General features: G+C 46.8%; 1 long non-coding RNA gene across 1 annotated transcript; it reads left to right on the top strand.

Annotated features, from left to right (window-relative positions):
* The first annotated feature begins 38,731 nt into the window (after nt 1-38,731).
* Nucleotides 38,732-44,066, top strand: LOC123169502 (uncharacterized). The gene is made up of 2 exons (XR_006484859.1): nt 38,732-39,088; nt 43,651-44,066. It is a non-coding gene; the product is annotated as an uncharacterized lncRNA (long non-coding RNA).
* The last annotated feature ends 28,023 nt before the right edge of the window (nt 44,067-72,089 follow it).

Here is a 72,089-nt window from a genome sequence, read left to right as displayed (position 1 = left end):
TTTGAAAATATCATCAAATTTGTTTTTTTTGGATTTTTTATTGCATTCATTAATTTGTGAATTGGTAAAACATTTATGAATATGAAAAAATATCATGAAATTTGAAAAAATATTCATCAATTCAAAAAGTGCCCATGAAATTTAAAAATATTCATGAGTTCAAAAAATATTAACAAATTCAATACTTTTTGTGAGTTAGAAATTCAATACCAGAAAACACATAAATAAATATTCATGAGGACTAGAACAGAAGAAATATCATTACTAGTTTTGCAAAAAAAAATTATTGTTAGTAGTGGCGCACCTTGGTTGTGGTGCGCCATTACTAGTTTGAACTAGTAATGGCGCACTGTACCCTGGTGCGCCATTACTAGTTTTGGAAAAATTAAAAAAAATTGTTAGTAATGGCGCACTGTGTTTGTCGTGCGCCATTACTAGTTAAAACTATTAATGGCGCACTGTGCCCTGGTGCGTCATTAGTAGTTTTGGAAAAATAAAAAAATTGCTAGTAATGGCGCACTGTGTGTCTGGTGCGCCATTAGTAATGAGGACACTAATGGCGCACCTGTATCTGGTGTGCCACTGCTATATACCAGTGGCGCACTACATACATGGTGCGCCATTAATGTCCAAATCAGCTATAGCCCTTTTCTCAGTAGTGATTGACTATTGACTTGCTGACTGTGTATGCTGACTCAGCCACTAGACCCCACCTTTCATTCTAATAGGCTAACGGCCTGTGCATATAAAAAGTAACATACTATTTAAATTCGAGTTTAGGTATATTCCAAAATTCCATCAAATCATTTAAACTTTGGAAATTCGTAGAAATTCAATCGTAGCTCCGATGAAAATAATTTATATATGAGAGTTTTTCAGAAAATATGAAGAATCCGCATATGCCATCCGTTCGTCTATCACATGCGTCTAGCATAGCGAAGATGGATTCGTCCCCTCTGATTCATCTGTTCAAAAAATGACAAACGCTAGGAAAATATTCCCGGATGTTTTCCCTCTTCGTCTGTATCACCTAGCACTGTGTTAGGTCACCCATAGCACCACGTATTGCCATGTTATGCTTCGTGATGCTTTGTTTGCTTTATATTTATTGTTTCTTCCCCCTCTTTTCTGTGGTAGATCCCGAGATCGCTGTCGATGCCACTGTGATCGACTATGTCGACGAAGACCCTTCCTTCTCAACGGAGCTTCCCGGCAAGCAAAGCCCCCTTGATTATTCCGATATCGCCCATTCCATTCTCTCTCATACTTGCATTGGATTTTGCTATTGTATTTGATTGCTCCTATTCTGATGCATAGCCTATTTTTGTAACCTGCTCGTTGTACCATACCTGCTTATCCTAAACTGCTTAGCATAGGTTGGTTAGTGATCCATCAGTGACCCCTCACCTTGTCCCAGTTGCCCCTGCTTTATGTTTGATGACTTGATCAACGTGATTGACGTCCAGGGCCTAACACATCACATCACACCCCCCTTAGTTGTACGACTCTGCAGAGCTACTATCGAGTGCCGAGGGTAATACCTCATGTAGCACTTTAAGCACATAGAGAGGAAACTTGATATTATTGCAATTCCTACAACCATATATTCCTCCCTCATAATAATTTTCAGTAGCATCATGAATGAATTCAATAATATAACCATCACATCAAGCATTCTTTTCATGATCAACAAGCATAGAATTTTTATTACTCTCCACATAAGCAAATTTATTCTCATGAGTAGTGGTGGGAGCAAACTCAACAAAATAACTATCATGTGATTGGAAATTAAGATCAAGATGACAAGTTTCATGGTTATAATCTATTATTTATAGCATACGTATCATCACAATAATCATCATAGATAGGAGGCATGCTTTCATCATAATAAATTTGCTCATCAAAACTTGGGGGACAAAAAATATCATCTTCATCAAACATAGCTTCCCCAAGCTTGTGGCTTTGCATATCATTAGCATCATGGGTATTCAAGGAATTCATACTAAAAACATTGCAATCATGCTCATCATTCAAAAATTTAGTGCCAAACATTTTAATGCATTCTTCCTCTAGCAATTGAGCACAATTATCAGAATCCTTATTTTCACGGAAGACATTAAAAAGATGAAGCATATGAGGCACCCTCAATTCCATTTTTTTGTAGCTTTCTTTTATAGACTAAACTAGTGATAAAACAAGAAACTAAAAGATTCGATTGCAAGATCTAAAGATATACCTTCAAGCACTCACCTCCCCAGCAACGGCGCCAGAAAAGAGCTTGATGTCTACTACAGAACCTTCTTCTTGTAGACGTTGTTGGGCCTCCAAGTGCAGAGGTTTGTAGGACAGTAGCAAATTTCCCTCAAGTGGATGACCTAAGGTTTATCAATCCGTGGGAGGCGTAGGTTGAAGATGGTCTCTCTCAAACAACCCTGCAACCAAATAACAAAGAGTCTCTTGTGTCCCCAACACACCCAATACAATGGTAAATTGTATAGGTGCACTAGTTCGGCGAAGAGATGGTGATACAAGTGCAATATGGATGGTAGATATAGGTTTTTGTAATCTGAAAATATAGAAACAGCAAGGTAACTAATGATAAAAGTGAGCACAAACGGTATTGCAATGCTAGGAAACAAGGCCTAGGGTTCATACTTTCGCTAGTGCAAGTTCTCTCAACAATAATAACATAATTGGATCATATAACTATCCCTCAACATGCAACAAAGAGTCACTCCAAAGACACTAATAGAGGAGAACAAACGAAGAGATTATGGTAGGGTACGAAACCACCTCAAAGTTATCCTTTCTGATCGATCTATTCAAGAGTCCGTAGTAAAATAACATGAAGCTATTCTTTCCGTTCGATCTATCATAGAGTTCATACTAGAATAACACCTTAAGACACAAATCAACCAAAACCCTAATGTCACCTAGATACTCCAATGTCACCTCAAGTATCCGTGGGTATGATTATACGATATGCATCACACTATCTTACATTCATCTATTCAAACCAACACAAAGTACTTCAAAGAGTGCCCCAAAGTTTCCATCGAAGAGTCAAGACGAAAACGTGTGCCAACCCCTATGCATAAGTTCACAAGGTCACTGAACCCGCAAGTTGATCACCAAACATACATCGAGTGGACCACGTGATATCCCATTGTCACCACAGATAAGCACATGCAAGACATACATCAAGTGTTCTCAAATCCTTAAAGACTCAATCCGATAAGATAACTTCAAAGGGAAAACTCAATCCATTACAAGAGAGTAGAGGGAGAAACATCATAAGATCCAACTATAATAGCAAAGCTCGCGATACATCAAGATCGTACCACCTCAAGAACACAAGAGAGAGAGAGAGAGAGAGAGAGATCAAACACATAGCTACTGGTACATACCCTCAGCCCCGAGGGTGAACTACTCCCTCCTCATCATGGAGAGCGCCGGGATGATGAAGATGGCCACCGGTGAGGGATCCCCCCTCCGGCAGGGTGCCGGAACAGGGTCCCGATTGGTTTTTGGTGGCTACAGAGGCTTGCGGCGGCGGAACTCTCTATCTAGGTTATTTTCTGGAGGTTTCAGTATTTATAGGATTTTTTGGCGTAGCTCTCACGTCAGGGGGGTCTCCGGGTTGTCCACGAGGCAAGGGCCCACGCCCAGGGGGGTGGGCGCGCCCCCACCCTCGTGGGCAGCCCGGGACACTCTTGGCCCAACTCTTTTACTCCGGGGGCTTCTTTTGGTCCAGAAAAAATCATCAAAAAATTGGCACGTCAATTGGACTCCGTTTGGTATTCCTTTTCTGTAAAACTCAAAAACAAGGAAAAAAACAGAAACTGGCACTGGGCTCTAGGTTAATAGGTTAGTCCCAAAAAACATATAAAATATCATATAAATGCATATAAAACATCTAAGATGGATAATATAATAGCATGAATACTTCATAAATTATAGATACGTTGGAGACGTATCACATTGCGCTATAAGATCAGCCACGATGACCCTGGTGATGTCGAGGGCGAGTGCCCCAGGAAGAAGCAGATCCCTGCCAAGGTGATGTGGTATGCTCCTATAATACGACAGTTGAAACATTTGTTCCTAAACAAAGAGCATGCCAAGGCGATGCGATGGCACAGCAAAGACCGTAAGAAAGACGGGAAGTTGAGAGTACCCGCTGACGGGTCGCAGTGGAGAAAAATCGAGAGAAAGTACAGGGAGGAGTTTGCAGGTGACGCAAGGAATGTATGGTTTGGTCTAAGCGCAGATGGCATTAATCCTTTTGGGGAGCAGAGCAGCAACCATAGCACGTGGCCTGTGACTCTATGTATGTATAACCTTCCTCCTTGGTTGTGCATGAAGCGGAAGTTCATTATGATGCAAGTGCTCATACAAGGCCCTAAGCAACCCGGCAACGACATTGATGTGTACCTAAGGCCATTAGTTGAAGAACTCTTACAGCTGTGGAATGGAACAGGCGTACGTGCGTGGGATGAGCACATACATGAAGAATTTGACCTTAAGGCATTGTTGTTCGTGGCCATCCATGATTGGCCTTCTCTCAGTAACCTTCCAGGACAGACAAACAAGGGATACCGCGCATGCACGCACTGTTTGGATGATACCGATAGTATATATTTGGATAATTGTAGGAAGAATGTGTACTTGGGACATCTTCGATTTCTTCCGAGCAGGCATTCCGTAAGAAAGAAAGGCAAGCATTTCAAAGGTGAGGCGGATCATCGGACGAAGCCTCGCCACCGTACTGGTGATGATGTACATGGTATGGTTAAGGATTTGAAGGTAATCTTTGGGAAGGGTCCTAGCGGACAACCTGTTTCGAATGACGCTGACGGACACGCACACATGTGGAAGAAGGAACCTATATTTTGGGACCTGCCCTATTGGAAAGTCCTAGAGGTCCGCTCTGCAATCGACGTGATGCACGTGACGAAGAATGTTTGCGTGACCCTGCTTGTCTTCTTGGGCATGTATGGGAAGACAAAAGATACACCGGAGGCACGGGAGGACCAGCAACGTATGCACGGAAAAGACGACATACATCAGGGTCATGCCAGCTATGCTCTTACCAAAGAAGAGAAGGAAATCTTCTTTGAATGCCTGCTCAGTATGAAGGTACCGTCTGGCTTCTCGTCGAATATAAAGGGAATAATAAATGTGGCAGAGAAAAAGTTCCAAAACCTAAAGTCTCATGACTGCCACGTGATTATGATGCAACTGCTTCCGGTTGCATCGAGGGGGCTTCTACCGGAAAACGTTCGATTAGCCATTGTGAAGCTATGTGCATTCCTCAATGTAATCTCTCAGAAGGTAATCGATCCAGAAATCATACCAAGGTTAGAGAATGGTTTGGTGCAATGTCTTGTCAGTTTCAAGTTGGTGTTCCCACCATCCTTCTTCAACATCATGACGCACGTCCTAGTTCACCTATGCGAAGAGATTAACGTTCTGGGTCCTGTATTTCAACACAATATGTTCCCCTTTGAGAGGTTCATGGGAGTCTTAAAGAAATATGTTCATAACCGTGCTAGGCCAGAAGGAAGCATCTCCAAGGGCCATGAAAATGAGGAGGTCATTGAGTTTTGTATTGACTTTATTCCTGACCTTAAGCCGATTGGTGTTCATGAAGCGCGGCATAAGGGAAGACTAGGTGAAAAGGCACGCTAGGAGGGAATCAAATAATATGTATGGACGGGCATTCTCTCACTCAAGCACACTACACAGTTCTACAGAATTCCGCCTTGGTGGCTCCATATATGGAGGAACACAAGAATTTTCTACGCTCCAAATACCTGGAGCAGTGTGACGACTGGATTACACTTGAACAAACGGGGACTTTCGCCGGCTGGTTGCAGACACGTCCCATGCATGACACCGCTATTGAAGATGACCTGTACTTGCTGTCTAAGTTACCATCTTCGAATATAATGACTTTCAAAGGGTACGAGATAAATGGGAATACATTTTACACGATCGCCCAAGATAAGAAGAGCACCAACCAAAACAGTGGTGTCCGCTTTGATGCAGCAACCAAGATGGGAAAGGACACATATTATGGTTACATAGAGGACATATGGGAACTTGACTATGGACTTGGTTTAAACGTCCCTTTGTTTCGGTGCAAATGGGTCAATATGACACGAGGCGGGGTAACGGAAGACCCGCGGTACGGAATGACAACAGTGGATCTCAACAATCTTGTGTACGCAGACGAACCATTCGTCCTAGCCAATGATGTGGCACAAGTTTTCTATGTGAAGGACATGTCTACCAAGCCGAGAAAAAGAAAAGATATGGAAGCGGATACATCATATGATGAGCCAAAGCGCCACATAGTTCTTTCAGGGCACAGAAACATCGTGGGAGTGGATGACAAGACAAACATATCAGAAGATTATGAAAAGTTTGATGAAATTGCTCCATTCATAGTGAATATTGACCCGAGCATCCAGTTAAATGATGAATATTCTCCATGGTTACGGCGCAAAGGGACACACGCAAAGAAAAAGTTTCACACGGCCCAAAGATCCCACTCTGGGATGTGATCAGCTTCACTGTCATCACCTTCTTCTCTAGTGAGTTTCCGGACTTGTATATCTGGAAAGTCCCACTTTGGACAAACCGTAGGGAATCTTTGTAATAGTTAGGGTGCTTATGTGTTTTGGCACTTGAAACGTGTACTTTTGTGCTTCAGACAAACGTGTACCTTTCTGGCGTCATATGCTTTTTTTCATGCATTTACTGATTTTTTGAGCTAAATGACCCTAAAATTGAAAAGCACTACAAATGAACTCTGAAAATGTTGAAAGTTGGCATGGTACCATTAGTTCACCCACATAGCATGTGCAAAAAAGTTGAGAGGGTTACAGAAAAAAAAACTGGATGCACTTTGTGTACAAAATGGACAATCTCTTTCGAAGTATCAGGGTTTCGGACGAAAACTCATATGTTACAAAGGCATTTCATTTTTTTAAACTTATTTCAACTCCAGGCTTTTTGTGCGTTCAGTATGCACCATTCAAAGCCACGTCATGAATTTTCAACCCTTTCTGACATCATTTGCTATTTTTCATGCATTTACTGATTTTTTAGCTAAATGACCCTGAAATTGAATAACACTTCAAATGAACTCTGAAAAGGTTGAAAGTTGGCATGGTATCATCATATCACCCCCATAACATGTGGTAAAAAGTAGAGAGGGTTAGGGCAAAAATTGGATGCACTTCGTGTACAAAATGGAGAATCTCTTTCGAAGTATCAGGGTTTCGGACGAAAACTCATCTGTTACAAAGGCATTTCATTTTTTTAAATAACCTAAGTATTAACAAATTGAATATAATGATAAAACACAATAATATTAAACATAAGAAAAAAGAATCACTAAAAAATCTATTTTTAAAGTTAAGTTATTCACAAACTAGTGATTCACACAAATTTCAAACTATTCAAATGTGAAAACTACTGGCACAAACAGAAAGTCTGTAATTTTTTGTACTTAAAGGAAAAATATTCACAAAGAAACTCTAAATATAGCGAAAAACAACTCAGAAATAAATAAAATAATTTTAAAAAGCAGAAAGTAGAAAAAACTAAAAAAAGCCCACCTACTGGGCCACAGCGGCATGCATACGACTAGAAACCCAACCTGTAGTTGGGCCAGGATGCAGGCCCGCTAGGCCAGTAGGCCCCACAGAGAAGAGTAGGAGTATTAGGCCCAGAAGGTCTGCATTAGAGAGGAGCTCAATGCATTGCCCGCGCCAGGGCTTATAAACAGGTCCTGGGGCTCCTCGACTAGCGAGGTTGGACTAAACTTTGTGCACCGCGGGGTGGCAGCGCACACCCTTTAGTACCGGGTCATGGTTGCAACTGGTACTAAAGACCGCCCCATTAGTACCGGTTGCAGCCACGACCCGGTACTAAAGGGGTGTGCTTCTCGCCGCTTGGGCTGGCCAAATTTGACCTTTAGTACTGCTTGGTGGCTCCAACCGGTACTAAAGACCCCCTATATATATAGCACTTACGAATTTCGTCAATTTTCATCTCTTCCTCTGCTTCTTTTCCTCTGCAACGTCGCCCCCCCCCCCCCGTCACTACTAGGGAAAACCTTATACACACAACTTTGGCAGTAGCGCTTGTTAAAAAAGCGCGCTACTGCTACACAGCAGTAGCGCGCGCGGAATAACCGCGCTACAGATACATATATAGCAGTAGCGCGTCCCGTTGTAAAAGCGCTACTACTAAAATTCACACCACTAAGCCGACAGGCTACACATAGTAGTAGCGCTCTTTTAGAAACAGCGCTGCCGCTAATATTGTAGCAGCAGCGCATTTATGTGTAAGGCGCTACTGCCAACGAAAAGAAAATAAAATGAAAAACAAGTAGAGAAGTAAATGCAAATGAAAGAAACAGAAAAAGGAGAAAAGAAAAAAATAAAATGTAAAGAAAAATAAATGAAAAAAGGGGAAAAAGGAGAAAGGCATAGCAGTAGCGCGTTTCTGAAAATGCGTTGTAGCTAACTTAGCTATAGCGCATTTTCAGAAATGCGCTACCATTATGTTTCACTTAACCAGCGGTTTTCCTCCCCCCACCACTTGTCCCCCAAATCCCTCGCCCCACTTCGCTGCCGTCTCCCCAATTCGCCGTCGCCCCACTTCGCCGCCGTCTCCTGCCGGCGTGGACGCCCGCAACCTCACCGTCTCCCCACGAGGCCGCCCTCATCCTCACCGCCGCCGCCCGAGGCCGCCCTCAGCCTCACCGCCGCCGCCCGAGGCCGCCCTCAACCTCACCATCTCCGGCCTCGACCTATCCGCGGCGGCCCTCGACCTCACCGCCGCCCGAGCCCGCCCAGGACCGTCGTTGCCCGTGCCCGAGCCCGCCCTCCCCGCCCCTGCCTCCGTCGCTGAGCACCTCCCCGCCACCGTCTCTCCCCTCTCTGTAAGCCCCACCCCTCCCCCACCACTCCTCTCTCTGGATTTTAGAGCAAAAATTAGTAGAGCAAAAGTTAGTTCATAGCAAAAACATTAGTTTAGAGCAAAATATGTTAAGTAGTAGATGTTAGAGCAAAAATTAGTTTAGAGCAAAAAATTTGGTTTACAACAAAAGTTAGTTAGGGTAGTAGGGTTTAATTAGGGTTTTTGTTTTCATAGATGTTTTTTAGTTAGGGCAGTAGGGTTTTGCTAGTTTAATTAGGTTAGTAGTGCTGCTAGTAGTAGTGGTACAGTAGGTTAATTAGGTGAAGTTAAATGAATAACCTAAATGAATGAAATTAGTAGTTAACTGAATTTTTTTCCTTTGATCATTATAGAGCACTAAAGTTAACTAAATTTTGTTCTATTAGTAGTTAAATGAATTTTCTTGTACACTTAGTTTTTGAATTAGCTTGTGAAATTTGGACATGTATATTTGGACATGTGGTTGCTCGTGTATATTTGGACATGTGTTGCGGTGTCGAAGATGGATATTTGAACACTGTTTCCAGGGAATGAAGCCGAGTGACCTATGTTTTGCCGGAATGCTGATTCATTTCCATTCCGGCAAATTTCAGGTTCTCGATTTGTCCACTTTTTAGCAAAAGTCATGCCGAAATTTTCCGTGAATTTTGGTATGACTTGTGCTACAAACTAGGACATATTGAGTGCCCGGGATTTGCCGCACCGGGAAGGAGTCAATGTTCCTGCAAAGCACAGGCCTTTTTTATGTCATTATTCATTTTATTAGGTCTAGAATTAATTGACTAGATTTAATCGTAGGAAACATGGCTAGCAACGATGAAGGACAGGGTTCTGGTGACTGCGACAACGTCTACCTGGCGATAGAAGAATTTTGTGAGGGAAGTCGACGATCAAGAGTTGATGTTGCTGGGTCCACCTGTCACATCGGAGATTGAGACTGACATCGAGACCGGCGCTGAGACTGAGACCGGCGCTGAGACTGAGACTGGCGTCGAGACCGGCGCTCAGACTGAGACCGGCGCCGAGACTAGCGGAGCCGGTATTGAACCGAAAGCAAAGTGGCAACGGATTCCTAACAAGCTCAGGACTACTAGACTAGTGGTCACGGAGGTGGACGACGACAATTTTGAGCCAAACGCGCCTGAGGAAGCACGCGCGTGCTACGGCAAGCAAATAGGCTGCATCATACGGACAACCGCCACCATCAATGATGAGAAACTACAGAAGATAGATAATATGAGGCCCTCCCTCCTAAAGAAGCTGTACCAGATATTCTTGTTCCCGGGCCGGAATGAAAAGAATTATAAAGATCCCGATAAGGACCCGGCAATGAAGAAGATAAACAAACACACCATGACCAAGTTTAGCAACACGTTGGCCGCCTGGAAATCAAGGGTGAAATATCGGATCGTCAACAAAAAGGAACCCTACTCCGAGATTGTAAAGGATAATCTGACAATCACGGCAGAGCACTTTGAAATATTCAAGGCGGCTTGCAAGGCTGAAGCTGCCAAAAAGAGTCAAAGTACTTGAAGGGGCTTCAACAGAGGAACATTGGGTGCCACCACCTCGGAAGCCGTGGTTACGGCGGGAAGAGGTCCATATGGGCCAAGGAGGACGCTGAAGCCGCGAGTCTGGGCATCCCAGACCCCTTGGCGGAGTTCACCGTCCCGCAGGAGTGTGACGTCCTCAGGACCTGGCACCGTTGGGACCCAGTGAAGAAGGTTTTCGAGACGAACGCGGTCACGACGGAGTTCATGAGATTGCTGGTAATTTTAGTTTCTGATCAATTCGACTGCACGTTAGTCATCCTTGTGCCTTTTGCGGAGAGAGTAGCACAGGATTGCTGCCGAAAGCGACTCGCCGTCTGCTCAAGTGGGACACTCCATTCAACCGGGCGTTGAACATATTGAAACGACTCCCGGTGGAGACTCGACCATCGTATGGACGCGTGCATGGTGTCGGAGACGGCGCCACGTGGAAGAAGTACTACCGTGAGACCATAGAGGAGAGAAAGGAAAGACGGAGGTTAACTGAAGAAAACATCGACAAGAAGGTTGAGATTGCGGTTGAGAAGAAATCATCTGAGACAGTCGCAACAGCGGTAGCTACCGCAAAACAGGTTCTTGTAGATATGTCTACTACCTTGGTTCCGACCGTTTTCAATTGGAGTAGGCAAAATCCAGAAAAAAATGCAGCGGACTTTCCCCTTGTTGACTTCTTGGGGAGCAGCTCGACTAGCGTCGCACCAGCACCTGCACCTGCTCCCGCACCGGCTCCCGCACCGGCTCCCGCACCTGCTCCTGCACCGGACGTGCTCAGCGATGCTTCATCTTTGGCTGAGCTCGACGCCCTCACGGTATCTGTCACAGCGGCCCCCTTCAATAAATGTATAATCTCACGTTTTCGTTGCCTTTCGGATGTCTCACGTCGCAGACTTTTCTTTGCAAGCTGACGAAACCCCGTGCACCATATTGTACACCATCGGCGACTAGAAGGTGGACGTGGGGAAGGCGACAATAATGGAGCCGAAGGAACCATTGTTCCACAGCCGGCCGATCCCCCCGGATGTCTTCGAGGTTTTCGTGGCCAGTGTCAAACCAGGCCACGAGAGTTTGGCTCCTCTGGTACTAGTGGGGGATGACGATGAGACCCCGCGGCGGCTTGGTGATTGTTGCAATGGGTGGGTCCTGTTGTGGCCAAAGAGTCTGCTTCGTCTGGAGGCGGTCGGGAGCAAACCCACGAGCACGCAGTTAGGTATGAACATCAACACCTCACCTACCCAATTAGCGTCGGCTGTCATGCTGGGTCATAGCGGAGGGGTGAGGAAAAGGCTCCATTAGTCTCTGGTGACGTCGCCATAGATGAGGATGAGGATGATGATGACACTCAACAGTATGTCAATACTGGCGCCGACTTAGGGTTTGAGCGTCATGAGTTGGTGCCTGAATTGCCGTCTCCGGAGGCTGAACGTATTATGGACGACCTTCCGGTAGTAAAGAAGTCTAGGAAGAGACCGAGGAAAGGCAAAAAAGCTACTTCTATGATCCAGCTGCCTCAGCAGCCTCGGGTTCAAGAGCGTATAGATATCCCCGATGCGGCAAAATGGCATATCCCCGGTCAACCAATCCTACCTGAAGTAGCGCTAGGGGCCAGAGTTGGCGATCTAAGGAGACTTCATGACAATGTGTTGTGGATAGAGAAAGGCCTCGTCGCCTCGAAAGATCCAGGATACCCACTCTACGTGGTTAACGTTCCGCGGCAATTGTCGTACGTCGACACATTCCCCGCGGAGAAGTTATTCCTTCCATTTGATTACATATTCGACATGTTTCACGTGAAGAAGCTGGATTTTACGTTTGTCCGCCTTTATGCCTTGCACATGAACTACCTCATCGGGGTTGAGCAGATACCTCATATCTGTGTCACTGACCCGTACTTCATGCACGGGGGCTTCTTGGGAGTCTGCGCAAAGCACCGTGAATACGCGAGGGAATACATCGTCAATTTCATGCTCGCCAATAAGGACAAGGAGGCGATTCTCGTGCCTTATCATCCCCTGTAAGTCATCCGCGCGGATATCCTTCCTTCGATTTCAATCATTCATTTGCACGGTGGAGGCTAATTAATTTGAGGTGTACTTATTTTGCGCAGCGGTAGCCGCGCCGTCCTCATCATCCTCTACCCCGATACTCCCACTCTCTTTACTTGGACTCGTCGAAGAACATTAACAAAAAGGATTACACCCACATCAAGTCTGTTCTCGATAGTGCTATGTTTTACTACGACGCACGGGGTGGAGAGGTCAAGGACAAGAAGAGAAGGGACGGCAGGCTCGCCTTCGGCCATAAGACCGACTTCTGCTGCATCCAGCAACCGAGTGATTCTCTTAATGATGGATTCTATGTCCTACACCACATGCTGGAGTACAGACGGGATCACCAGAACCTTCGCATGTCACCTAGATCCGGCGATGCCCATATTCTGCAATGGGCAAAGAACTTAGGAGATATCGAGGATCATCGACTTCGAGCTGAGTTCTATCACATCCAGCGCGAACTTGCCCAAATCATCATGAAGGAGGTCGTCGAAAAAACAGGGATGTTCTACGAAGAAGGACAAATGTCGCGGGAAGACGTCTGAACACGGGTAGCCGCTCAGCGTCTCTACCTGAAGCCTTTCACTAGTCTCGGGGACTATCTCCCTAACTTGGATGGATGGCACTACATGTTGGAGTGATTCTCGATATATGACAATGTGTCCATTTAGTCCATACTTTCTGTATGACGAAACTTTGAGTTATGCATGACGAAACTTTATTTGTGATGTAATTAAACCGTCCTCCTCGACTACCGACGATCACTCTAGTTAGGGCATTTTGGGTACGATCAACTTTGTTATTTATGCTTATGATATGTTGCTTCTATTTCTGCCAAGTCTGTCTCTTTCTGTTGCTCAACTATATATGTTGCATATCATCGACTCATGTGACGATGCAGGTGCATAGATCATTGATGGCGAAGAAGTGCTACGCCAGGAGTATATATACGACGAGTGGCCGGAGTGTCAGGCCCAGGTGTACCGATTTCTGGTTTCCGAGCGACAGGCGGTAGTTAGTTTAGGTTCACGCTAATGCGAGAGAGGGATACGAACTCATGTACTGCATAGTTTCGCTCTCACTCAAAGTGATAGCTCTTCTCGCGTATATCATTGTTTAGATGGATGACGATGTAGTTGCAAGTAATCGACAGTTGTATCGCTATTTTCGAGATGATGACGAGAGACCACTTTGTGTTGGATGATGATTATGATGATGACATGATTTGATGAGACTATTTGTATGTATATGCTATGATTACATTTGTATGTGTATGATATGCTAAAGATTATTGTATAAAGCCTATTCAAATACAAAACAAATATGCAGAAAAAAACAAAACTAATAAAACTAGCAGTAGCGAGGGGAACAAAGTTAGCAGTAGCGCTGCCTTACCAGTAGCGCTTCCTACTAAAAAGCGCTGCAGATATTAGCAGCAGCGCTCTACACTAAAGCGCGCTACTGCTAGCCATGTATAGCAGTAGCGTGGGACGGCAGGCGCTACTACTACATGTTAGCTGTAGCGCCTTATCAGTAGCGCGTCGTCCCGCGCTACTGATAGGCAAAATACCCGCGCTACTGCTAGGGTTTTCCCTAGTAGTGCGTCGCTGCCCCCGTCGACGCCCCCATCCCCGTCGCCGCCCGTGGCCGCGCCGTCCCCGTCGCCATCCCCGTCGTCGTCGGCCCGTCGCCGCCCCGGCCTGATCCCCGTCATCGCCGCCCGTCGCCGTCCCCGTCGCCTCGCCTCGCCGGTGAGCTCCTGCCCCTCCATATGGCCACACACACACACACATTGTTAGTTATAAAAATGTTAGTAATTTTTATGTTTTTTAGTTATAGAAATGTTAGATTTTTTTTCTGTTTTTTAGTTATAGAAATTTTAGAAACGTTAGTTTTAGCTAGATGAATTAGATTAATGTCAAATTGTTAGACGATTATCGATGTTATAGATGCATATAGAATTTGCATATAGAATTTTGACATATGCAACGATATCATTTTTTAAATTTGTATAGAAGAAATCACAATCCAAGCATTTAAAAATGTTACGTTTGCATATAGTATTTGTTCTTGATGATGCCTGGCCCGCATCCTCGCCGTCGAACTGTTCGCGACGACGTCCTGCTTCAGAGGACCCATGTCCGGGACTGGGCTCCGCCGGGCTGGCACTCACACCTTCAGTGGCGCGCCGCTTGGTGAGGAACCCGGCCCCGGGTCCCGCCGTCGACCCTGAGCTCCTTTGGTGGCGTTTGCATGGGCCACTTTCGGTGCGGAGGGAGCCGGCCCCGCTGGAGGTGGCACATTGCCGTGTCAGGGAGGAGGACGAGCACGCCCGCCACTACATGGCTGTTATGAATGTCAGGTTCTCCAATACCTGGCAGGTTCTTCGGGGATCTCACTTGAGCTATGATCATGTGATGGTTCCTTCTCTTTGGGTGTCCACCGCCCGCGCCTCAGGAACCGCGAGTGAACTAGAATTTTCTGTAGTATTCAATCTTTATTAGCTAGGTATGTATTCGATATATAATATTCGAGACAATGTATCCGAGATTATATATATTATTCGAGACTATGGATTCGAGATTATATATATATATATTATTCGATAATATTCGAGACGATGTACTCGAGATTATATTTGATGATGCATATTATGTACTATGATTCAGTTTTTCCTTATAGATTGCATGCATGCATTGTAATTTGAATAATAAATTGTTTTATATTTCTTCTGAATTAGTTAAATAAAAGCTATGGCGGACAATACCGACAGAGAAGGAGAAGAGGCCATGTTCGAGATCATACGCTCCCCTGGCCGGCCAGATGATCAGAATGAAGCAGATGACGGCTCCCAATATCTGAACAATACCGGGGAGGGTGATATGATATTCGATCGTGACGACCGAATTGATGAAGTCTAGAACTATGATTATGATGACGAAGAAAATGTTGATCTTGAAATAACAGAGACCGACGAGGTATATTTATGTAAGCAGGCATCTAGTGATCATCACATGTTTTTAATGATGAAGATATATTAACCAATCGATCTTTCTTCTTTCATCCCTCCGGATCAAGCAAATATGACAGCAGGACAGTGCGAGGCCCGACCAAAAGGTTGAAGCAGGGCGTAAAGTACAACATTGATGCCATCAAAACTAATGGCAAACCAATATTGCCTAAGAAGAACGCGAACAAGTTCGTTCGTCAGTGCGGCGTTCTTGTGAAGGACCAAATCCCGATCTCCATGCAAGAATGGAAAAAGGCAGCAAAGGAACGTCCAGACCTTACTTGGGTCGACGACAGAGCAAAAGATCTGCTTTGGGAATCTCTCATGGAACATTTCACCCTACCAGATAATTTCACAGATGCAGATGTGCAGAAAGTGAAGGCCGCTGCTCTTAGGAAGATGGCAATTGCATTCAACAACCACAAGAAAATTATCTGGGCCAAGTACGTCGAAGGAGGAAAGAAGACTCCAGAATTCAAGGGAACACTGGAGAAGCAAAGAGAGCACTGGCCCGATTTCGTGAAATTCAAGGAATCGGAATTATCTAAGGAACGGTCGAGAGTAAACAAGGCCAATGTCGCAAAAAAGGAGCAGTTCCATAAGCTGGGGCCAGGTGGCTACGCGGTGGCAATGCCTAAGTGGGATAAGTTTGAGCAAGAGATGCTGGATGCAGCAGTCACTCCAGTTACTAAGAGCCGGCCCCCCAGGGTCAGGACTTGGTTCTATGCGCATGGGGGGCATTGGACCCGAAGACTGGCCAGGTTTCAAAGAGGTCAAGTCTTAAAGGAGTCGAAGATAAGATACTTGTTGCAATATAAGAGGCTCGAACGGGGGTGTTCATGCCCAACAGAGAGACCGACGAGCTTACGCGCGCCCTGGGAAATCCTGAACACCCGGGAAGAACACGAGGCAAAGGCGTTGTTCCGTGGTATGAGGGGTTTGCGGAATGGAACACCGACTACAGAAGCCGTGCAAGAAGGAAGATGGAGGAGGAGAAGAAGAGGAAGCTGGAGGAGCAGAGGAAGCAGGAAGCAGAACGCCTTAAAGACCTAGAATCAAAGCACGCGCAGTTGGCACTCCAATTCCAGTGGCAGCAACAGCAAATCGACTCACTTAGCCAAGAGAGGGGGTCTCAGCAGTGGCAGCAGCTAGCGGATAATCCAGCATTGGATAGCACCGTCCCATCCATGCCGAGAAGCAGCGTGGGTTCCGCCCCGGGCGAGGCACACTGCTGGATAGATACCCAGTGGATGACATCATGGAGAGCACTAATTGTGAGCTACACTTCAAAATGACGAACATATCCATGAAGGTGGCAGACGCCGTTGCTTATACAAATTCCCCCGGAGCAACCTTCCATTGCAACCCGATTCCAGCTGGCTATGCTCGTGTCCAGGTTGATGAAGTGGTGGACCAATATTCGGGGCTAGAGCTTGACATTCCTGGAGGTGACGAGGAGCACACACTGGGAGAGGCCAAAAATTGTATCATCCTATGGAGAATGGATTGCATTATCATTCCAAGGCCACCGACACCGCGTCGGCCGACTCCTCCTCGAAGTCCGCCACCACGTCAGCAATCTCCCGCTCCTCCAAGTGATCATCAGCCGCCGCCTCAGCACAGTCCTGCTCCTTCAAGTCCGCCAACACGTTAGACCACTCCTCCTCCAAGTCCGGCACCGCGTCAGGCTCCGAGTCCGGCACCGCGTCAGACCACTCCTCCTCCAAGTCCGGCACCACGTCAGCCCGCTTCTCCTCCAAGTCAGCCACGTCAGCAATATCCGCCGCCAACTCAGCAACAGCGGAAGAGAGCCGCCGCAGCTATGGTGCATAGCGCTACAAGTTGAGGTAGTACAGGAGGTACAGGCGGAGGCAAGCGGTTTCAATATGGTCCAAGCCTCGCGCCTCTTCATTAGAGGCCTTACGACATGACCGAGGAGCAAAACACAGGCATAGTGAAAGCCCAAGTGGACGCCCATTTTGGACCGAAACCGCCACCGCGCCAAAGGAGAAAGTGCCTGAGAAAGTCATTGACCACTTTATTCATATGGCAAGAAAACCAACTCCCAAGCCTGTTGACTCAGACTATGAGCGCCAAATCAGAAAGGCACATCGAGCACGACTACAGAAGGAGTCGAGCTTGAGCTCGAGCCAAGCAGCTGGCAAAAAATGCGGGAAAACTGTTCCCCAGCTGGGAGAACAGGAGGCGCAATCGATCCCCCCGCTTGTTGTACCAACACATGAGAGTACCGGCGCCGGTCAGCTGGTAATATCCAACGAGCATAGAAGGCAGGCTAAAGAGCTCGGTATCACTGTTGGACAACTCCTAGAGATCGAGCCCATGGATACGATTAGAGAGGAGGACGTAAAACGAAAATATGCCCGCGGCGAATCTATGGTCAAGCCTGAGGAGGTCAAGAAGCTCTCAACGAGAATGTATGAATTGCATCAATGGTACATGGAAATTTGTAAGACCCACAATCGAGAGTCCCTCATGGTGAAAGTCAAGGAAGATGATTACTTCCATGGGACAACTTTGTCTATTGAGTATACATAACTGTTTCAGTTATTCAATCAAGACGCACTCGACAAATCTATCATCAGTTTCTATTGTATGTAAGTAATTTCTTTCTGTAATTTAAGTCTCAAGCTAGCTGTAGTGCTCTCATTGATCATTACATGTAATTATCGTCACTATATTCTTTTCTATGGTACTATGCAGGATGAAGATGTACGAAATGAGAAAAGGTGGACGCTATGGCATTGGGTTCACTGACCCAAATACCATTAATGAAGAGACATGGAGCTATGAATGTTATTTCCAAGAAGTAGAGAATAACATGCTAGAGTTCTTGAAGCGCCTCAATACCAATCCAGATATACTACTTCCTTACAACTTCCAGTGAGTCACACTGTCTTGTACTACAAATTCTGTTTTTGTTTACTAGCTAGATGTTAATAAGTGTATAGGGTTTAGGGTTAGTTGATGAGTGTTATGCACATGCCCACTTAATTTATACATGAAAACGTATGCGCATGCAGGTACCACTGGATCTTGTTAATCATTAAAGTTGATGAAGGAACAGTTGAAGTACTGGACTCACTGCTTAAAGAACCTAAAGACTACTCAATCGTGAAGGGGATAGTCAACAGGTAATTCCAATCATTATTGAACTATATGTCGGCCTTCGTTAGTTCGTCATTTGCTGATATCAACTAATTAATAACTCCTTTATTCATTTTCTTTGCTGGCGGGCAGGGCTTGGCAAAGGTTCATCAAAGATGTTAACGTTCCAGGCCCGTTCAAAGAAAATCTGTATTGGTTTCGACCCAGGGTAATTAATTAATTAAGTACTACTAGCTAGCTACCATCTCTTTAATTCTAGTTTCAATACCATTAATTATCATGCTTGATTAATTATCATCTAATTGAATTCTATTCTCGTAAAGGCCATGAGGCAGGCGCCGGGGACTGATTTATGTGCATACTACGTTTGCGAGGACATTCGCATGATGGCGTCCGAAAGGAGCACATCTGATAGACAGATATGGGTACGTTTGCCAGAACACTATTCACAATTTTTACATCATTATCGATATCTAATCACACAAAACGATTAATACATGCATATTGATCTCCTTCTTAAAAGTTTGATGAGGTGCGGGACAAGCTCCTACCAACGGATCGCGTACGAGCAATTGCAGAGGAAATAGCGGGATTTTTGCTCGACCGTGTCATAGAGCCCACAGGAGAATTCCATTACCCGCTACCGAAGTAATACCTCCATGTAGGAGAAATTGTATATACCAAATTGTATATATATATACATGTGTGTGTGTGTGAATGGTGGTGCGAGACATTCGATGATATATATATAGGGAAAATCCATCCTACCACCCGGTGGTAGTTACCCCACATGTCTCATATACTACAATGGAGTAGTATATATACTACTTTATCATTCTAAATATGTTCATACAATATATTTAAGATATTTCAAAGCAAGTTTCATGAAAAAAATCATATGAGCCCTTAGTTTTGTTATATTCGCGAAATACGTACATATTTGTAAATAAAAAAGAGTGTACTCAAAATATGGCACATACTATCTAAAAAGTAGTATATGTACTACATAAACATTATTATATACTACATAGTACACGAACATACTCTCGATTTTGACATATACTACATACAACATGCAAAACGCAAGTAGTGGTAACTACCACTGCTTGTAGGAAATATTTGTCCTATATATATATATATATATATATATATATATATATATATATATATATATATATGATCGGTTCTACGAGAAATTCTATTTATATATATGCATCACGTGTACAATATGTAGTATCGTAAAATACCATCAAATGAAAAATAATTAAATGGAAAACACAAAATTAAAGGAAAAAGAAATCCTGAACCCAAAACCCCCCAAACCTTGTAGTACCGGTTCGTGTTACCAACCGGTACTAAAGAACTCCCCGCCCCGGCGCTGGCTCGTGCCACGTGGGTGGCCCTTTAGCGGCGGTTCGTGCTGAACCGGTACTAAAGGGGGGCCTTTAGTCCCCACCCTTTAGTGCCGGTTACAGAACCGGCACTAAAGGGCCTTACGAACCGGGACTACAGCCCGGTTCTGCACTAGTGACCATCAAGGACCAAGCTTTGGAGGCGAGCGACACGGTGACGAGCAAGGATGATGCTTCCATCTTTGGAGGCGAGAGTGATGATGTGCCATCTTCGGCCTTCATCCACGGCGACGATGACGAGATGATCGAGCATGGGATTTTCCCTTTGGTCATGGAGGAGAGTGATGATGTGCCATCTTCGGCCTTCATCCACGGCGACGACGACGAGATGGTTGAGCATGGGATTTTCCTTTCGACCACGGTGACGTATGATGACTTGAGTGACTTGTGCCACCATATCGAGAGTGAGAGTGACTTCACCACTAGCCCCATATATGATGAGTTGTCACAATTCCCATGTGAGGAGAGCCACAACCCCCACCACTTGAGTGAGATGAGTGACTCCACCATACGTGAGATTGAGTGCACCTACTTTGATGGAGTGAGTGAGCCACCACATAGAGAGAGTGAGATAGTTGATAGGGCATGTGAGGCCACTATGATTTCTAACGACTTAACCTCTACCTCTCTTGCGTCTTCTCATTTGGTGCTAGGTCCCATCTATGATGACGCGCCGATCATCGACGACTTCGTCCTCCCTTTGGACAAGACGATGGCCATGGTGGAATATGATGCACACCCCACATGGTTCCATCATGATGAAGATGACCACCATTTGGTCTTTCCCACCTCACCTACACCACTTGAGTGGAATGAAAATGGTAACCTAGGTGATGGTGATGCTCTAGTCCCTCTAGTGGACATTCTTGACGTTAATTGCTTGCATGATGTTGATCCACCTATTTCCATGATTCATGCTAGTGCGACTTCCTCATGTGATGATTTCTTGCCCATTTACGATGAGTATGATGATTCTCATGTGGAGTCAATTAGCTGTGATGCCATGTTACATAGGATTTCTTGTGACAATTCTTTAGGTCACATCATGTTTGACAATCCGCTTGACTTGTCATATGCTATGCATGAGATCAATCATAAGTCATATTTGCAATCTCTTCATAGTGACTATGCATATGCCATAAAAATAAACCCAATTTGCACATATGGCATAGATGACAAGCCAATGGTTATTGGCATTTGTTTCTCTTGTGAAGATATCGATATGCTCCCTTTGCATCATTTATCTCATATGCCATGCCACGACCACCTAGCTTCGGATATGCATTGTTTTGGATGTTGTTCCACTTCTCCATATGATGCTTCCAATATTTCTCATGAGGAGACCCCCATAGTTTCCTCATACATTTTAGGAGATTTTGATCCATCCCATCCAGTGCATTCTCCTCATACTTATGTGCACAATATGCTTCCCATGAATAAACATGCTATTGATGTGTCATATACTTGCATTCTCAATTTGTGTCCCCATCGTGTTATACACAATAACTATTCTTTCATGACGGATGACATGTTCTTATAGCATGCATCAAATTTCTTTGACCGATGCTTATCTTGTACTAACTCACACATGCACATACACATCATGATGGATGATGTGTATATTTACCACGCACACAATTTCTTTGGTTTGTGTCTCTTTTGTGTAGGTACCCATGAATACTTGTCAACCTCACAATCCCATGAGTTGATAAAACGAGCTCTAGAGAGCAATGATGACTTGGGATCCCATGGATTGTCTTTCCCACCGCTCTCTTCGCGCAAAGACTTCCCGCATTTCTTCTACATGGCCCTCACCTGGCTATGGGTTATTGTCCATTACATATTATATGCCCATCTTGCCATGTTCACTTTGCATGATATGCTCATTCCTATGCCTTTTCCATGCATTTGTGACCCATGCTTTGCATTACACATGATGATTAATTTTAGTACTTGTATGTGTATTTGCAAGCGTGGTGGCGATATCACTTGTTATTTCCATGTTTGCTTTGTGCCCCATGCCTATGATTATACTATGATCTTTCTTTGTGTTCGGGCTTGCGATATGTCATGTGCATTGCCTGTGCCTATTATTTGCTCACATGACATGATTGCCATGATTTCCTCTAGTATGTTGCATCTTCGCACTACTAGCTTGCACGAATTGATTGATATGCTTGCTTATGTTGCATCACCATTGATTCATACTTCCTTATTTCATGCGGTTGATGACAACCATCTACATGCTTTGCACATGACTATTATTGCTTCTTGTCATATATCTCCACATATTGCCTCTCTCATGCTAGATGATTTGCCATGTATTGTGTGCAATTATGCCTTTAGTCTTGATAATGAGTTTTCCCCCATAGCATTCTCGCATATATTTGGAGATTTTGACATATTTCTTGTGAAGCATGCTTGCCTTACCTCTTTGCACCATATTCCTCGTGCCATGAATATAGCCATTATTGCATCATATTATTCATGCACTTGTGCTACTAATGGTTATGTGCAAGAGAAGAGAACCATCATGATGGATGATGTGTTTATCTACCATGCGCATACGTTCTTTGTTTTGTTTTGTGCATGTGTAGGATACTTGGACTTTGTGTCGACTTCCACTTCACGTGAGTTGACCATTCAAGCTCTTGAGAGCGAACCACCTTCTACCACGATGATTCTACATCGCACTTGCTTGTACTTCGGCATTGTGAAGGACGCACAAGGACACGCCTTCAAGGTGACATCTTTCTTGAGCATGGATATGACGGATCATACTACTTGTGTTGCTTGCACCATGAGACTTATTGTTCATCTTGGACCACTTTATTGCACTCATGTTAGAGATCTTTCTTCGACTAGTCATTTTCACCGTTCCATGCATCATGATATATATGCCTTGTGTGTTGCATCCAATTCTTGGATTACTTGCTCCTCTCATATGTTTGGTTGCAACAATGTCATCACTTCACATATGCCATGTCCCATTGATTGCTACATGCTTGCCTTGATGGCCTCACGCATTATGAACAATTGCTCTTTCCATTGTGTTGAGTGCCACACGATATTCACTACACCCGATGCATGTTATGCTTGGATCATCTTGCACTTGACCCATGTGTTTAGACATCTCATCTTATTTGGTGTTGTGAATGGTTCTTATGCCTACCATCGACCATTTGTTGAGCGCTTTATGCATGTTTGCTACGACTTTTGAGGTCGATGCTTGTTTGGTTGTCCATCATATTTGGTTCACTACCTCAAATTTGCATACTCGTCCCCATGATATCTTTGCTTGTGCTCGATTGATATGCTTACAAGCCATGTCACAATCCTTTGTCACACCATATGCTTTGCATGACGACGACACTTGTTTGGTGACTCACCTATTGAATGCTTGGTTTTGCACTAATGCTAACCACATTTGTTTTTCCAACTGTTTGTTGTCCTTACTCCTTTTGAAGGAATCACTAGACGGTGCGACATTGGGGAGTGCCCATTTCGACCTTCAAGATGACAAGTACTTGGTGAACGTCCACTTCTACACGACGAAGCCATCTCCTTCCCATGGTGATTTGGTTTTTGATCCGAGGTCAGATCTTTCCCAGGGGGGGAGATGATGCGGAGCATCCTACGGACATCACCATGTCAAGGGTCCGTTTGGAAAGTGACACGTGTGACATCTACTTCACATACATAAAGGTGAATCATCTCCTTTACATGTGCTCACTTGACCCCTTCGAGGATGGTATACTACTTGACACTTCTACCATGTTCATGCATATGTATTGTCGGAGCATCACGGATGTTGAGGAGGAGTGCAAGCACCAAGGAACAACTACACCATCCGCGAGGGAAGCCTGGAAGAGACGACGAAAGAAGACGGAGCTGCTGAAGCTACATCAGCCGGACATCTGGGCCAGAGGCCGGACATCCAGTGCCTGTGCAGCCGCCCAACTGCTGCACCAACAGTCGGCCGAACAAGCCTCAGTGGCCGGACATCCGGCGCCTCCCGAGAGCCCGGACATACGGCACTTCCCTCGGAAATCCGGCAGCGACGTATCCCGAGAGCAAGCGGAGTGCCACTTCAGCCCGGACATCCGGCCAAGACCCCGGACATCCGGCTCGTCCCGAAGCCCCGGACATCCGGCCCCCAGCCCGGACGTCCGGCACCTGCGCGTGCCTAACCGGGCCAGAGGCCCATGTATCCCTTTCCCACTTACCCCTTCGTGGCTTAGACTATATATACTCCTCCCCCTTCTCCTAGTTAGGGTTAGCAAAGTAGTAGCTCATTTAGAGATAGAGCTTTGCTCATCCATACGGATCTACTCCACAAGAGAGACTGCGGCCTCTACGGAGAAGATCGACCTTGGATTCAAGACCCCTCACGGGAAGATCCCCTCGCGGATTCAAGACCTCTTCACGGAGATGAACTAGTTACCGTTTGTATCATCCTTTGTTGGATTTGGATCGTGTATCTCTTTTTGTTCATGGATCTAGCACATGTGTGATCGCTTCTTGTCTATTTGAGTGTTTCCTCTCGTTTCCCCTCGTGATTTCCCTCGGTTTCCTCTCGTGTTCTTCGTAGGATTCCCTCCAATCGTGAAAGATCGGGCGTCTAGGGTTCTACCCTACATCACCATGGGGATGATGGAAGGATGCTCCGCATTAAACATCCTCACACCATGAATGACACAATGCTTACGATAAGGAATCCCGGTGGACAAGTTGCTTAAGCAAAGGTAAAACTAAACCAGCAAGACCACCCGGTGTGTCGTCACCACGATAAGAGCCGCATGTATCTTGTTCTCGGGACACAACCGTCTATGCAAAGTGAACGATAGCCTGAATGCCATCGAGGTGCCCCGAGGCGGCACTGCCGACTGCTAAGTAGGTGATGTAGGGTGGAACCCTAAGGCCGATCATTCATGAATTTGAGGGGATCCCACAAAGAACAGGATGAGCACACGAAGAACACAAGGGGGAAACAAGAGGAAACACTCAAATTGGCTTGATCCAATCACACATATGCTAGATCCATGAAACACAAAGAGATCACAAGATCCAAAGACAACAAAGGAAAGATACAAGTAGCTAGTTCTTTTCCAAGAGGAGGTCTTGAATCCACTAGCGCATCTTCTCCTAGGTGGAGGACTTGAATCCACTCGGGGGATCTTCTCCTAGATGGAGGGCTTGGCCTCCAATGGAGTAGGTGTCAAGTGGATGAGCAAAGCTATATCTCTCCTTTGAGCTAAACCAATGCTAACCCTAAAACGTAGGTGAAGGTGGAGTATATATAGTTTAGGGGGTGAAGGGGTACATGGGCTTCGGCCCTTTACACGGTGCGCAGACAGGGGGAGCTGGATGTCTGGGTGTCAGGCCGGATGTCTGGGCCTTCCCGAGGTGCCGGATGTCCAGTTGCGGGGGTCGGATGTCCGAGCTGGCAGGGTCCAGTTTCTGAACTCTCTGGATAGGTGTGGCCCGGATTTCTGGGCCGGGGTCCGGATGTTCGGCGGCTCACTTCAGGCCGGATGTTCGGGGCCTGAGCCGGATGTCTGGGCTGGCAGGGGCCGGCTTCGGTGAGGTTCTGTGAAGGACGCCAGATTTCCTGGATGGGGCCGGATGTTCGGGCTTGGGCCGGATGTCCGGTGCCTGGAGGGTCTCCTCGGTAGGGCTGCTGCTATGGTCATAGGCTTTAGGGGCCGGATGTCCGGGTCCTAGGCACTTCCTCCGGTTCCTTCCGTCGTTCCTCTTCATCCCTGTGCTTGGGGACTTGTCCATCTTCACGTCCGTCCTCGAGAGGGCTTTCTTGGTACCTGATCATGCACAACATTCCAGACTTAGGTAGTAGCCATGTCTCGAGTGGATCATATCGAGTATCAGTAAGGAGAGATGTCACCTCGGTCTTGAGAGCTCTAGCTCGTGCTCGTGTCATTGGTCCTCTTAGCACTTGATGAGACGATGGTAGGTCCATCGGGATTACCATTGGATGCTTCGCATCAGTAGGTGGACCAACACTCATGAGGAGCACTTGACCCGGTTTGTTGATTAATTATCCATGGGGGCCTGCTGGTCCCTATGCAAGTTTTACTATGTTTGCAAATATTAAAACCAAAGTTGGGCCTTGCTGGAAGAGTTTTAACCTAAGCGAATGATCAGGGGGGGTCCCCATAAAACCCCACACATGTTAGGAGCACTCATCATGGAACATAACACCGGTATGACCAAAACTAGGGTGGCAAGAGTGGAACAAAACACCAAGCAAAAGGCTGAGAATTCCACCCTTTACCAAGTATATAGATGCATTAATTAAATAAGAGATATTGTGATATCCTATGATATCCATGTCCCACCATGGAACAAGTTGCACTGCACCTGCAACTAACAATGCTATAAGAGGGGCTGAGCAAAGCGGTAACATAGCCAAACAACGGTTTGCTGGGATGGTGGAAGGTTACAGGCTGTATCATGGCACATTTGGAGGGTTGACAAACAAGTGGTGGGTAGAGAGACATAGCGATAGCATCAGGACAAATTGCAAGAAAAGATAGTAGTGATATCCAAGGTAATGGTCATCTTGCCTGAAATCCCACTCGGGAGAAGATCGAGTCATGTAGTAGATGAACACATGTAGTCGAACGAACCCTCACGATCTCAACGAAACCAGGACTATCGAGAAGAAGCACAACCAGAAAGAAGCAAACAACATGGTAAACACCCAAGCATAAACATGGCATGATGCACAATCAAGTATGATGCATGACAAGGTCAAATGTTGTTACTCATGGCAAGGGATGATGCATGAAAGAACTCCACATCAAAGCAAGTTAAATGAGTCTGGAAAGATCACATAACTCCCATATGCAAATTTTGAATTTGGTACTGATCTGATTCAAATGTTGAAGTTGTTAAACAACAAGTTAAAGTGGTCCATGTAAAGATCATTGAATTCAGAGCTATGATCTAGGAGATATGAACTAAACAAGTTTAACATGGCATTGATACAAAATGCATGTAAACATCAAGCACGAAGACTCAAATCAAGGATGCAACATGACATGATGAAACTACATGCAATTCTAAGCAAGTTTCATATAGTACATAGTCAAAAAGGAGCAACGGTTCAACACATACAAAGCAAGTTTAAACAACAATCTGCCCAAAACAGCATGATCCCTACTTGGGAGCAATAAAGTATGATGCTACAGGAACAAGATGGCGACAAACTTGATATGCACTTAAAGTAGGAATAACATGCTTCAATTCATCCTTTAGGTTCAGGTACATAGGCATCATGGTTAATTTGATATGCTCCATGCAAAATGCAATGTTCTGCTATAGATTCATGACAGTGAAAAGCTGGAGTTGCAAAATAGTAACATTATGATGCTGCATTGGGATGCACATAATAGCAAGCACACACATTTTAATATTTATGAAATTGATATGAGCATACAGTAGACATGGCATTCTTCAAAATGGAATTAATATTTACTCCATTGGCACAAGTTCATATGATGCATAGATTAATTACTATGATTTTTACAAAATGGAATGCGTTGTTAAGACGTTGACAGTTTTATCATGATGTCAACTTGAGAGCAAGAAAGAGACATGCTACAGAAACTTTACATGTCAACCAAGGTCATGGCCTCAAAGTGCACATCACATAGAGCAAATCACATCAAGGAATCACATGCATATGAGCTAAGGATTAGTGGCAACCTTCATGGAAAGTTGACAAGTTTTAAAAGTTTTTAGCAGCTAACATCAGGATGCACTTTCGCAATGAAGATTAACACATGAAGACGCACTCTATCATGCAAGCAAATGCCACCACCATTTAGATCACAGAGAGAGATGAACTTTCACATATAAATCATCACCATAGGACCAACATGTAGAAAGTTACAGGCTCCACAAAATGCTAACAAGATGATATCAAACAAAATGACAAGGCGTTTATAGGCAGAGTGAGTGGATGATAGTATAGAGCATCCATGGGCGAGGTTTAGCTAGGTGTGCTCACCTAGGGCCCATGGGCCAGATCAGGGTGCGGTTTGGGGTGGCGGTTCGGGTAAGTCGGTTCAGGGGCGGTCCAGGGCGGACCGGGCGAGCGGTTCACTTGAACCGGCTGGGTTCTCACCGGTTCGAGCCCGGGTCCCACCTGGCAGGGCGCGGGGCATAGGAAGTGGGCGGCGCTGCGGGAGGTCGCCGATGGCGAGGTCGAGGCGAGCCAGGACATGGCAACGGCATGACATGGGCTGGAGGATCCAGGTCGGGGAAGACCGGATCCGGCGGTGGCTGGGTCGAAGGAGCTCTGGCGGCGGCAGGGTTGGCGAGCTCGGGGCCATGGCGGGGGCAGCGTGCCTGTGATGGGGAGAGAGGGATGTTAGGGATGGGTGAGAGAGAGAGAGGTAGAAATGAGAGGGAGACGGGCGCACAGCGAGGCAGCAGATCCGTTCCCCGGCGAGGTCATTGATACGTCTCCAACGTATCTATAATTTTTCATTGTTCCATGCTATATTCTATTCTGTTTTAGATGTTCATTGGGCTTTATTATACACTTTTATATTATTTTTGGGACTAACCTATTAACCGGAGGCCCAGCCCAAATTGCTGTTTTTTTGCCTATTTCAATGTTTCGAAGGAAAAGGATATCAAACGGAGTCCAAACGGAATGAAACCTTCGGGGACGTGATTTTCGGAATAAACGTGATCCAGAGGACTTGGAGTCTACGTAAAGTAATCAACGAGGAAGGCACGAGGCAGGGGGCGCGCCTACCCCCCCCCCCCCAGGCGCGCCCTCCACCCTCGTGGGCCCCTCGTTGCTCCACCGACGTACTTCTTCCTCCTATATATACCCATGTACCCTGGAAACATCATATACGGAGCCAAAACCCTATTTCCACCGCCGCAACCTTCTGTACCCGTGAGATCCCATCTTGGGGCCTTTTCCGGCGCTCCGCCGGAGGGGGCATTGATCACGGAGGGCTTCTACATCAACACCATAGCCTCTCCGATGATGTGTGAGTAGTTTACCTCAGACCTTCGGGTCCATAGTTATTAGCTAGATGGCTTCTTCTCTCTCTTTGGATCTCAATACAAAGTTCTCCTCGATTCTCTTGGAGATCTATTTGATGTAACTCTTCTTTTGCGGTGTGTTTGTCGAGATCCGATGAATTGTGGGTTTATGATCAAGTTTATCTATGAACAATATTTGAATCTCCTCTGAATTCTTTTATGTATGATTGGTTATCTTTGCAAGTCTCTTCGAATTATCAGTTTGGTTTGGCCTACTAGATTGATCTTTCTTGCAATGGGAGAAGTGCTTAGCTTTGGGTTCAATCTTGCGGTGCTCGATCCCAGTGACAGAAAGGGAAACGACACGTATTGTATTGTTGCCATCGAGGATAAAAAGATGGGGTTTATATCATATTGCATGAGTTTATCCCTCTACATCATGTCATCTTTCTTAAAGCATTACTCTGTTCTTATGAACTTAATACTCTAGATGCATGCTGGATAGCGGTCGATGTGTGGAGTAATAGTAGTAGATGCAGAATCGTTTTGGTCTACTTGTCACGGACGTGATGCCTATATACATGATCATACCTAGATATTCTCATAACTATGCTCAATTCTATCAATTGCTCGACAGTAATTCGTTCACCACCGTAATACTTATGCTATCTTGAGAGAAGCCACTAGTGAAACCTATGGCCCCCGGGTCTACTTTCCATCATATTAATCTTCCAACAACTAGCTATTTCTGGCGCTGTTTATTTTGCTTTCTTTACTTTTAGTATTTATCATAAAAATACCAAAAATATTATCTTATCATCTCTATCAGATCTCACTCTCGTAAGTGACCGTGAAGGGATTGACAAACCCTTTATCGCGTTGGTTGCGAGGTTCTTATTTGTTTGTCTAGGTGCGTGGGACTCGAGCGCGGTCTCCTACTGGATTGATACCTTGGTTCTCAAAAACTGAGGGAAATACTTACGCTACTTTACTGCATCACCCTTTCCTCTTTAAGGGAAAACCAACGCAGTGCTCAAGAGGTAGCAAGAAGGATTTCTGGTGGCGTTGCCGGGGAGTCTACGCACAAGTCAAGACATACCAAGTACCCATCACAAACTCTTATCCCTCGCATTACATTATTTGCCATTTGCCTCTCGTTTTCCTCTCCCCCACTTCACCCTTGCAGTTTTATTCGCCCTCTCTTTTCCGTTCGCCTCTTTTTCGCTTGCTTCTTGTTTGCTCGTGTGTTGGATTGCTTGCTTGTCACGATGGCTCAAGATAATACTAAATTGTGTGACTTTACCAATATCAACAACAATGATTTTCTGAGCACTCCGATTGCTCCTCTTACCGATGCTGAATCTTGTGAAATTAATGTTGCTTTGTTGAATCTTGTCATGAAAGATCAATTCGCCGGCCTTCCTAGTGAAGATGCCGCTACCCATCTAAATAGCTTCGTTGATTTGTGTGATATGCAAAAGAAGAAAGATGTGGACAACGATATTGTTAAATTGAAGCTATTTCCTTTTTCGCTTAGAGATCGTGCTAAAGCTTGGTTTTCGTCTTTGCCTAAGAATAGTATCGATTCATGGAATAAGTGCAAAGATGCTTTTATCTCCAAGTATTTTCCTCCCGCTAAAATCATCTCTCTTAGAAACGATATTATGAGTTTTAAGCAACTTGATCATGAACATGTTGCACAAGCTTGGGAGAGAATGAAATTAATGATACGTAATTGCCCTACACATGGTTTGAATCTTTGGATGATTATACAAAATTTTTATGCCGGATTGAATTTTGCTTCTAGAAATCTTTTAGATTCGGCCGCGGGAGGCACTTTTATGGAAATCACTTTAGGAGAAGCTACTAAACTCCTAGATAATATTATGGTTAATTATTCTCAATGGCACACCGAAAGATCCACTAATAAAAAAGTGCATGCGATAGAAGAAATTAATGTTTTGAGTGGAAAGATGGATGAACTTATGAAATTATTTACTACTAAAAGTGTTTCTCCTGATCCTAATGATATGCCTTTGTCTACTTTGATTGAGAATAATAATGAATCTATGGATGTGAATTTTGTTGGTAGGAATAATTTTGGTAACAACGCATATAGAGGAAACTTTAATCCTAGGCCGTTCCCTAGTAATTCCTCTAATAATTATGGTAATTCCTACAACAATTCTTATGGAAATTTTAATAATATGCCCTCTGAATTTGAGACTAGTGTTAAGGAGTTTATGAATTCGCAAAAGAATTTCAATGCTTTGCTTGAAGAAAAATTGCTTAAGGTTGATAAATTGGCTAGGAACATAGATAGAATTTCTCTTGATGTTGATTCTTTGAAACTTAGATCTATTCCACCTAAGAATGATATCAATGAGTCTCTCAAAGCCATGAGAATTTCCGTTGATGAGTGCAAAGAAAGAACCGCTAGGATGCGTGCTAAGAAAGATTGCTTTATGAAAGCGTGTTCTTCTAATTTTTGTGGAAATACAGATGAAGATCCAAAAGTTATTGATGTGTCTCCTATTAAATCTTTGTTTTGCAATATGAATCTTGATAATTATGGGACTGGAGATGAGTTACCTTTACCTAGAAGGCGTCCCAAAAATTCGGAGTTATTAGATCTTGATACGAAATTTGGTAAAAGTGGGATTGAAGAGATCAAAACTTTAGATATTAATGAACCCACTATTTTGGATTTCAAGGAATTTAATTATGATAATTGCTCTTTGGTAGATTGTATTTCCTTGTTGCAATCCGTGCTAAATTCTCCTCATGCTTATAGTCAAAATAAAGCTTTTACTAAACATATCGTTGATGCTTTGATGCAATCTTATGAAGAAAAACTTGAGTTGGAAGTTTCTATCCCTAGAAAACTTTATGATGAGTGGGAACCTACTATTAAAATTAAAATTAAAGATCATGAATGCTATGCTTTGTGTGATTTGGGTGCTAGTGTCTCCACGATTCCAAAAACTTCGTGTGATTTGCTAGGATTCCGTGAATTTGATGATTGCTCTTTAAACTTGCACCTTGCGGATTCCACCATTAAGAAACCTATGGGAAGAATTAATGATGTTCTTATTGTTGCAAATAGGAACTATGTGCCCGTAGATTTTATTGTTCTTGATATAGATTGCAATCCTTCATGTCCTATTATTCATGGTAGACCTTTCCTTAGAACGATCGGTGCAATCATTGATATGAAGGAAGGGAATATTAGATTCCAATTTCCGTTAAGGAAAGGCATGGAACACTTCCCTAGAAAGAAGATTAAATTACCTTATGAATCTATCATGAGAGGAACTTATGGATTGCCCACCAAAGATGGCAATACTTAGATCTATCCTTGTTTTTATGCCTAGCTAGGGGCGTTAAACGATAGCGCTTATTGGGAGGCAACCCAATTTTATCTTAGTTTTTTTTGCTTTTTGCTTCTGCTTAGGAATAAATATTTGATCTAACCTCTGGTTAGATTTGTTTTTATGTTTTAATTACTGTTTGTGCCAAGTTAAACCTATAGGATCTTCTTGGATGATAGTTATTTGATCTTGCTGAAAATTCCAGAAACTTTCTGTTCACGAAAACAATTGTTAAAAATCACCAGAACGTGATAAAATACTGATTCCAATTGAAGTAGATCAATAAAAAAATTGTCTAGGTCGTCCTATTTTGGTAGATTTTTTTCTGAGTACCAGAAGTTTCCGTTAGTTACAGATTACTACAGACTGTTCTGTTTTTGACAGATTCTGTTTTTCGTGTGTTGTTTGCTTATTTTGATGAATCTATGGCTAGTAAAAGAGTTTATAAACCATAGAGAAGTTGGAATACAGTAGGTTTAACACCAATATAAATAAATAATGAGTTCATTACAGTACCTTGAAGTGGTGTTTTGTTTTCTTTCGCTAACGGAGCTCACGAGATTTTCTGTTAAGTTTTGTGTTGTGAAGTTTTCAAGTTTTGGGTAAGGATTTGATGGATTATGGAACAAGGAGTGGCAAGAGCCTAAGCTTGGGGATTCCCATGGCACCCCAAGATAATCTAAGGACACCAAAAAGCCAAAGCTTGGGGATGCCCCGGAAGGCATCCCCTCTTTCGTCTTCGTCCATCGGTAACTTTACTTGGAGCTATATTTTTATTCACCACATGATATGTGTTTTGCTTGGAGCGTCTTGTATGATTTGAGTCTTCGTTTTTATTTTACCACAATCATCCTTGCTGGACACACCTTTTGAGAGAGACACACATGCTTCGGAATTTATTAGAATACTCTATGTGCTTCACTTATATCTTTTGAGCTATATAGTTTTTGCTCTAGTGCTTCACTTATATCTTTTAGAGCACGGTGGTGGATTTGTTTTATAGAAACTATTGTTCTCTCATGCTTCACTTATATTATTTTGAGAGTCCTACAAAACAGCATGGTAATTTGCTTTAATTGTGAAATTAGTCCTAATATGCTAGGTATTCAAGATTAATAAAACTTTCTTATGAGTGTGTTGAATACTAAGAGAAGTTTGATGCTTGATAATTGTTTTGAGATATGGAGGTAGTGATATTAAAGTGGTGCTAGTTGAGTAGTTGTGAATTTGAGAAATACTTGTGTTGAAGTTTGCAAATCCCGTAGCATGCACGTATGGTAAACGTTATGTAACAAATTTGAAACATGAGGTGTTCTTTGATTGTCCTCCTTATGAGTGGCGGTCGGGGACGAGCGATGGTCTTTTCCTACCAATCTATCCCCCTAGGAGCATGCGCGTAGTGCTTGGTTTTTGATGACTTGTAGATTTTTGCAATAAGTATGTGAATATTTATGACTAATGTTGAGTCCATGGATTATACGCACTCTCAACCCTCCATCGTTGCTAGCCTCTTCGGTACCGTGCATTGCCCTTTCTCACCTTGAGAGTTGGTGCAAACTTCGCCGGTGCATCCAAACCCCGTGATACGATACTCTCTATCACACATAAACCTCCTTATATCTTCCTCAAAACAGCCACCATACCTACCTATTATGGCATTTCCATAGCCATTCCGAGATATATTGCCATGCAACTTTCCACCGTTCCGTTTATCATGACACGTTCATTATTGTCACATTGCCTTGCATGATCATGTAGTTGACATCGTATTTGTGGCAAAGCCACCATGCTTATTATTTCATACATGTCACTCTTGATTCATTGCTCATCCCGGTACACCGCCGGAGGCATTCATATAGAGTCATACTTTGTTCTAGTTTCGAGTTGTAATCATTGAATTGTAAATAAATAGAAGTGTGATGATCATCATTCATAGAGCATTGTCCCCAAAAAAAGAGAAAGGACAAAAGGAAAAAAGGCCCAAAAAATAAAAAATAAAAATAAAAAGGGGCAATGCTACTATCTTTTTCCATACTTGTGCTTCAAAGTAGCACCATGATCTTCATGATAGATAATCTCTTGTTTTGTCACTTTCATATACTAGTGGGAATATTTCGTTATAGAACTTGGCTTGTATATTCCAACAATGGGCTTCCTCAAATGCCCTAGGTCTTCGTGAGCAAGCAAGTTGGATGTACACCCACTTAGTTTCTTTTGTTGAGCTTTCATACATTTATAGCTCTAGTGCATCCGTTGCATGGCAATCCCTACTCCTCACATTAACATCAATTGATGGGCATCTCCATAGCCCGTTGATTAGCCGCGTTGATGTGAGACTTTCTCCTTTTTTGTCTTCTCCACATAACCCCCATCATTATATTCTATTCCACCCATAGTGCTATATCCATGGCTCACGCTCATGTATTGCGTGAAAGTTGAAAAAGTTTGAGATTACTAAAGTATGAACAATTGCTTGGCTTGTCATCGGGGTTGTGCATGATGAGAGCATTCTTGTGTGACGAAAATGGAGCATGACCAAACTATATGATTTTGTAGGGATGAACTTTATTTGGCCATGTTATTTTGAGAAGACATAATTGCTTAGTTAGTATGCTTGAAGTATTATTACTTTTATGTCAATATTAAACTTTTATCTTGAATCTCCCGGATCTGAATATTCATACCACAATTAAGAGGGTTACATTGAAAATTATGCCAAGTAGCATTCCACATCAAAAATTCTGTTTTTATCATTTACCTACTCGAGGACGAGCAGGAATTAAGCTTGGGGATGCTTGATACGTCTCCAATGTATCTATAATTTTTGATTGTTCCATGCTATATTATATTCTGTTTTAGATGTTTATTGGGCTTTATTATACACTTTTATATTATTTTTGGGACTAACCTATTAACCGGAGGCCCATCCCAAATTGCTGTTTTTTTGCCTATTTCAGTGTTTCGAAGGAAAATTATATCAAATGGAGTCCAAACGGAATGAAACCTTCGGGAATGTGATTTTTGGAACAAACGTGATCCAGAGGACTTGGAGTCTACGTAAAGTAATCAACTAGGAAGGCACGAGGCAGGGGGGCGCGCCTACCCCCCAGGCGCGCCCTCCACCCTCGTGGGCCCCTCGTTGCTCCACCGACGTACTTCTTCCTCCTATATATACCCATGTACCCTGGAAACATCATATACGGAGCAAAAACCCTATTTCCACCGCCGCAACCTTCTGTACCCGTGAGATCCCATCTTGGGGCCTTTTCCGGCGCTCCGCCGGAGGGGGCATTGATCACGGAGGGCTTCTACATCAACACCATAGCCTCTCCGATGATATGTGAGTAGATTACCTCAGACCTTCGGGTCCATAGTTATTAGCTATATGGCTTCTTCTCTCTCTTTGGATCTCAATACAAAGTCCTCCTCGATTCTCTTGGAGATCTATTTGATGTAACTCTTCTTTTGCGGTGTGTTTGTCGAGATCCGATGAATTGTGGGTTTATGATCAAGTTTATCTATGAACAATATTTGAATCTCCTCTGAATTCCTTTATGTATGATTGGTTATCTTTGCAAGTCTCTTCGAATTATCAGTTTTGTTTGGCCTACTAGATTGATCTTTCTTGCAATGGGAGAAGTGCTTAGCTTTGGGTTCAATCTTGCGGTGCTCGATCCCAGTGACAGAAAGGGAAACGACACGTATTGTATTGTTGCCATCGAGGATAAAAAGATGGGGTTTATATCATATTGCATGAGTTTATCCCTCTACATCATGTCATCTTACTTAAAGCATTACTCTGTTCTTATGAACTTAATATTCTAGATGCATGCTGGATAGCGGTCGATGTGTGGAGTAATAGTAGTAGATGCAGAATCATTTCGGTCTACTTGTCACGGACGTGATGCCTATATACATGATCATACCTAGATATTCTCATAACTATGCTCAATTCTATCAATTGCTCGACAGTAATTCGTTCACCCACCGTAATACTTATGCTATCTTGAGAGAAGCCACTAGTGAAACCTATGGCCCCCGGGTCTATTTTCCATCATATTAATCTTCCTACAACTAGCTATTTCTGGCGCTGTTTATTTTGCTTTCTTTACTTTTAGTCTTTATCATAAAAATACCAAAAATATTATCTTATCATCTCTATCAGATCTCACTCTCGCAAGTGACCATGAAGGGATTGACAACCCCTTTATCGCTTTGGTTGCGAGGTTCTTATTTGTTTGTGTAGGTGCGTGGGACTCGAGCGTGGTCTCCTACTGGATTGATACCTTGGTTCTCAAAAACTGAGGGAAATACTTACGCTACTTTACTGCATCACCCTTTCCTCTTCAAGGGAAAACCAACGCAGTGCTCAAGAGGTAGCAGTCATGGTCACCGGCAGCGGGGATGGTAAGGTCGGGCGGTGGGGTGCCGTAGCGATGAGGCACCTCGGGGCGACATCTCGAGACGGTTGGAGGTAGGGCGAAGCAGACGAGATCCCGTGGCGGCGGGCAGCTTCGGGCCTATGCGGGCCCACGGCGGGCTCGACGGGCCATCGTGGATTGAGTCGGGGCTGGCTGGGGCACGTGGAGGCGCGCGAGTGGCCGGCGGCGGCGGCTGGTGGTGGCAATGCCTATGGTTGGCTTCCACTTGGCGGGGAGGAGGTGGCCGGGTGCAGATTCTGAGGAAGGGGTGGTGGCGTTGGAGGTTAGGGAAGGCTAGGGGGTTAGGTTTAGCCAAATGGGGAAGGGGGTAGAGTGACTTAAATCGGGAGGGGGTTAGGGTTTGAGTGTTGAGGGGTTCTTTTGGATCATCCGATTGTAATTGGACGGTCCATCTCGAGGGGGGTAGTGTATGTGGGCTAGTGGGCTTTGTAGGAGGCCTCGGGCTGAGAAGAGAGAGAGACGAAGTGCGACCCGGCATGGGTTTTCGGAGCACCGAAAACGTCCGACATTTTATCCGGCTATAGTGCTGCTTTAGGTTTAATGATTGGGCTATCAAACAGACTCCGAATGCGATGAAATTTGACAGGCGGTCTACCTACAGTATAACAAGACCGCATGCCAAGTTTCGCCCCATTCCGAGAACATCTTTATCTCACTTGTAAAATAATATTTCGGAGGTGCCGTGAGCGTGTGCGAGTGTGCAAGGTCTCAGAACGGACAATAAAGAGAACGGGGAGAACCGGCAACTACGAACTGATGCAAGTTTTTGAAAAGAATGACGACACGACTGCCAATGCAATGCAAATGATGTGATGATGAATGCAACAAACAACTGAAACACACAGCGACAACGAGATTAAATGGAAGGCAACTGGAGCATCGGTCTCGGGGCATCACATGAACATTTGCTACACATACAAATTCCAATGCACTTCCTCGATGTGGTATGATGTTCGCTGCAATATTTAATTTTGTTCTATGGCATGAATATACACTATCATCATCACGACACCTAAATTCTACATCTATGCATTATCACTGGCATCATCTCCTCGACGACCACATCAAATGACACCGGGGGCATACTGTCCCCTGGTTCCATTATAGTATCGACAACATTTCGATCCTTAGCTAAATCCTATACCAACCTATAGATCATTATTTGTTGCGTCACTGCCCAATTATCACAACAAATGACACTGGGGCAACACCACCCCCTGGTCCCTTCATAGTGTTGATGGTTTCCGACACATTTCCGCTACATTTGAAGTGAGCTTGCTACATCGACACTTCATATTATATGGGAGCAGTGAAGCGCGCTAGTGCGGCTAGTTCGAATCTATGAAACCCTTTAAGTCTTGATGGCTGGCACCGTGCGGTTTTATGGTTGCATCGCACTTGATAAAAAAACTTTGCGCCAGTGGCAATATCCTGGCAAATCAAAAAGCTTTAACCATTGGCTAGCACCATTGTCGCATTTGGTCGCAGTGGAAACAAATAAAAGCGATTTATTTTCTTCGGCATATGGTATGGATATTTCACCATATTCTAGTATGATTGTATTCATCCTTGATATGTTCTTACAAATAAAGGAAAATTCGCTGGGCCAACCATGATGATGTGCGGTTATACCTCGGCTTGCATGAACTCTACTTTGTGGCATGTTTCTCAGTATAATTTTCAATAAATATGAGCCTGCCGAATAAAAATACATACACGTTGGTGCATGCTTACAAAAATAGAGCAAGCGTGTGTGCACAACAGCGTGCCTTTATTAAAACAAAAAGGTTTTGATTAAAGGAAGAAGGTGCTGGATCAAGTCTTCCACCCATGACCTCTTAAAAAAGAGTATTCCCCATCCACAGCTCACACACTCCCGCCGTCGTAATCCACTATTGCCATCGTCAAGCTCCAGCCCCGGCCAGACCCTCTGCCTCATTCTCCATCCCTGCTAAGCATACAACCCCATCTTTCTCCAGGCCGCCTCCACCACCAGCCTCGAGAGCCAGACCCAAGCTCGTTCGGCTAAGACAGCTGCTCGAGCGAATTGATATGGGAGGGCTATGCAGGTCGGCAGAGGTAGCGACCGCCGCCGCGATACACCGGCGCCGAGCCCAGAGAACAAGGTAAACCCTCGCATTTGTCTAGTTCTGGTGCCTTTTCTAAAGAATTTGTCCAAGCCCTATTTTGTTATAAGTTGATATGCCTTGCTCGTTAAAAGTTGAGATGCATAACTTCTCTGTTTACAAAGTTTCTGTCGCCCTTCTATTTCCATGTACCCACAAAGCTAGGACGTCCAGCTTGAATTTTCCATTTGGGTTCCCAGTTTCCTTAAAGCAAGGAACGCAGACAGCCTTTTGATGGCTGTTTAATGATCCCCTGGTTGTACTCATTGATTCCCCTTTGTGAAGGATATAACAAATTAACCCTCTACACAGAGGGCTACCCTGCACAGGTAGCAGTTTGGGGCAGACAGCTGACGATGCGCGTGTCCAGCCAAAAAAAGTAGAGTGTCATTAGAATAATATTCAGCTTGAGCCACCGTGCTTGCAGAAAAAGGGGAAGGGTAATGATTGAGTACTGACGAAGAATGTCTCAGCTCATGGCAATAATTCAAAGTACAATCTTTCCTAAAAAAAGCGTATAAACAAATTAGGAGACAATTCCCTAAGACGCTTGATCTTAAAAAAGTTGAATTTTCTAAAATGTGAGTTACTCGTGAAGCAGACAAAGTGTACCAGAAACAACTAAGTCTCTGAAGCGCATGCTATGACCAATTCATGTAAAGAATACATGTGTTTTGAAAAGCCCATCTCGTCCAGCTTGAACTCCTCGCTGATTTTGTGAAGCTCATGCGCACTGTCATGGTCCTTGGAAAGGTAGTTTTCTAGTGTGCTCTTGAAAATTGCCACCTTGTTGACATGCCCTCTATGGCTAGACAAGCACTAGATTGTCTGATCCTTGAGCAGCCCCTCACATGAACTATTATCTTCTATTCCCTGAAGCTCCAATTGTAACTCTACAATATGAGTCATTATTACTATGGCGTGAGATAAATAGTCCAGTTGTTTGCTCTCTTACTCCTCAAGCTCCCCCTGAAGAGATGTCATAATAACATCCATAGAATTACAAGAAAGTGACACCTTGTCAACAAAGGTTTTGACAACGGATGACCGTTATTGAATTTGCTCTCTCTGTAAAGCAATCCCATTGTGAGGTCAAATGTTTCCTTGTTGTAGGCCTCTCGCAAAGAAGCGAGCCCCTTCATAAGTCGCGCTACTTCAGATGGCGGATCCTTGAAGAATTTCCCCCACAAATCTAAATCTGCAATTATCTCTGAAACCACTGATGCCTTGTTCACGGGGTATTCACTAAGTAGGCATTAAGGTTCCTAAGATCTGATTGCACATAGTTCACATAGCGTGCTAAATAGGTTCCCTTTATCCCTCTTAAATCCACAGGAATGTTGCCACTAAACTCAGTACACGACAATGCATTTTAAAATCCTGGGCCTCACCTGATCCATTCTGGTTTTGATCTAACTGTCCCTCAACACTTTCATAATATCCCTTGCATTCTTTAGCAACTGATTTCAAGATTTGCTTTGACTCCTCATCAAAGGATTCGACTACAAAAAAATAGTAAGAGTGAGGAAGCAATATGAGTACATACAAAGGGGCATATGAATTAAAAAGACATTTCATAAGAACAGGAGACCACCTATCTGTGTGCTCTTCCTTTTCTTTTTTGCACCTTCTTCGGGTTCAGCCAACTTTCGTCTAAACGAACCAGGTGCCAGCTTACTCGCGATGGGTTGGTCCGTCTGCGATATCGAGGAAGCATCTCCTTGGGATTTTGAACTCGACATATTATTTTGGTTCTTGAAGTCGGAACCCCCTAACGACTAAAAAAGATTGTCCAGATTCACATAGGTGTCATCGATAATCTCTAATTGAAGGGTTGCTATATCATCATCAGGTGTATACAATCTAATGTTTAATCGGTCGGGTGTTGCATCGTGAGTAATTTTCTCCACAGTACTGCGACGCGATGGTACAATCAGTCCATGTGGATATTGTAAGGTCACTGGAGCCTCTTCCTCACTCCCTTGCCCAAGGACCTCCTTTACCAGGGAAAAGGATTTTCCAGAACTTACCTGCTTATTCTCTGGAGTCACTAGCATTCTCTCTTGAGGATTCGCAGAGTTTGACTTGGTTGCCGCAGGCGAGGTGACAACTATGTCTTGTTGCCTCTCGGACAATTTTTCTGATGATGGTGGATTTCTGGTTCGGTTGGCAACGTCAACTTTTCCCGTGTCACCTACACATACACACAAAAAATGTGTGAATAGAAAATACACAAAGCATGCATAATACATGCATCATCTTGAAATACAGCCCCTTATTATCTATGAGTATCTTACCTCCAGGAGGGCTAGTCATAGGCTGTTGCCACTTGAAGACACTTGCCCCTTGTGCACGCGCACAAAATAATTCCGGTGATTGAAGAAAGCCAAAAGCTTTGCTGTGCCAGTTAATATAATCCATTGTACACCCAGTTCTACTTCTCAGGGGCTGCACATAGAAGGTATGACCCTCCAGTCGGTGAAAACAAAGATGCCGTCGATCCAAGAGCTCGAACAACTCTTCATAGGAATTGGTTAGAAAACTGGGAAAATCAAGTCTATTCGTCTTCTCATCTTCTGCAATCATGTCCAACTCTGGAACATGCTGATCACAATTGAACATCCGGGAGAATCGGTGCGGACAATACACTTGATTGTCATAGCGCTCGCCGCATCGGTGCAATACACCACCAGCCCATTAGTTCATAAGTAGGTCAATAGCTACAACGGAAAGTGCTTTTGGTATACGATATTGAGAGTAGTCATCCCATAGACGAATCGCTCCCCTAGATCTTGGAAAGCGTATCACGGACCTGCCCAAGAAATCCAAGGAGCATAGGCTCATTCCAGTTATGTCAAACTCCCCCAAAAGATTGTGTGCTGCCACATGGGACATTGGTTCTCGGTGCTCTAAATCAATAACATAAGGTGCCGATGGAATCCGACACCTTAGAGATGCTGATGGTGGGAAGTCTTTCATGAATGATACATACCATCCCATTATAAAATGCCCGGGAATAAATAGGGAGCATTTACTTGCAGAAATTGACACATTCACAACCTTATGATGAAACTCGTCTAGACTGTACTACAAAAAGGCCAAGCTTGCCACCCCAATAGCTCGACGATTGCCTTTTGCAAGTTTCACTGCATGATAAAAACCTCGGGCAGATATATTGGCCCTCCTCGACCGGGATACAATAAGTACATAACCATGCATCAATAAAAACAGCACAAAATACCACTGACGGATCTGCTAGACGGTAATACATCGCTTGGTCGCCTAGAGAGGCAGACATGCGGTTATTTTGAACTTCGACCCGGAGACCCATTTTTTGCAGCAATGGATCATCCGGATCGGCATAACAATGCCAGCAAGGACCCAAATGAGTGGAACTTATCCTCAAAAAAGTGATTGACCCATGCTTCAATAGTCACCAAACCAGGCTTACGCGTAGGATTTAGTGGGCATAAACCAACATATATATGGTATAAGTTCTGCACATGTGCTTGCACAGTGCCAGGCGAATGGTATGCCCATGGCATCATACACTTTATGGAGTGGATAGCCCATTTCTTCTTGGCTAGTAACCAGAGTGTGCCCATTGATGTTCCAATATGTTAGGAAGGCAGCGACTAGGGAGGAATCGACATGGCAGTGATAAGTCGAGGCCATGACTCCCCGAATGATATCATTTTTTAAAATATCACTATCTTCCGGATTAAGCAACATCATGTGTGCCCATATTAGCAGTTGACAGCACAGAGAAACATCTGTATGAAAGCAGTGCAGATAACTATCAATCCACCTCATCGAGGGTGATTGAATAAACTTTTGAGCCATCGTAAAAGTACGAGCTGCAATTTATTTAATGCCAAACTGGTTAGCCCTCAAAATAATGGCCGGGCCCGATGGCACCTTGGTAGGTGGTGCCTGATGACCTTCTTGTGCGCCAAGGGAAAACTAAGAAATTGATTGCGTCAGCATATGAGGTGGCTTTGGGGTGAGCGTCTTGCAGTCATAATACACGTCATTTACTCTGTGCATAAAACGATAATCTGATTCAGTAATAAGTGTCTGACCTCCACCAAGGCCTAAACACTTGGCAACCTCGGTCAAGATTTCATCCACTCCTGAGTCTTTCAAAGATGTCTCATCATCAAGACCACGTGGTTTCCACTCATAGTCCATGAAGACATTCAATTACTCTCACCAAAGTATCATCTCCCCGTCTGTCTCCTTCGGCACCTCATCAATAGGGCCGCTGAACAATGTATAGATCGAAGGCTGAGAACCATAGCACCCCTTAATGAGAATTTTCGTATGAGAAAGTGCAAAAAGCAAAAAAAAATACCGAGTGTAAGTCTCGTCAGACAGAACACACTTGTCAAACAAAAAATATATACCTGATCACTGTTCTGGTGTAGATTTCTTGATGTATGACGATGAGATGGATGCCTACTACTACTGTCATCGGTGTCGATGAGACCCTTGTCTCGAGTATTATTTATCGTGGGTTTAACTTTTACCTGCAATTTTAGAGCAATTGCCTTGTCCTGCAGATTATGTTGGGGCGCCAATCTTCGTTCGAGATAAATCCTTGCGGCTAGAGCTATTCTTTGGAATTTCCTTGGTGCGCGCTACGGCACCTGCGCGACGGCGAGTATCATCCAGATCAATGCGCTCCCCCCTACAAGTGGAACTCCACGAGTCGCAACCGTCGGCTATTGAACCTAACCGCTGAGATTTTCTTCTGGGGGCAGTCATTGTTTGGTTCCAGGAGAGGGCTAGAGCGAAAGAGTAACTATAGCAAACAAAAGTGATGCCTCTACTTCATAAAAGGGTGAGCCGTGTCTCTAAGTCCGCTTGGCTGTAATTTATCCATGTTATTTACACTTCAATGTCCGACACCTATAGGGTCTGATGATTCACGACTGGCCGACTGGCCCTGTTAGAATAAAATGCTAATGCAAGATCATAGACGACACACCGAGGCATGATATTTGTTAACGAGGTTCACCGATATGGCTACATCTCCGGGGCATGACTACGGGCGCTCCTCCCCAAGATACCGCAACGCCGGTCGTCCGGGCGCGGGCACAAGCCGTCGGCTCTCCCGCGTACCTGTTGCTATCAAGTCATCATGATGGGTTACAATGTGTGGTGCCCCTCCGTATATAAGAGGCCTAGGATACAAGTGTCCGACTCCTACACAACTCGTACCTAACCACACCAATTACAACTCCAAGTCCACGTAACCCCTTGCGTACATAATATTCGACACAAATATAACAAACTCCACCTTAGTGAATATTCTCCATCACCTAGAAGTCGTCCATGCTCGAACCTTCATGTATTCCGGACTTGGGTTGTCTTCTTTGTAGTTTACTGAGAGCTACCCGACGGGTCAGACCCGTCGCCACCGTGAGACTTCACTGCTACTCCTGCAGCTCCACTCTCCATGGCTCCACCTGCAATAGTGCTCCCTTACAACTTGTAAAGATGCGAAGCCGTCCTCTCTCCTATCATCACGGTCACCCCATCTTCCATGATTTCCATGATCTTCGTATCCCGATCACAACGGAATTCCATACCACCATCATGAAGAACACCAAGCGAAATTAGATTCCTCTTTAGCCCTGGCACATGCCTGACTCCCCGAAGCATCCGCTCAACTCCGTCAAACATCTTGATTTTGATGTCACCTACTCCAGCAACACGATAACCTGTGTCATCGCCCACATAAGCTAAACCAAACTCACCAGACTTGTACGAAGAGAACCACTCCCTGTTGGGTGTTGCATGAAAAGAGCAAGCTGAATCCAACATCCACGCTTCAGCTTTTGTTGACCGCCTGTTTGATACTACGAGAACATCACTACTGCTGTCCGAGTCATCACCACGAGTAGCCGCATTAGCACTTGCCCCACCCTTCAGTTCTGGGCATTCCCTCTTTATATGTCCCCAGTCCTTGCACCTGTAGCACTGCACCTTTTTCTTCTTTTTCTTCTCCGCCTCTTCTCCCTTCCTGAGCTGATAGCCTTTAACTGCCAACCCCAAATCTTGAGTACTCTCATCTGTAGCATTCTTTTGCTTCCTCAACTCATGCCCAAGCAATGCTGCAGTGACTTCCTCATTATTGACGGTTGTCTTTCCATGTGTCAATGTAATGACCAAATGCTCATAGGACGGTGGCAACGAAACAAGAAGTAGTGCCTTATCCTCGTCCTCAATCTTCACATCCAGACGCGCTAGATCCATGACCAATTGATTAAAGGCATTCACATGCTCCACAAGATCCGACCCCTCCTGCATCTTCAGCTCATAGAATTTTTGCTTCAAATACAGCTTATTGGTCGCTGACTTGGAGATATAACGATTTGCCAACTTGTCCCAAATTCCCTTAGGAGTATCTTCGTTCATGACATGATACATGACCTGATCCGCAAGACAAAGCCGTATGGTAGCGGCCGCCTGCACTTGCATATCCTCCCACGCATCGTTGTCAACCTTGGCCGACTTCGTCTCCTGCAAACCCTTCAAGATTCCCTGCTGCGCCAGAATATCCTTGACTCTTGTCTGCCATAGACCGAAGTTACCCGTGCCATCGAATTTCTCCACATCAAACCTGGTGAATCCCGGCGCCATGCCGTGCCGCGATCTAACTGACCTGTTGCCACCAGTCTTACCGCCCTTGTTTTCTTCTGCGACTTCCTCACGAAAAAGATCACTGATCCTGTATTCCTCGTTTGAAGCCACGATCTACCAAGAAATACTACCAGCACAACGTCCCAGTCCGCCCTTCAGAAAATTCCCGTGGAACCTGTCGCCAAAACGCGGAGATGAATATCTTTGCCGAAACTGACCGCTCTACCTTTTCCTGAACTCGCATACTGTTTCTGTGCCCTGCTAGCCTCGTCGACCCGGCCTTTTATTACCTGCTGGACACAACCGGCCATGTCTTTTCCTCTCTCACACGGAAATAGAGCCACAGCCTGTTACGATTTGCACCATATCCAATCTGAAACGGACAATCATGCACACACAAGTATCCCTTTTGTTTTTCCCTTTTGTTAACCGCAACCAGCAGCAGGCTTTGTTCCCTGGACCAAACATGTATACACGCACACACGTATTGTAGATCGGCTGCCCACGTGTTAATCCCCTGAACTCCTGCCCCGACACGATTTCCTTTCCTTGTGCGGTGCACCTCATCCGAGGAGACCAACCGCAGTTAATCCCCTGAACTCCTGCCCCGACACGATTTCCTTTCCTTGTGCGGTGCACCTCATCCGAGGAGACCAACCGCAGCACGCCACGAAGTCGCGTACGCAGCCTCACCCTGTAACCTTTCCTTTCCTTTATTCCGTGTCGCCTTGGGAGAACTCGCCGCTGTATCTCCGACAAGAAGCTCGCCCTCATCTCTGATCTTGGTTCTTCGCCAGCGATCTGTACTGCCTCGTCGCGCGTACTCGACGCCATCGCGCATCGTCCATGCACGAGCCGTGCCGTACCCTGGCCACCCACGTCGCCGACACAATCCGTCCGCAATGCCGCACCGCCGCCCTTGTACAACACCGAGCGCATCATCTCGATGCTCTTACACTCCGATCTATCCGGCCGTCCCCCACGTCTGGTCGCCGGTCTGATCGTGAGCCGAATCCGTTGCCTCCGCAACGTCTTCAACAACCATTACGCCGGTCCAATCGTCACGTCTAGCCGATCCTTACCGACCGCAGCACATCGAACGGTCCAGGCCTCCTGCCCGAAGTGTCCGACACCACCGACCGCCTCCGCGATCGCCGCCATGCTCCACCTTGCGCCAATCGGACGTTCCATGGCACCCGTTGAACATGATCCTCGTACCTACGGATGATCTTTCGCATAGCCTTTTCGCAACCTTGCTCATGATACCACTTGTTAGAATAAAACGCTAATGCAAGATCATAGACGACACACCGAGGCACGATATTTGTTAACGAGGTTCATCAATATGGCTACATCCCGGGGCATGACTACGGGCGCTCCTCCCTAAGATACCGCAACGCCGGTCGTCCGGGCGCCGGCACAAGCCGTCGGCTCCCCCGCGTACCTGTTGCTATCAAGTCGTCATGATGGGTTACAATGTGTGGTGCCCCTCCGTGTATAAGAGGCCTAGGATACAAGTGTCCAACTCTTACACAACTCGTACCTAACCACACCAATTACAACTCCAAGTCCACGTAACCCCTTGCGTACATAATATTCGACACAAATATAACGGGCCCGCCGATAATCTTTGGTTGCCCGGTCTTCTCAAGGTTGTATTGAACCTTGAGCTTGCCATACAATGATACTTTTCAAATTTGGGCAGCAATGAAAAAGTTGTTCAACTGACTGGTGGTTCAATTGAGTGGTGAATTATTTTCATCAAGTCTAGCCCCTGTGCTTCACCCATGAACTACAGTCTGTGGGGGGCATTTGTTTGATTGATTTTTGTATCAAAAATAAATATTCATATTAATATAGTACATAAAAAACTATTGGTGCAACTACATGCTGTTAGATAATAACGAGAAATAAACGAGACAAAGAGACACGGATTTTTACGTGGAAACCCTTGCGGGAGAAAACCACGGACGCACGAAGGCGCAATCATTATGAGGAGGAGTATTACAAGCACGAGACGACAAACCGTCTTAGGTGCGACTACATGGAGTATATATGAGGGGCAACACATAAGAGTCCTTGTAGGACAAGTAAACGAGTTGTATTCGTACGCGTCGGTACCAACGCAAAAGCCCACACCGTATGTACTATGTCTAGTCCAATACGGTACTAGAATTTGGATCATAATTTAACAATCTTCACCTTGAGCCAAATTCCCTCCAGTAGTCGAAAAAGTAAATAACTCCATCCAAATCAGCATAAACACCTTGTGCGTCAAAGTCCATAGGACTAGTGAGAAATACCAACTAAGCCTGAGCAAAGCTCAAACTTATTGGTCGGAACTGGCTTTGTCATCATATCAGCAGGATTATCATGAGTACTTATCTTGCATACCTTCAAATTGCCTTCAGCAACAACATCTCGAATATAATGAAATCTGACATTAATGTGCTTTGTCCTCTCATGATACATTGGATTCTTTGTAAGATATATGGCACTTTGACTGTCAGAAAATATGGTAGGGCAAGATGAATCTCCACAAAGCTCAGAATACAAACCTTTCAACCAGATAGCTTCTTTGCATGCCTCAGAAATAGCCATATACTCGGCACCAGTAGTGGAACAAGCCACAATAGACTGCAAAGTTGTTCTCCAACTCACAGCACAACCACCAATGATGAAAACATAACCTGTGAGTGATCTTCTCTTATCCAAATCACCAGCAAAATCAGAATCAACAAAACCAACAAGTCCATCTCTAGTTTTCTCAAACTGTAAATAAGCATTAGAAGTATCACGCAGGTATCTGAAAATCCACTGAACTGCTCCCCAATGCTCTTTTCCAGGATTAGCCATGTATCTACTAACAACACTCAATGCATATGATAAATCCGGACGAGAACAAACCATGGCATACATAAGTAAACCAACTGCACTTGAATAGGGAACTCTAGACATGTACTCAATATCTGCATCTGACTTAGAACATAAAGCTGATGATAATTTGAAGTGTGCAGCTAATGGAGTACTTACTGGCTTGGCATTATGCATATTAAAACGACGAAGAACTTTATCAATATATCCCTTCTGACTGAGATACACTTTTCTAGACGGTCTATCTCTGGATATTTCCATGCCAAGAATTTTCTTTGCTGCACCCAAATCCTTCATCTCAAATTCATTACTCAATTGCTTCTTTAGTTCATTAATCTCTGACATACTCTTTGCAGCAATTAGCATATCATCAACATAAAGGAGCAAATAAATAGTTGAACCATTGACAGTTTTCAAATAAACACAATTATCATAATTAGACCTTTTGAAACCTTGAGAGACCATAAAGGTGTCAAATCTCTTGTACCACTGTCTAGGGGATTGCTTCAATCCATATAGAGATTTCTTTAACTTACAGACAAGCTTTTCTTTTCCAAGAATAACAAAACGTTCAGGTTGTTCCATATAAATATCCTCTTTTAATTCTCCATGTAAAAATGTAGTTTTAACATCCAATTGTTCAAGCTTAAGATCATGCATGGCAACAATACTGAGTAAAGTGCGAATAGAGCTATGCTTCATAACAGGAGAAAAGACTTCGTTATAGTCAATACCTGAAATCTGACTGTAACCTTTAGCAACTAACCTTGCTTTATATCTTGTCTCATCATTAGGAGAAACACCTTCTTTCCTCTTGAAAACCCATTTGCAACGAATAGGTTTCTTCTCTCTAGGTAAACTTACTAAATCCCAAGTGCCATTCTTTTCAAGTGATTCCATCTCATCATGCATAGCGGTCATCCACTTATTACTATCACCAGAAATAATAGCCTCAGAATATGAAGAAGGCTCAGCATTACCTTCAATTTCTTCTGCAACAGATAAAGCAAAAGAAACAATATTGCACTCTTCAATTAACCTGTCAGGTTTATTAATACCCCGTCTAACTCTGTCACGTGCGAGATTCCAACTGGACGGAACAATAGGCTGATTTGGAGTGGGAGTGACATGATCATCACTAACGACGGGTTCATCATGTGCATCAACAATTTCATTACCAGATGTATCACCTGAATCAATAACATGCTCCACCTGAACAGTAGGCTCCTGAACAATAGGCTGTTGTTCACTCTCAACGGGAACATTAGTAGATGAAATGTTATGTAACATAGTAGATTCATTAAAGATAACATTTCTGCTAATAACAACCTTCTGTGTTTCAGGATTCCATAATTTAAAATCTTTAACACCAGACTTATAACCAAGAAAGATGCACTTAACAGCCCTAGGCTCCAATTTTCCATTATCGACATGAGCATAAGCAGTGCAACCAAAAACTCTCAACTGTGAATAATCAGCAGGTGAACCAGACCATACCTCAATTGGAGTTTTCTTATTAAGAGCAATAGATGGTGAACGGTTTATGAGATAACAAGCAGTGGAAGCGGCCTCAGCCCAAAAACGCCTATGCAAACCTGCATTGGACAACATGCAGCGGGCTCTGGAAATAATGGTTTTGTTCATACGCTCAGCAACACCGTTTGTTGAGGAGTATAAGGAACGGTGTAGTGTCTGACAATGCCTTCAGACTTGCAATAATTCTTAAATTGCTTAGAATAGAATTCCGTACCATTATCAGTGCGAAGTATTTTTACCTTCCTTTCAGTTTGTCTTTCAATCATAAGGCCAATTTTTTCTCGAATAATCATCAATAATAGTCAGCATGTAACTAGCACCACCTAGTGAATTCTTGCGAGATGGTCCTCATAAATCAGAATGAACATAATCAAGAATACCTTTGGTTGTATGAGTCGAAGTGTTGAACTTCACCCTCTTGTGTTTGCCGAAAATACAATGCTCACAAAATTTTAATTTACCAGGTTCATATCCATCAAGACCTCTCTTATTTAACTCTGCTAAACCAAGTTCACTCATATGTCCAAGACGTATATGCCAAAGGTTAGCAGCATCACAATCAGAATTCTTTGAAACAACTGGAGTAGCGTTACCTGAAACTGTAGAACCTCGATGGTAATAAAGACCATTGGTCGAACTTAAGTCACCTTTCATCACAATAAGGGAACCTTTGGTGACTTTCAAAACACTATCTCCACCTGAATACTTGTACCCCTTTGCATCAAGGGCACTAACAGAGATAAGATTTCTCTTCATCTTCGGAATATACCGAACATCTATCAAAGTTCTGATTGTGCCATCAAACATCTTGATTCGAACGGAACCTATGCCTTCAATCTTGCATGGTGAATTATCAAAACCCAAAACGGAACCAGCAACAGTAGTGGAATCAAAAGTATTAAACCAATCTCTATGTGGACACATATGAAACGTGCATGCGGTGTCAAGTACCCACTCATTATTGGTCTCAGCACATCCAGCAATAATGACAAGAGCATCATCGGAACTATCATCACGAGCAACGTTAGCGGAATTGTCACCTTGTTTGTTACCTTTTCTCTTTTCCTTGTTCTGCAACTTGAAACACTCTGAGATGTCATGCCGTCTCTCTTGCAATACCTGCAATATTTCTTGTCTCTGGATTGCGACCGGCCCCTGTAGCCGTTTTTACTTTTGCCTCTGTTTCCATTATTGGAGTTCTTCTCCTTTGTCCTGCCACGAACAGATAATCCCTCGGCTTGGGATGAACTCGAACCATCATGAGGCACCATTAATTTCATCTTCTCCTTAGAGTTCAAAGCTTCATAAACTTCATTAAGTGTGAGAGTATCACGACTGTATAATATGGTGTCTCTAAAATTGGTATAAGAACTTGGCAATGAACAAAGTAACATTAAAGCAGTATCTTCCTCTTCATACTTAACCTCCATTGCAGCTAGATCAGATATGATCTCTTTAAATTCAGAAATATGATTCAAAACATTACCTCCCTCGGGTAACCTGTGCACGAATAATTTTTGCTTCAGATTCATCTTGCTGGTGAGGTCTTTAGTCATGCAAATCCCTTCTAGCTTTAACCATAGAGCGGCGGCTGTTTTTTCGCTCAAAACTTCCTGCAAAATATTATTATGCAAATGGAGTTGAATTTGTGACAAAGCCTTACAATCAATTCTTTTCTCCTCATCAGTCTAGTCCTGAATTCTATTCTTCCCAAAACTATCCAGTGCTTCATCATAGTCGGACTGTGCCAATAACGCCCGCATCTTGACTTGCCATAGGGTAAACCTTGTGTCACGGTCCAGCAGCGGAAGATCGTACTTCATGGATGCCATGAGTCGATAAATCTGTGTACACAAAGCAGTACAAGCCGGTAGAAAAATTCTTGACAGAATTTAATATGTGAAGTAGACAAAAAATAGAGTAAATAGCACCTGGATATTATACGGGTGATGGACGTAGCACTTCAAGATGAAAAACAAGGGCCGAACTAGTACTCTGTACGTAGCTTCACGTGACGTAGTAACTAGTAGCAGTAGCAGCTCCAGTAGGTTTGACCACGTGAAAGAAAAGTAGCAAGGCCACTAGTAGCAAGATCGATCAGATCTCGATTCTCGCGCGTGTACTACTTCAAGTCTTGTACGCACAGCAGCGGCAACTCGCCAGGTCGCGTTGGGAATTGGAGCCTCGGCTGCAGCGTGCAACGAGACCAACCTTTGACTGGACAGATCGCCCGAAGCGGCGCACAACACCCCCGCCAGAAAAACTCTTGAACCCTGTCTGTCTCGGCTTGGTACGGCGGCGTAGCAGAAATCGACCCGGATGGATCGCCTGGTCGCGTCGGCTGCGGTGCACAGACGGAACCCTAATTATCTCGTCTCAAATCTCGTGTATGTAACCTTGGCTCTGTATACCACTTGTTAGATAATAACGAGAAATAAACGAGACAAAGAGACACGGATTTTTATGTGAAAACCCTTGCGGGAGAAAACCACCGACGCACGAAGGCGCAATCACTATGAGGAGGAGTATTACAAGCACGAGACGACAGACCGTCTTAGGTGCGACTACATGAAGTATATATGAGGGGCAACATATAAGAGTCCTTGTAGGACAAGTAAACGAGTTGTACTCGTACGCGTCGGTACCAACGCAAAGGCCCACATCGTATGTACTACATCTAGTCCAATACGGTACTAGAATTTGGATCATAATTTAACATGTGCCAGCCGCATTGACACATGCAAAATCCATATATGAGACTAATGAGGCAGCGCTCCCTGAGATAATGGGCCCCTATAATGATTTGTGTGTGTCAATAAACTTGCTTTGGTAAGCTAGCAATGGCACGTATGGACATGTCTTAAAAATTCCCCGCACCCATGAGCCTTCGGCCAGTCGACATTGTTGAGCCTGCTGATCATCAACCCCCCGCACCCGTGAGATTGGATCCATTGCTGTGCGGCTTGATGCACATAAGCTTCAGCTAGAGCCCAAAGTGGCACTCTATGCTAAGGAAGGCCTCGTAGAAAGTAATGTAGGTGGTGATGTAGCGCTAGTGCATCGATCTGCTATACAAACGGTTTTTACCCCCTTTCTGTGATAGAGTTTTAAACTGTTGCCTTGCCTGCGTGTGGGATGGGGGAGGGGTCCTTCACACATGACCCAGAAACCGTATGCAAAAGGGAGTAGGAATGCATAAGTTTTGCAGAGCTAAGCATATGCGATGCCCGCATCTATCCCAAACGTGAGTCGTCACATAGCTGTTTGTGATATATCGAATATCCCAAGAGCTCCATTCTTGCTACTCATGTGTGCTCGCATTAACATCGCCCTCGGTATTATGTGGTGCAACATTTGTGATGCGCGTCCTATCACAAAGAGTTCACGATTGTAAAGCATGTATGATAAGGGGACTATCACACACGTTTTCTTTTCCTACACCATATGCAATTTGATGTAAGAGTGCATACAGTTGTTCCTATAAAACTATATGCAAAGCTGGAATATATCCCACACGTTGCTCTGTCCATAAACGTTTGCCATATATAAAATGTCCCAAACAATTCATCCAGACTACGCGTGTCAGATGAAGGCATATCACACGCGTTCTACTATGAGCAAACGTTTATGATACACATGACATCATGAACAGTTCGTAATTTCCAAGCTGTGTGATAAGGTGACTTCCACAACATTTAATAAAAGAAGGAACTGTGTGCGCTACTGTTGTTAATCTCACACATTTTTTCTTGGCTGATTGTGTGTGCAGTAGAGATTCATTGCACTAGTAGTGATCTGAGAAACGTGTTTGATCTTGATGTTTATTATAGATGTTTTGCCTTTCAAACTGCGGGCAATGAAATGTCATGCAGAGCATAATTTATCCCTAATATAATCCTTGCATTTAAAATTCACATAATTGGAATTTGAAACAGATGTTGAATATGAAAGTTCGTAATCACTCATTTCATATCGAACCATGTTTATTACAAATATAGGTTCAGGGACGAATGCATAATTCGATGCACATGTACATATACTGAAAAACTACAGAAGCACCAAGTAAATAATGATAATTCACAGTTGTACTAAAGACTATAAAGAGAGAGGCGAGATACATTATGGTTGCTGGAGAAGGTGAAGTGGAATGCCCATATTGTGCCCTCCTCCATGCCTAATGCGCGCATCGCTCTAGGCCAACCCCTTGTAATGGCCGCCCGCCGATCCTTCACTGTGTTCATTAGGACTTCTCGATGCTCATTGTAGTCTGAATGAAGTACTTGAACCTTCATCGCAAGTCCATCAATCATGTACTTTATGAGGTAATCTTGAGTAAACTACTTTGGGAACCACTCAAACCAAAAAGATTCAGACATTGTTGTCTAGGAGCTCATTATGCGCAGTAAAAAGAGAAAGCTACAGGGTTCATATTACCATCCCTACAGCTCACTGTTGTGTTGGATAGAGAAAAATAAATAATTTAATTCCCATTGTTCGTATCTTTTTGCTAACAATCCTTATAACTTTTGTTGTAGGGTGAAACCCTAGATGGGATCTTTTCACATTTGGAGGGGGGAAAAGTGATGAACACACAAGAACACAAGAAGAGGATCACTCAAACAAACCCAAATAACACATCCACTAGAGTAGCATACAAGAGATCCACAAGCATACAAGCACAATTCAAGGGAAATAGCACTAGGGTAAAGTTCTTCCCACTCCTAGCAAATGAGGTCCTTATGTTGATCTTCTCCAAGAGGAGGCCTTGATAATCCACAAGGATTCTTCCCAAGGTGGGGCTTGATCTCCAAGAGGAGGGGATACAAGGAGCAAAGCTCTCTAGTGTCTATCAAGTACTTAAAGGCTAAGGACGAGATTGGGGGAAAACGAGGGGTACAAGGGTCAAAACCCATAGTGCACGCAGGCGTTCTCGGAGGGGTCCGGCCACCCGGACCGGTCAGAGGCCGGCGGTCAGGGGCGGCCGGGCACCCGGGGCAAAGAGGGCCGGGCATCCGGACCGGGCAGGGGCCGGCTGGAGTTGGGCCGGGCACCCGGTGGCAAGGGCCAGCGCCCAGCGGGAGGGGGCCGGGCACTCAGGGCCAGGTTGTCGGGCACTCGGGCCGGCGGGGCAGCGCCCAGGCAAATGAGGCCGGGCACCCGTGGCCAGTTGGCCAGGCACCCGGGGCCAAGTTGGCCGGGCACTCGAGGTGACCCGAGGCTCCATTCCTTCGCGCATCTCGATGCTTCCCTCCTCCTCCCCCTTCTCCGTGTGTGCTTGGGTCTTCGGGTGGACTTAGTGATCTCTCCATGCTTCCTCGCGATCATCTCTGAAGTACCTAAGAATGCATAGCGTGTCTCTTTGAGGTAGAACCCAATTCTCATGTGAATCCGAACGAAACTCGAAGAGGAAGAAATTGACCTCATTCTCGATGGCGTGTACGTGATCTTGTCATTGGTCCTCTCGGTGCTTGTGGTGGTGATGGAGTTTCCATGTGGATGGACGGTGGATGCTCTGCATCCTCCTCCCACCCCCTTGGGAGAGATCCGTCCATGTACCGTGATCGTCATCACCATGGTACTTGGCCAAGTCCTTGACGTTGAAGATGTCGCTTATGTTGTACTTGTCACATGGAATGTCAATCTTGTAGGCGTTGTCGTTGTAGCGTGCGAGCACCTTGAAGGGTCCATCGACTCTCGGAAGTAGCTTGGACTTGCACTCCTTGGGGAAGCGATCCTTGCGTAGATGTAACCATACGAGATCGCCCGGTTGGAACACCATCGGTGACTTGTTGATGTTGAGCTTGGTGGCGAGACGGTGTACTTGACGCTCGATCGTGGACCTTGTTTCTTCATGCATCTTCTTGAGGTAGGTGGCTCTTGCGTTAGCGTCCATGTTCGCTCGTTCTTGTAGCGGTAGAGGGAGGATGTCCAACGGCGACAAAGGGTTAAAGCCGTAGGCAACCTCGAAGGCGGACTTGCCGGTAGTAGAGTGTCTTGCGCGGTTGTAGGCGTACTCGGCGATGGGTAAGCACTCCTCCCACTCAGTGATGTTGTTCTTGATCAACACGCATAGGAGAGTGGAGAGCGTTCGGTTGGTGACTTCCATTTGGCCATCGGTTTGAGGATGATATGCCGTGGAGAATAGAAGCTTGATGCCGAGCTTGGCACATAATGTCTTCCAAAAGTAGCTTAAGAACTTGATGTCTCAGTCCGACACAATTGTCTTTGGCACTCTGTGTAACCTCAAGATTTCCCTAAAAAAAGATTTGCAACGTGTGAAGCATCATCTATCTTATTGCATGGGATAAAATGAGCCATTTTAGAGAATCGGTCCACAACAACAAATACGGAATCCTTGCCATTTTGAGTCCTAGGTAATCCAAGCACAAAATCCATGCTACTTAAGAAGACAAAAAACTTTGAGTGGACCAACGAAGCAACCGCGGCGCTAGAGGAAACTAAAACACTCCTGGCAAGCAACCCTATCCTGGCCGCACCAGGTACCGGTGAACCTATGTTGCTGTATATATCTTTCGAGCCACTATATGCACCTATTTGACTTAAGTCATTTGCCAAGCTGGGTTGCCTGGCACCTGTGTTTACCCCTACATTTCCGATTGTTCGGCTAGGGAGCACCTCTGTGATTGTTAGGCCTGGGTAATCCGGATACGTACCTCAGACGGGTGATGCTGAAAGCTAGCGTTCTTACAGAAAATAATGGGTCAACCTCAAGGGAAGCAAAAATAACCAGGCGCTCGCCGCCAGCCCACCGTTCTTGGTTCCTAAAAAACCATCAACATCCGTGTGTCATCGGCATCTGGACTTAAGGCTTATGGTTATCATACCACACCTGAAGAAAGGAACCTTTGGAGGAACAATTTTCTTCGGAAGATGTTTCTTACATTACAAAGTAATATAACATAGCTCTCTATGCACATTTTGTCTGTTCGTACCAAAGGGCCGGATTGCCTGGTTACCGGAAGTGTTCCTTGTTAATTAGGGCACATAGTACGGAACACTCCTTGACCACTGGTCGGGAGGCGGAAGCCGATGGCCGGTTAAGACGACATTTTTACCGCGGATCGAGATGGCGCGATGTAAAGTACATGGATACATAGAATCATGCACCCTACTCTTTGTAAATATCATCTATCAAACTGTCCAAGGCACAATCTTGTTGAGAGTACTGAGCAGCAGGCATTACCTGGTCATATACTGAGCTAAGAGGTATTTCCTGCCCATCCGGCCGCATGGGTCCAACTTGAGCCATATGTTCAGGTTCAAGTTTGGTAGACCGGGTCTTCACCATTGCCCAAGCCTCGCGCGCTTCTTCCCGACAGGCCGATTTCTTCGATAATTCAAAGCGTCGCCTCGCTCCTTTATAGCGGCTAGCCAGGTCAGCCATGCTCTATGGCAACACTTCCAGCGGCTATAATGCCTTAACCATGCTTTTCATGGCCTTCCGGGCTCTCTCGTGCGTTTTGGTCAGTTCCATCAAAAGGTTCCCGCTAAAGGAACCGACCTCCTCTTCTGGCCGTCCGTTCAGGAGACCTAGCAAATAGGGGCGGCATGTTTTTGTCAAAATATTGTGATCATCCACATACATGTAAGGTTGAATTCGTCACTTACCAAATAGGCTGCCTTTTAGCTTCTGGTTCTCCTTCAGGGCTTGCGCCAACTGAGATTTTAGACTCTTGATTTCTTCGGCTTTCTGCTAATTTTCCGCCTTGAGCTTATTCTTCTCCTCATGAATTCGTGTCAGTACTCGTTTGCCAGCCTCATGCTGCGACTCCGCACACCGCTGGGATTCCTGGCTGCCTCTAGGTCCTTCCGCAATTGGCTCATGGATTCGGTGGCTACAGGGACATCATGGTGTTAATACGCAAGAAGCGCCATACAGTTTTTAAGCATTCTAAAGCTTCTCCGCTTACGTGGAATCTCGCTGGTAGCTTTCTTGGCTCCTTCCAGTTTGGCTCTTGTATCGACCAACTGTTTTTGGCTCGACTCGAGGTCTTCGGATAACTTGTTATTCTATTCCCTCGCGGCCTACAAAATCAATATAATACATACATAGTCACATATCCTTAACTCGGCCGTCCCGCCCAAATTAAGGCTTGGGGGCTACTAGGTTAGGTTTTATGATCTGCTCTTAATCTATTTAAATCTCGTACCTGCATATTGGCAGAAGGAAGACTGGCGATCCCTTCAAGCCCTGTTCGGGCCGCTCCGAGGTACGCGTCCACCGAATTAAATGCATTAAATTCCTGGTTGGTGAAGGTAGCGTGATGTAAGGATTCTCTCCGGCGGTGGTGATTCATCATGCTCTCGACTTCGGAATTAGTAACCGAGACATCGTATGGATCCCCTGGAGGTGCGCTTGACGCTACATGTCTCGCATGGCCCCCAGGGATTGGAGTTGTGCCTTGGCACACCCGGGGTATCTTCGGGTTGACGCGGTGGTGCTTTTCTTCTACAAAGCCAAGCAAATGTCAAAAGAAAATAGTAAGAATGACTCTCTCGACGGTTCCGACCACATTACATTTGAGCCGAGGGTGCGGTCGCTCCCCTTCCGATAGTGGCCTTTCGCTTGGATGCCCCACTACGGGCCGAGGCCGGCATGCCCCGCGCCCCTTCCGTTAATCGACATGCAATGCGACGGCCCTTGGGAGTAGAAGTCAGCACACTTGGGATGATGCGAGGCAAGCGCCCTGTGCGGGGGAGGTCCTCTGGTTACTTACTGTGGAGGAAGGACCCCAGGGTGATTGGCCGTCAGGGCGACCTTGGTGCCATCAAGGCTTTCCTGGTAAAAGACCCCGTCTTCAAAATAGATCGATATATCTGGATCATCGTGATACCCCGAGTCATCATCGTGGGAATGATTCTCCGGTTGAGGATAGGGACAGTTGATGGATTCGATCTGACGCCTCCAACTCTGTTTAAGGCAGAAAAATATCCGGTCAATGTTCGGACAAAATCTTCGTATCAAAATACGAAAGTTTAAAGCTTACCCATTCTGCCGGATTGTAGCCGGAATAACCCTCTCGGGTTTCCGACCAGGCGAAATGTTCTTCATCTTCCTTGAAGAGATCGGCTAGTATTTTGGCTAGGGCCGCTTGATTGTCCAGCCCTTGTTGGTTGTAACGGGTGGCGTCGTTAGTGCCATTGTAGCACTACAGTGGATGCATCCTCTGCTGGAGGGGTTGTATGCACCAAGTTATGGCAACGGCCATTACGTCGACCATAGTTAATTTACTATGGGCCAACAACCGAACCTTGGTGGCCAGAAGGCGCACCTCCTCGCTATCTTCTTGGGAAGGTCTCTTGGGCCTCCAGTTGAACCGCTTCTTCAATGGGGGTGGCTGAATATTCTGGTAACCCCCTCATGACTGGTTCGGGTAGTGCGAAGTGCTCAATATAGAACCATTCCGAAGTCCACTCTTCGGGATCCTTCTTTGGAGTCCCAATGGGATACCATGTGCCAGCTATACGCCACACTTAGGTTCCGCGTACTTCAAATATTGACCCTCTCCGGGTATGAGGGAGGAGGAAGTAGTATTTTCTGCACAAATCGAAATGGGCCTCGCAGCTCAGGAATATCTCGCAGAGCGCCACGAAGCCAGAAATATACAATATGGATCTTGGGGTGAGGTGGTGGAGCTGGATCCCGTAAAATTATAATAAACCCTGCAAGGAAGGGTGAATGGGAAAGCCTAGGCCTCGTAGAAGGAATGGCACGAAACATACCCTCTCTTCCTTGCTTGGAGCAGGGAAGTTCTGGGCGAACACTTGGCCATCCATGGAGATCAATCCGGCGCGGGCGGAAACAAGATCCGCTGCGGGGCGATATCCTTGCGTCTGCAGGGGGCTTAGTAGGAGGCGCGAGCTGGAGCAGCTCGCCCAGTCGCTTGGGAGGGGACCGTGGGGTCGTGAAGAAGAGCCTGGGGCGTCGACCATGGTGTCTAAAATTTCTCAGGCGTTGGTTTCTGTCGGCGTTCCGGGAATGGGGGTACCCAGACTTGCCTGCCTGCGGCCCACGACTTGGCTCCATCGTCGTCCTGGTATGGCCCAGCTTCAACATCAACAACTCAAGACCCACGCGAGGGGCTAAGCCTCGCGAGGCGGACGACACCAAGACCTCCACGAAGGAGCAGCCTCCTCAGGCTGGCTCCTGAGGAGCGGAGATTTCCATGCAAGCTTCACCTGGTGAGGATCAGATGACGTGAGCCACGACGACCAAGGCAAGGTGAGCGCCAGTGGGCGCAGAACAACAATCTTCTCTTTGGTGCTAAGGAGGCAAGCGCAGGCGTGGAGTCCTGAGGAATCAGTCAAAGGTTTCCATCCCCGTGCGACAAGACCAAGACCGCCAGGACGGCAGGACGGAGGTCATCACCGAGCCCACCGCAGCGTCACGACCAGAGGCTTTTGCAGGCGAAGACTACTTTTGTCAAGATAACATGCACTAGTTGTCTCCCTTCGAATTTGTCCGTTGTGGGATCCCTTCCCACCTTCATTTAGGAAGAGGGCCAAGGCCACTATAAATAGGACCTAACCACCACCATAGCGAGGAGAGACGGGATCTGATCCATTCCATCCTCACACTCACCAGCTCACTTGAGCACAAGAACACTCCTCCTCCTGAGGTTGCGCTCCCAATGTACTAGTTCATCCTCAGCCCCTTGAGGCCAATCCACCACAAAGCAGGAGTAGGGTTTTACACCGCAAGGTGGCCCGAACCTGGGTAAACTGTTGTGTCCAGTTTCCTTCTTGCTCATCGAGCTAGGCTATGAGAATGGCGAGTAGGCAGACTGGGGAGGTTGAGTTCCTCACACGCACCCCAGAGTTCGAACCTCTCAAGGGTCTGCGGAACCCGAAATCCGACATTTGGCGCGCCAGGTAGGGGTGCGTCGGAGCCTCTCTTCGTCCAGTCGATTCGCCACCGTTTCGCTGTCCCCATGGTGATGCTCGTCGAGTTCGTGCTGAGCGTCGGGCCTCCTTCGCCGCCCGCGTCACCCAGACCGCACCCGCTGGTGACGGTGCTCCCTACCGTTCCCCATCGCCCGCGGTCAACGCTGCCACCGGCCCTGCGGCCCACGAGCAGCAGGCTTCGTCGATGCAGCCCTCCATGTGGCGGGATGGGCGCACCACCACTCTGTCGCTGACCCCGGCGGCCGCTTCCTCGTCTCATGCTCGTCGTGGGCCGGCAAACGCGCAGGCTGCGTTGCTCATGGCACGCGAGCTCCTGCGCTATCGCCCCATCGACGACCTCTACGAGGACTGGCTGGACCGCATTGCCGAGCTCGTCAGCGCTGCCGGAGAGTCTCTTGCACCGTCTCGCTTGCTGCCTCACCCGCTGCCTGCCGCGGGTGACGTGTCTCACGGAGCACCTCCTCCAACTCCCAGGCAGGACGCCATCATCGAGCCAAGGCGCGAGGCTCCACGGCGTGACCCGCCGCGCAAGGCGCCGGCGCGTGACGAAGAAAGCTGCTAGGTGGTGCAGCGACAGCAAGGAGAGGTGCGTGCGCTCCCAGCACTGCCACATCAAGACCGAGCGCCGCCTGCGGTGGTGGTGCGCGAGCGCCAAGATCAGGCTCCACCTCCACGGCGGGCTCCCGTGACCACATCTAGATGCCGTGCGTTCACTTCGGAGGTGCCCAACATCGTCTGGCCAGGGAAGTTCAAGCCCGACCCGCCTCCACGCTACGACGGCACCCCCGACCTTGCCGAGTTCCTGCAGCTCTACGAGCTGAGCATCGAGGCGGCCAACTGTGATGAGAAGGTTATGGCGAACTAGTTTCCCATGGCTCTCAAGGACGGCGCGCTCATGGCTCCTGAACCTCCCTACGGGATCGATCTCCTCCTGGAACGAGATGCGAGAGCGTTTCGTCGCCAACTTCCAGGGCACTCGCGACCGCCCACCGGCTGCGGGTGACCTGCGGTGCATTAAGCAGCAGCCAGGAGAGACTTTGCAGAAGTACATCTAGCGCTTCAACAGTGTTCACCTCAAGATCCCTAAGGTGTTGGATGAGGCCATCATCTCGGCGTTCACTGATGGCGTCCGCGACGTCAAGATGAAGGAGGAGCTCGCCTTAGACGAGGACATGTGCACGGCTCTGGAGATGTTTAACATGGCAACCAAGTGTGCGAGAGCTGAGGAGGGACGCCTCTCCCTCCTCGAGATCTTTGAGGCTGACCTAGAAGACAAGAAGACTAAGGCCAAGGACATGAAGCGTAAGGGACCGACCGTACTCGCGGCCAAGCCAGAGATGAAGTGTGGTTGTGACCACCCGGAGTCATCCAAGGGTAGCCGCCCATTCTGTGTCTTCCACAACATGCACAACCACAACACCAACGACTACTAGAAGTTCAGGGCCATCCGCGACGGGCGCCTCCATCGTCGCCCCGAGCGCAACGATCGAGGATACGGCCATGGAGGAGGCCGAGGCGGAGGACGCTAGGATGGTCGCGACCCTCGCCAGGAGTGGCGCGATCAGCCTCATGAGGATCGCTGGGATGGCTAGCGTCGTGAGGGCGCTTGGAGGGATCAGCCTCGCGAGGACCGTCCTCAGGGCAATGCTGGCCTTCCTTCACTGCCGCCACCACCGAGAAGGAATGATGACCATCACCAGTACGAGGGGGCTGGGGGCTTCCAGGAGCCTCGTGCCATCGCTTGCATCCTGGGCGGTGCTCAGGCCCCAGCCTCCCATCGCATCTTCAGGCAGTTCGCGCGTGAGGTGAACGCAGCCCTCCTCAAGCTCGAGGCAACACGTCCACTCAGGTGGTCCAAGTACACCATCACCTTCAACTCTTCCAACCAGCTCAAGTGTGCGGCAACTGTCGGTGCCCTCCCGATGCTCTGCTCGTCTACCATCATCAACGTGTTCGTCACCAAGACACTCATCGATGGCGGTGCGGGGCTCAATGTCCTCTCCGTCGAGACATTCGACCGACTCCAGGTGCCCTATGATCAGCTGCAGCCTACCAAGCCCTTCTCAGGAGTGACCGACGGCTCCACCACCTCGATAGGGCAGATCTGCCTCCCTGTCACCTATTGAGCTCATCGACTTCGACATCGCCCACATTCGCCTTCCGTACAACGCCACCATCAGCTACCAGGCCCTGTCCAAGTTAATGGATGTCACCCACCATGGCTACAACGTCCTCAAGATGCCAGGAAGTTGCGGCGTCATCACGGCCACCTGCGAGAAGAAGGACGCGGTGTGCTCTCTCGAGCGCGCCTACCAGGCTGCGGCTGTCGAGGACCCAGAAGACGAGGGTGCTGTCTACCCTCCTGAGGCTGTCCCCAAGAAGAAGAAGCAGCTGCTCCGCCAAGGACCTCAGGAGGGTGGGGCGTCCGGCGGTGCTGCCTCGGGCCCTGCATTCACCGATGGGGCGCCTTCCCCTCTCGCATAGGAAGGTGCGCCCTGCGCCCCTGTCAGGATGGGCTCAGGGGCTCTCCTCTGGAGGGCCTCAGTCCTGGCCAACATCACGAGGGAGGCGCTCGGGCACCATGTGGAGGCGTGCTTCAACGCGCGCTTCTGTGAGGAAAGCGCAGGGCGTGAGGCGCTCGGCGCTCAGGACTTCATCACCAAGGCAATCGAGGAGGTTAAGCAGGCAAGAGCTATGCAGGGCGACCGACGCCCACCACCCGGTGCTGCTCCCTGCCCCAGCAAGGACAGTCAGCTGTGCGCCTGCGTCAACATCCCCGAGCTCAACAGGGCCGCGTCTCGGGAGCTCTTCTGGCCGTCCCACGTTGGCCAGTGCGAGCCCCCCCATAGCTACGTTCGCATGCCTTTCAGCTTGCTGAATAGGGATGTCGTGCATCAGCGCCACATGTGGGGCGTCCTGGCAGCTCATGAGGTCAGGCACCAGGCGATCCTGACGGAGATGGCGATGGATCCTCGCGAGCCCTCCGGGTCTCCAGAGCCTCCTGAGGTACAGGACCTGGGCGGCTCATGAGGAGCGACTTCTGCAGCATGCGTCTTCGAGTACTCCGACATCTCTTCAGCAACGGTGCCAGATGACACCTTTTGGTTTGTTCAGTTGGGGGCGCCCCTCGGGCTGCATTATCCACAAGACGGGTGGGTCCGTCCCTACGTCATGTATCCTTCTTGCATCTATCAGAACTGGCTTTACCTTCTTCCATGGATTGCTTGATGATTATCACCTGCCTGTCCGGTGCTTCGTCGCCATGAACGTCGTACGCCCTTGCAAGCCCACGCACGACCACCTCATGATTAAGGACTGGCACATCGTCTGTGCTCGGGTCCGTCCCTGCAGCATCGCTAAACCCAAGTGGCTGAGCTCTGGCTCGCGAGCCAGCTCCCGTGCACGTCACCTCCCATGGTCCTTGGTGCCTTGTTCTTGCTTGAGCTAATCGCGGGCGGATGAGTAAGGGCGTGCGACCAGGTGCCTCACCATCGCGGGAGCCGCGCGCCGGTTGTCTTTCTTCAGGACTTTCGCATGAGAAGACTGGGCACGACGTTTGTGCTTGGGTCCGTCCCTGCAGCGTCGACAAACCCAACGGGTGAGCTCTGTCTGGCGGGCCGGTCCTGCTCACGTCACCTCCTGGGGTCGTTGGTGTTTGGCCTTCTCATGCAATAACCTCAGGAGATTCACTCGGCGCAGGTTGTCTAACTATCTTGCAGGACCATCTCAAGTGTTCCAATCAAATTCAGGCGCAACCCGCCTTGAGGTAGGGCCTCGTGAGTCCCGCGCTGGCTCACGAGTGCCCATACACACCTCCTCTAGCCCTGTCGTGCAAGCCACGTGTCAGGGCGGGGCTGTACACGCCCCGGAATCTCCCCTCAGAGGGAGCTCCGACCCACGCACCAGTGGAAACACCATGCTCCGCGCTGGCAGTCGACACGGTCGAGGAGTGGCTATGCCTGTGCAAGAGCGGAAGTGCCATGCTCTGCCCTGGTGATAAACAACTGTGGGTGGCCAGACGGCTGCATTAACCTCACGCGAGCCGCCAGGCTCGGTGCTTAGCCTCACCGCGCCGCTTTCCCCCCGGAAAGTTGCGCGAGGGGGCTGGGCACGGGGCTACGCTCAGGTCACGCCTGGCGTACGCTACCTCGCCAGGTCCCCCAGACCTGGACTTCGCGCACCCCTCCCGAGTGAGAGCCCGGCGAGGAAAGGTATGGAGGTTTGTTCGCACGTCAAGGGGGACTGCTGAGCATCGCGACTTAGGAGCCTAACTGGTCACGTAGCCCCTCACCCCTTGGTCTCGTCCTGGTGATCCGGACGCCCCAACGACGACTGAGGTATGCGCAGGGCCGGGCGCTGCTGACGCAGAACGCTAAGATCTACTCTCGCATCTCCTTCCTGAGGGCTGTTTGTACGTCAAGGGGGACTCCTGAGCATCGCGACTCGGGAGCCTAACTGGTCACGTAGCCCCTCACCCCTTGGTCTCATCCTGGTGATCCGGATGACCCAACGGCGATGAGGTATGCGCGGGGCCGGGCCCTGCCGACGCAGAACACTAATGCAAACGGAAAGGAAATCGTGGAACCCTAGCAAATTATTACAAAACATACTATCTCTTAAAAGTACCAAGCATAAGTTCTTACGCCTCCACGAGGCACGATATATGTTGCAGGACCTAAACAGGGGGAAGCGCCGCCATCGAGCCTCTTCTTCAACCTTGGACGCCACCATCGCCCACTTGGGGAGCCCCGTCGTCGACGACATCACCGCCGTCCTTGCCATCAGCCGTGGTCACAGGGTCGACGGCGAGGAACTTCCGCAGCAGGGCCTCCACTTGGTCCTTCACGACCTCGGCAGCAGCGGTGTAGAGCTCAGGGTCCACGGGCTCAAGCAAGGCACTGAAGTCGAAGCTGGGGTCCCGAAGATAGTGGTGGCTGAAGACGCGCATCGCGGCTGAGGTGGAAAGCGCGCGGGCCTCTCCCTCGACCATGGGGCCCACTCCGACGATGATGCCCTCGAGCGCCGCAGTGAGCTTGAGGAGCAGCCCGGCGGGCCCTCCTCCGGAGTTACCAGCGGCTTCTCATACCCGCTCCCGTAGAGATCCTGCAGCGCCTTGCGGGACCTCAGCTTGAGGGAGTCGAAAGCGGCATGCCCCGCGGTGGCCGTCTTCTTGGCCGCGGTGGCTGTCTTCTGGGCCGCGGCGAGGAGCTTCTCCCTGGCCTCCAGCCGAGCTTTCTCCTCGGAGACGAGTTTGGTGTGGGACGCCTGGGCCGGCTCCACCTCCTCCTTCAGCTTCTCCAGGCGGCCGCGCTCCGTGGCCTGTTCCCGGGCTGCCTGCTCTAGCTCAGCGTCACGGTCGGCGACCGCAACCTCCCAGTCCTTCAGCTTTTCCTCTTGCTCCCCGACCTAGCGGGCGCGGGTGGCCTGCTCGTCACGGAGGGCTTTCAGCTCGGCCTCCGCCGCACGGCAGCGCTTCTCGGCATCCTTCGCGTCCTTCAACGCCACGTCGTGAGTGACAGCGGCTATGCCGGCCACCTTCCGGCCCTCCTCTGCGGCCGGCTCGGCTTGGCCCCAGGCAACCCTGACGGAAGAATCAGCCTGGATCCACCCTGAGACCAGCTCCAGACGCCCTGCGCCGGTCGGGGCCCCGAAGATCGGCCCGGAGCTGGTCCAGCGCGGAGAAGGCCTCCTCCAGAGCACCTGGCGCGGCAGAAGAACCACGGCCCGCCGGCATAACGGTTGGGGGAGGAGACGGCACTGGCGCCAGGACCGGCGAAGCAGTAGCAGCAAGGATGGCCGGGGGCTCCGGAGCCATCGGGTCGTCAGCAGGCGCGCTGGAGGCGAGCGCCTTCTGACTCGGCTCAGACGCAGGGGCTGTCTTCTCCTGAGGCTGGGCCCCCGAGCCTCGGGAGGACAACCCTGCCACGGGAGCACGTGAAGCGGCCTCGTCCTTCTACACCAGAGTCGTCGCGGCCACATCAGGCTGCTTGGCCTTGGCGGCTCCGGCATATTCCTTCCTCTTCGCTGCCGACGCCAGCCTGGCATCAAGATGAAAGAGCAAAGGCAAGGAGATACACTTACTGGTACCCGGCGACGTAATCCCTCTTCCTGCCCAGGAGCGCGAGGCCCACAAGCTTCCTAGGCACGGGCATCGCCGCGCTCTCAAGGGCGGACGAGTGTGCGGCCGGCGGTGAAGTGGAGGCGCCGCCCCGAAGAAGCAACGCTGACCTGTCCTTCCTCGGGGTCTTCTGCTTCGACTTCCTCGAGGGGGTACCCCTGGACCTCGTGGTGACCCCGGTGGAGCGCGACGACTCCCTAACTGGGTGTTCGCCAGCGTCGTTGTCATCAGAAAGGCCGCAGAGGAGATTGGTCTGTCGCGGGGGAGAGGTCTCCCCCACCCTTTCCCAGGTCGCCTCCGTGTCCGCCTTCTCCTCCTCACTAGACTCGCCGAAGGACACCGTCACCAGGGAGCCCAGGGGCAGGGAAGGCTTCAACGGCACGAGCCCATGCTCGTTGAAGACAGACATGGCGGCGGCCACCTTCTCCCTGTCGTTGCGGCGATACAACGGGAGATGGGCTTCAGGGGGCCCACCCTGGTCCTTCTCCAGCAAGGTGTGCATGGACTTGCTTAGCTCCTCATCGGACAGGTCGCCCGGGCTCAACCGGAGTTCGTCTTCCGCACCCTTGAAGCTCCACAGGGGCATGAGTGCGCCTGGAGCGGGGCCAGGCGCTGGGTCAGGAACTCCTTGACGATCATGGCCCCCGTCAGCTCCTCCGCCTTCTCCTCCGTCTTCAGGTTCACCTTGATCTTCTCCAGCAGCTGCTCCGCCCGGGGATCGGTGAGCTTCTCGTGAGCCCACCGGTCCAGCTTCACCGGCATCGCGGTCAGCGGCTCTAGCAGAGTGTGGGGGCACTTGGCGTCCATGAAGACCCACTTGTTTCGGAAGTCTTCCACCTTCTTCCCTACCCTTGAGATCGCATTGCTGCCATTAGCGGCGATGAAGCTGGCGCACCCGGAGCACTGGGAGCCGCCCAACCAGAGGTAGAAGAAGTGGCGGAAGAGCACGACGGAGGGCATCACCCCCACAAACGCCTCACAATATAAGGCGAAGATTGACAGGAGAAGGATGGAGTTGGGATGAAGATGGAGGGCGTGGAGCCCGTAATGGTTGAGGATGGCATAGAAGAAACTAGAGAAGGGGGAACAAGCCCAGCGAAGACGCTGTGCAGGAAGAAGGGGTAGAAGTTCTCTCCCAAGATCTCCGGATCGACAGAGCCGACCCGGAGCACCGTCTCCCCTCCATCGTTGGCGCTGCCGGCCGTCAGCGGGAGCGCGGCAGCAAGATGCTTCTCCTTGGTCATGAACGATGCACCAAGGGCCGGCTTGAAGGAGGGGGCCTGCGCGCAGAAGGAGCGGCAGGCTTTGCCTTGCCGGAGGCCATCAGTGGCGAGCTTGGGGAAGAGATTCGGCATATCTGGAGGTTTTTTGAGCAAAGGGAGAGGGGATCTGGAGCAAGACGTGATACGTCTCCAACGTATCTATAATTTTTGATTGCTCCATGCTATTATATATTCTGTTTTGGATGTTTAATGGGCTTTATTATACACTTTTATATTATTTTTGGGACTAACCTATTAACCCAAGGCCCAGTGCAAATTGCTGTTTTTTGACTATTTCAGTATTTCGCAGAAAAGGATTATCAAACGGAGTCCAAACGGAATGAAACCTTCGGGAGCGTGATTTTTGGAACAAACGTGATCCAAGAGACTTGGAGTGGACGTCAAGAAACGAACGAGGAGGCCACGAGGCAGGGGGCGCGCCTATCCGCGCGCCCTCCGCCCTCGTGGGCCCCTCGTGGCTCCACCGACCTACTTCTTCCTCCTATATATACCTATGTACCCCGAAACCATCGAGGAGCACCACGAAACCCTATTTCCACTGCCGCAATCTTCTGTACCCGTGAGATCCCATCTCGGGGCCTTTTTCGGCGCTCCACCGGAGGGGGCATCGATCACGGAGGGCTTCTACGTCAACACCATGGCCTCTCCGATGATGTGTGAGTAGTTTACCATAGACCTTCGGGTCCATAGTTATTAGCTAGACGACTTCTTCTCTCTCTTTGGATCTCAATACAAAGTTCTTCTCGATCTTCTTGGAGTTCTATTTGATGTAACTCTTTTTGCGGTGTTGTCGAGATCCGATGAATTATGGGTTTATGATCAAGATTATCTATGAACAATATTTGAATCTTCACTGAATTCTTTTATGTATGATTGGTTATCTTTGCAAGTCTCATCGAATTATCAGTTTGGTTTGGCCTACTAGATTGATCTTTCTTGCAATGGGAGAAGTGCTTAGTTTTGGGTTCAATCATGCGGTGCTCGATCCCAGTGACAGTAGGGGAAACGACACGTATTGTATTGTTGCCATCGAGGATAAAAAGATGGGGTTTATATCATATTGCTTGAGTTTATCCCTCTATATCATGTCATCTTGCCTAATGCATTACTCTGTTCTTATGAACTTAATACTCTAGATGCATGCTGGATAGCGGTTGATGTGTGGAGTAATAGTAGTAGATGCAGGAAGGAGTCGGTCTACTTGTTGCGGACGTGATGCCTATATACATGATCATGCCTAGATATTCTCATAATTATGCACTTTTCTATCAATTGCTCGACAGTAATTTGTTCACCCACCGTAATACTTATGCTATCTTGAGAGAAGCCACTAGTGAAACCTATGGCCCCCGGGTCTATTCTCCATCATATTAATCTTCCGACAACAAGCGATTTCTGGCGCCGTTTACTTTGCAATCTTTACTTTCAATCTTTATTATAAAATACCAAAAATATTATATTATCATCTCTATCAGATCTCACTTTTACAAGTGGTCGTGAAGGGATTGACAACCCCTTTATCGCGGTTGTTGCAAGGTTCTTATTTGTTTGTGTAGGTACGAGGGACTTGCGTGTGGCCTCCTACTGGATTGATACCTTGGTTCTGAAAAACTGAGGGAAATACTTACGCTACTTTGCTGCATCACCCTTTCCTCTTCAAGGGAAAACCAACGCATGCTCAAAGGGTAGCAAGAAGGATTTCTAGCGCCGTTGCCGGGGAGTCTACGCACAAGTCAAGACATACCAAGTACCATCACAAACTCTTATCCCTCGCATTACATTATTTGCCATTTGCCTCTCGTTTTCCTCTCCCCCACTTCACTCTTGCCGTTTTATTCGCCCTCTTTTCCCGTTCGCTTTTTCTCTCGATTGCTTCTTGTTTGCTTGTGTGTTGGATTGCTTGCTCGTCACGATGGCTCAAGACAATACTAAATTGTGTGACTTTGTCAATACCAACAACAATGATTTTCGTAGCACTCCGATTGCTCCTCTTACCGATGCTGAATCTTGTGAAATTAATGTTGCCTTATTGAATCTTGTCAAGAAAGATCAATTCGCCGGCCTTCCTAGTGAAGATGCCGCTACCATCTAAACAGCTTTGTTGATTTGTGTGATATACAAAAGAAGAAAGATGTGGACAATGATATTGTTAAATTGAAGCTATTTCCGTTTTCTGAGACCTTTGAAAAGTTTAAGGAATTTCAGAGTGAGGTTGAGAATCAACGTGACAGGAAAATAAAATTCTTACGATCAGATCGTGGAGGGGAATATTTGAGTCACTAATTTGGCACACACTTAAGGAAATGTGGAATAGTTTCACAACTCACGCCGCCTGGAACACCTCAGCGAAATGGTGTGTCCGAACGTCGTAATCGCACTCTATTGGATATGGTGCGATCTATGATGTCTCTTACGATCTACCGCTCTCATTTTGGGGCTATGCTTTAGAGACTGCCCCATTCACTTTAAATAGGGCTCCGTCGAAATCCGTTGAGACGACACCGTATGAATTATGGTTTGGGAAGAAACCTAAGCTGTCGTTTCTAAAAGTTTGGGGATGCGATGCTTATGTCAAGAAACTTCAACCTGAAAAGCTCGAACCCAAGTCGGAAAAATGCGTCTTCATAGGATACCCTAAGGAAACCACTGGGTATACCTTCTACCTCAGATCCGAAGGCAAGATCTTTGTTGCCAAGAACGGGTCCTTTCTGGAGAAAGAGTTTCTCTCGAAAGAAGTAAGTGGGAGGAAAGTGGAACTTGATGAAGTACTACCTCTTGAACCGGAAAGTAGCGCAGCTCAGGAAGATGTTCCTGTGGTGCCTGCACTGACTAGAGAGGAAGCTAATGATGATGATCAAGGTACTTCAGATCAAGTTACTACTGAACTTCGTAGGTCCACGAGGACACGTTCCACACCAGAGTGGTATGGCAACCCTGTCCTGGAAATCATGTTGTTAGACAACGGTGAACCTTCGAACTATGAAGAAGCAATGGCGGGCTCAGATTCCGACAAATGGCTAGAAGCCATGAAATCCGAGATAGGATCCATGTATGAAAACGAAGTATGGACTTTGACTGACTTGCCCGATGATCGGCGAGCCATAGAAAATAAATGGATCTTTAAGAAGAAGACAAACGCGGATGGTAATGTGACCATCTATAAGGCTCGACTTGTCGCTAAGGGTTATCGACAAGTTCAAGGGGTTGACTACGATGAGTCTTTCTCACCCGTAGCGAAGCTGAAGTCCGTCTGAATCATGTTAGCAATTGCCGCATTCTATGATTATGAGATATGGCAAATGGACGTCAAAACGGCATTCCTTAACGGCTTTCTTAAGGAAGAATTGTATATGATGCAGCCGGAAGGTTTTGTCGATCCTAAGAATGCTAACAAGGTATGCAAGCTCCAGCGCTCCATCTATGGGCTGGTGCAAGCATCTCGGAGTTGGAACATTCGATTTGATGAGATGATCAAAGCATTTGGGTTTACACAGACTTATGGAGAAGCCTGTGTTTACAAGAAAGTGAGTGGGAGCTCTGTAGCATTTCTCATATTATATGTGGATGACATACTGTTGATGGGAAATGATATAGAATTCTTGGGAAGCATAAAGGC

The sequence above is a fragment of the Triticum aestivum genome, chromosome 7D (assembly GCF_018294505.1).
Source record: "Triticum aestivum cultivar Chinese Spring chromosome 7D, IWGSC CS RefSeq v2.1, whole genome shotgun sequence".
NCBI classification, from domain to species: domain Eukaryota; kingdom Viridiplantae; phylum Streptophyta; class Magnoliopsida; order Poales; family Poaceae; genus Triticum; species Triticum aestivum.
The sequence above is the reverse complement of the archived record's forward strand: the minus strand, read 5'-3'. Positions and strand labels throughout refer to the sequence as shown.